Below are 59183 nucleotides of genomic sequence, written 5' to 3' on the forward strand. Positions count from 1 at the left end.
ATGGAATTATATTATATACGAGTTTTCTATTTTGTGTACTAGTATATGTATTTTCGAAAAAATGATTATTTGACATCGTATGAGTTATTTAAAATAAATAAATCTTTGGGAATTGGATGATTTGATTATATGTGATTGATGGACTCATGTGGGATGACTATGGACTAATAATACTGAAATTGAAGTATTGTTATTTGGGATTAAATTGATTTGTGCAGTACTTGTGTACAGTGTAATCGGATGATTTAATCTAATAAAATGTACAGTGAAATTTAATTTAAGAAGGGAAATGAAACCCGAAAGGGTGAAGAACAGGTTGCCCACTAGTAGTTATGGTTGCTACTAGTTGGTTTAAATTATTGTATATTGCTGTTGTCATTCCTCCTAATCACTGGGTATTAGTGAGGGGTGTGCACACTAGGGACATTTTGTTTATTTCATGGTCATTTGGGGTAACGCGCGACCCTCTGTAAAGTAGGTGGTGATAGGGACTAGTCCCGACTTACTGGCGTTCTCTTTCCCTCTCTTAACCAAAGTAATAAATTGCTATGTGACAAGTTAATTTCGGTTGAGTATTATAATGTCTATGAGACTATATTATGTATAGAATGTTTTGAACTAAAATTATTTATTTTACGGGATGGAGTTGGAATTACTCAGTTTACCTGATTTTTGGGAATTTTCTCTCTTTTCTTGTTTCTGATTTATTTTGCAGGTTGGTAAGAGGGTACTCGGTTACGTGTGAGGAGACGTTAGAATAATCACGTAGCTAAGACATTTTAGTTTATTTCCAAATTTAATTATTTTCTTTCAACTATTGGTTTCAAAATAATTGCAGTTTTGATGTAATGACTATTTTATTTTGCTACCAATTAGACCACTTAGTTTATTAATTATTATTTCATTTTTTGCTTTGCATTTATTTTCCACGGAAAATAGGTGTAGCAGTAACAGTCCCAGAGTTCGATGGTTGGGTTTTGAAAGTTAAAAAGATTACTCTTATTGTTTTAAAAAAACTCGAATTTTGGGGGTGTTACAATACATCTTCCAAAAATTAAAAAAATAAATAAAAAATAAATAAAAATACATCTTCCAAAAATAGAAGGTGACCGGTTAATAACCTTATAAAATAGGTTACTTGTGACACTTGTCGCTTTATAATTTTCATATGCTTTTTCACTTTTTTTAAACGGTGGTTTCACCAAATGCCATCGAGTTTTGTAAAAATTCACCAAATGCTATTGTGTTTTTTTTCGAAATTCACCAAACGTCATCGAATTTTTCAAAAATTTACCTGATGCCAACGGTTGTTAGCTTTGTTAGTCATTAGGGTTAATAATGACACGTGTCATGATATAATTAGCCTTTTTTAATCATTTATTTTAATTAATAAAAAATATTTTTTTCTCGATTTCCGTAAAAAAAATTTACAAACTAGCAACTTCGGGGCGTTGTCCAAGCTACACTAATTTTATTCTATTGTATAATACAGTATAATGGCTAGGGATGAACATAACAAGGTACCCTGTTAAAATTTCTGAAACTGCAACCGGAACATGTTGCAACAAGTTTCTCAAAAACGGGAACCTGAACCGAAACCGGAACATCTTTTAATATATTTAATAACTTTTTCATAATTATTTTTTTAAAATTTGGATGGTCACTAATTTATAACGTTTACAACTCACAAATACAACGAATCAAAAGTAGTTGTTTAGCAAATATAATGCACATATTTATAATTGTGTTTTTTATATTTGCTATTTAAAAAATTGGGCTTGAATTAGTGTATAATTTGCAATGTAGTGAAATCATTTATCAAGTTACAAGGTATCCTACATATTCCGATTCCAAAAATTGAGAACCTGACCGGAACTTGCTGCAACGGGTTCTCAATTTTACTATCCCAGAACTGGAACTTCTTGTCAAGGTTCCGGTTCTAGAAGTTGTAGTTCCTAACAGGTTTCGGTTTCCAATTTATGGTACCTTGCTTTTTTGCTTACCCCTAATTATGACCCAGGTTTGAGCAAAAACTAGTTTTGGAGAAAATACATCTTAATAAGTTTGAGAAACAACTGAGGCATATTAAGGGGTAATTTTTGTAAATTTCAAGTTATGAAGGGGTAGTATAGTAATTATGGATGATATAGGAAGGCGAACGAAAACAGGGAATCTTTAGACTGAGTAACGACGTCTGCACTCAAAGCTACTCTGTGACCGTTAATTCTTTCTCCCTCTACTTTCCTCTTTCTGTAAAAACCTAAGACCTTTACTTTCCTCTTCCTGTTAAAACCCTAATCGCAAAATTGAATTTCTATGAAATCATATCTTTTGGAGTGAGGAATTGAATTTCTTGGAAATCAAAATTTTATGGAGTGAGGAATTGTGATCGAGTATGGATTGGGTTTGTAACAAAAACAATGGCTTTGAGTATGAACTTCTTACACAAACATCTTCGTCACTCTCATGGTCCTCTTATGCTACTAACTCACAAGAAGGAGAGACAAGTGTTTGAGTGTAATTTTTTTTTTTTTTTTTTTTTTTTTTTTTTTTTTTTTTGTGGGAATAACGTCGTTAGTACTAGCCGTCACCATATTGTCGTAACGTTAAAAAAACATAAGTGCATCTATGTACGAGGGAGCCCCGTTTATCTTTATGATAAAAAAAAGTTTATCTAATAGCAATTCTGTAGTCTTCAAAAAAAAAAAAAATAGCAATTCTGTAAATAAATAAAAAATCTATACTTATAGTAGTATAATCTATACATTATAATATAAAATCTACACTCGACAAACATTTTATTTTATTTTTTTGGAAAATTGAAAAATAATTATTCAAACTTTCAACAGTCTTCTCAAAACAATCCCAATTTTAATTTAATTTAGAATAATCCAAACTTTCCCACCTGTCTTCTCATATTGGTCCACGATGACCGGCAACCTATTTAAGAGGTTAATAACTTGCTGACATGTCATTAATTGTAGTCAACATAATTACCACCTAAATTAGTCCTTTTGCCTTCATTTCCCTCCTCAAAAAAAAAAAAAAAAAAAAAAAAAAAAAAAAAAAAAAAAATTGTACCGCAATTAACTCTTCTTTCTCTCACCTGCTATACTCTGAAACTTCTTGAAGAGCGACTATAGTACAGGGTTGTTATTCCTCCTAATTAATTAGAGCAGCGTAATTTGGGTTTTATTGGTGTAAATTGTGGTCTAATTGTGAAATTAGAGCAGCAAATTTTGGGTTCGAAAATGGGTATGTTCGAAATTTGCTTGAACTTCTAATTAGTTATGTCTAAAATTTGAAATTGGGCATAATTAATCACAAAAATGCAATATAATTCTCAGATTTGTATAGTATATGTATATGTTTGAAAATGGGTATGTTCGAAATTTGCTTGAAAATTCTAATTAATTATGTCTAAAATTCAAAATTGGGAATGGTAGATCAATCACAAAAATGTAGTATAATTCTCAAATTTGTATAGTACATGTATATATTCGAAATTGGGCTTGTTGTTGCATTGTTCGATTGAAATTGTATAAATTTAGAGTGTATTTTGCTGAAATTGCATCATATTATTGTATTACATTTGCTTAAGTAATAAAAAATTACATTTGTATTGTTGATTAATTGCTTAAATGAATTGAGTGATTTTCAATGATTTGTGTTAGGGTTAACATAGTAGTAGATTGATTTTGAATTTAATTGTAATTGTCTTAGGTACATCATTATTAATAATGGATTCTGTTGTAACTTTGAAGCATTGGCATGGTGGTTTGTTTAAGAAACATAGAAATGAGTTAGTATATTATGGTGGGCTAGAAAAAACATTTGATGTAGATCCTGATGAACTTTGCTGGTGGGACTAGCTTGGTTGACCTTGCAAAAAGTTGTGGGAATTATAGTAAGATTGATAGACTGTATTACCTCATCCCTGGGGTGTCACTTGAAAGTGGATTGAGAAAGGTGTATGAGGACAAAGAAGTGTTGGAGATGATTGAGATTATTAATAAGTAGAAATGTATTCAAGTGTATGTAGTACATGGTGTTGATGAGCCAGAACCTATTGACTCTGTATTAGAAGTAGAAGGGCCACAATCATCATCTATTATATTTGTACCTCAAACTAAGCCCACAGAGAAGGTAGTTGAGAATCTCATTCATAAACTCATAAAAAAAGCCCAATAATAACTCCAGACCTACAATTAGTATTATGTTCACCATGAATATGTGCACCACGTCTATACTTTTGAACATTTAGTAAAAAAAATTGAACATTTTTACAAAAAATTAACATTTAGTAAAAAAAATATGAACACGTCACAAAAACTAAACAGAAACATGCAATTTTTATGTTCATATTTTATAAAAAAATGTTCATTTTGTATATAGTAAATGTTCAGTTTATATTACAAAACTATTGAATTATTACGAATCAGACAAACTTCTTTCAAAATTTGTCTGACTCGTAATAATTCAAAATTGCGATTGGTTCAGATTTTTTTACTAAATGTTCAAAATTTGTTATTGTTCATATTTTTTTTTTAACTAAATGTTCAAAAGTATAGGCGTGGTGCATCGTGATTGTTCAGACTTTTTTCTTTTACTAAATGTTCAAAATTTGCGATGTTCAGATTTTTTTACTAAATGTTCAAAATTCGCGATTGTTCATATTTTTTTACTAAATGTTCAAAAGTATAGGCGTGATGCATTGCGATTGTTCAGATTTTTAAACTAAATGTTCAAAATTTGCGATGTTCAGATGTTTTTACTACATGTTCAAAATTTGCAATTGTTCAGATTTTTTTTACTAAATGTTCAAAAGTATAGGCGTGGTGTACCTATTTCTAGGTGCATCTTAAAATTTGCGCCAGACCTAAGAAATTAACTCCCATGAGAGAACCACCTACTGTTTACCACACTAAATATTGTACGTGTGTAACTTTTTTTTTCCCCCTTTGGCACCAGATTCCAAGGGGTGTGGGAGTTTTTATTGCTGATGATGTATCACCTTGGTTTAATGTAATATTTTCGCTCATTGAATATTTATTTACTTCCTATTTTATTTGTAATTTGCCAATGCATTCCACTCATTACAGCAATTTGGGCAAGCAACAACATTGCAACACATGAGCCAGTCCATACAACAGCCAAGTCAAGCTTCATCAACAGTGAATCAAGCACCTCATTAGATTATGGTTAAATTGCATTGTATTGTCATTTTGGATTAATTAAAAAATAGTGATTGATGTATGTTATTATAACTTTTACAACTAAGTAGCTTTTGGATGATTGTTTTTTTTTGACACACCTCAGGTACCTTATGCAAAGTATGTACTTCAAAATTAAATCCAAACTGTAATCATCTTACAACATTTCTCATTAATATAAGTGCTTACATCAACCATGACGCTTACTTGATTCTTACAACTTTTTCAAATTACTTCATCTATTTATTTCTAACAACAAATAATCTAACAAAGTTCAATACATAAACATTTACTGCTTCAAATAAAATACAAGAACAACAACAAAAATCCAAGAGAATATCAGAGCTAGAGAGAAATTCTTTTCATTCCTTGCACAATTCATAAGCTCTAGTCTCACTTGGCAAAGCTCATGCTTCAAATCTTGCACATCATCCTCTAATTTCTCCTTTTTGGATTGCACCCTCTTCACTTTCTCTAGCAAATCCATCTTATCATGCTCTGCTCATATTCAGCAATTCTGGTGTCCTTCTCTAAAATTTCAAATTGATAATCAATATTCCTACTATTATCTAGTATATATCCACTCAAAAAAGTCACAATCTCCAACCTCTTGCACACAATATGATGTGGAAGCACCCTTGAAACCTACAAATTATATGGCTATACAATTCTTTTAGTGGCATTTAAGGCTCAATCAACATTTTGAGTGAATTCTCTATGTTATGATGTGGTTTAGGTGAATAAGAGCAATCCTTGTGTCTTGAGTTTACAAGTTATAGTTGAAGATGAAGCATGGAAAAAAGGATGAGAAAGAAAAGCTTTTACTTGGTAAAAAATGCAACACTCAAATTCAATCAGCTATATCTTCTTTGTTACAAGGAATTTTCATGTGATTTAAGTTGGAGGTGAAAGTAGAGTTCAAGATCTTTCCAACAACAGGTCACATGTAAAATTTGAGCAAGAAACGAAGAAGTTATGAACGTTTGAAATAGAGCTGTCCAGGCAGTCGTGAGGAGCGGCCGCTCCCCCAAGAGGAGCGCCCACTCTTATGGCCGTTACTTGAAGTTTCAGTAGTGAGGAGCGCCCGCTCCAACCCTTTAGAGCGGCCGCTCCTGAGGCCCTGTTTCGAACGGACAACTTCTTTTCTTTTGTGCTTCATTTTGCTATCTTTTAATCTTGGCCTTTCATTTGTAATCCAAGGGTTGTAATTTAAGAACTTTAGGGTTTGTTTGTAAAGTCTTTAAATAGGGATAAGATTTCTTTTTGAAAAAAACTTTTGCTTAATTTTGAAATCAATGAGATTTTCTCTCTTTACCCATAATCTTTGTGATTATTTGCTTTCTTTATGATTGCAACTTTGTAATCTTTGTGGTTACACCTTAATCACAGCTTTACTTCGTGTTAGCTTTGATTAAGAACCCCTATTTCATATATCTTGGTGATTGTTGAGATAGGTTTATCTTGTTTGTTGATTTGAAATTATTGTTACTTGATTTTATCCCCTCTTATATGTGTTTTCTGGTTATTTCATATCACAATTGCCCAATTAAACCCACAAATTTCATATTTAAACCCTAGAGTTTGTAATCAACCTCCTATAAATTGAAATTAAGACACTATAACCGCCCAAGTAAATAATCATAATCACACACTTACTGGCCATTTACAACACCCCCTAATTTTTTTTCCAAAATTAGGGCCTTTTTGAGCAATCCGCACAACAATATCAAGGTTATGGTGACACTTGAGCCTTGGTTGAAACCCCACTATATCGCTGGAAGACGACCCAGATTCATAACAAATTGATTTCTTGGATGCCATTAAGAGATAGCTTCAAGAAAAGAGAAAATAATTATACAAATTTACAGAAGAAGAATGTGATTACAAATAACAATAGAATTTTGACAAGGGAAGATAAAGGAGAAGGGGTTTGCTTATACTACGTATTAAGACTTTGGAATTTAAAGAAAAAAAAAACCAACAAGCATTGCCACGTAGGATAAATTACCTCCTATTGCAGGTAACAATTGACAAAGGACCAATATGAGAAGACGGGTGGAAAAGTTTGGATTAGTCTGAGTTATATTAAAGTTGGGACGATTTTGAGAAACCGTTGAAAGGTTGGATTATTATTTTTCAATTTTCCTTTTGTTTTTTTTTTAATCATTAAAAAAAACAGTTTGGCTCATGTCATGGGATGTGACAAAGTTTTACACATGGAAGAGATGGAGGAAGATTTTTGTGGATGAATAATCAAATTTGGTTTATGTATCCGACCCCACTTATAAGATTAAGGTTTTAATTAATTGATTGATTTAAAAAAAAAAAAAAAAAAAACCTTGGCCCTGTTTGGTAGTAAGCTTATTAGAGGTATATTAGCTTATTTGACTAACTTTAGCTGATTGACTAGTCAAATAAGTTAATACAAGTGTTTGGTAGTAAGCTTATTGAAAGAGCTTATTTACCTCAATAAGCTTTTTTTCAATACGTTGGGTAACCCAACGTATTCAAAGAGCTGATTTGTTTTGGGGAAATTAAATTACAATTTTACCCTCTTATAAACCCTATGACATACAATGAAGCAAAACAAAAGTAGTATTCTCACTTCTTCCCTCAGTCGTCCACCACTCCATAGAAGATCTGCTTCTCAAGGTCAGTTTTATCAATTTCTTTTCCTTAACTTTTATTTTTCTTGCTTAATTTCTTTGTTTTGATTATTGTTTTTCAGTTTATTTTTTTTTGTTGAAAAAAATTATCTATTTTAAAAATCCAAATTTTAGCAATCCTTATCTCCTCCCAAAAAATTATCTCATCTTAACAAAAATTCGAAATCCTTGTTAGTTGTTACCCAGAATAATTTTGTTTTTTTTTTAAATTTTTTTTAATTAAGTTATATATGTGTTTAATTAACTGATTTGGCTTTTAATTATGTCAATTTTTTTTTCTTCTGAATTATATATACGTTTATTTTTTTTAATCTGAATTATATATGCATTACCCAGAAAAAAAAAATTATATACAGTATATGCTTTTTTTTTATCAGAATTTTTATTAATTATCTGAATTTTTTTTGTCATATATATCATGTATTGAAGACTACTCACAAAGTTTAGCTATTGGGCCAATTAAGGTTCGTTCCTATACTCTAGCATAAATAATTTAGTGGGATTGTTTATATTGTTGCTAAAATTTGTAAGTTATGTGACTTGATTTGATTTACTTTCAGTTTAGATCAACAATGTTTATCACAATTTATGTGCTTTTTATTGATTGTGAAAGTAGGGAAATTAAAATTGGATCATTTTCATGTTAAGGTTCTAATGTAGTTTATGATGAGATTAGAACATGTTCTGTATTCAAGTGGAAAATTGCATTCAATTTTTGTGATTGCTTTACCTTGGTAGAATAATTGGTATATTTCATATTTTATAGTTTGTCTATGTTTTATCATCTTTGAAATTGATGTAGAAATCAGTTGAATGAAATTTTTGCCGTCTTATAATGATTAGATGGCACCCAACAACAAAAGAGTGAATGACGAAACAGAAGGTGGGGTGAATCGGGCTAATTGGTCTAAAGAAAATTTACATGTGGGTTCTGTGATTTGTGTATCAAATTTGAGGAGAGGAGTAAGGGTAAGCGTGGTTCCACAACCTCACAACGAATGCCATGGAAGGTGTTAGAGGTAGAGTTTCAAAAAAAGACTTAGTATATGAAAAGAACAAACTAAAAAACAAGTGGGATCACATGAGGAGTAGATGGAGCCTTTGGAAAGCTTTGAAAGGAAAAGAAACCGGATTGGGATGGGATCATGAAAAAGGGACTATAAGTGCTAGTGAGGAGTGGTGGAAAAACAAAATTAAGGTTAGTAGCTTCCATCCTTTTACCTATTAATTATTCTGCCAATGTTAGGAAAACAATTTTATTTTATTTATTTTATTTATTTTCATAGGAAAATGCCCACTTTAAGGCATTTCAAGATGAAGGGATTGATCTAGATTTGGAGTTAAAGATGGACCAATTGTTTGGAGTTTCAGTTGCTCAAGGGGTGCATAGGTTTACTCCGGTTCAAATTGAAAAAGAAGATGTTTACATTTCTTCCCCTCCGAGTTTTAATGTTGGTGATGTACCATTTCAATATGATGATGAGATGAGTGAGAATAATGCATTTAACAACATCCAATCTAGGAGGGAATGGCAAGAAGTTTGGAATGATAATGCCTCCATTCCATCTCATTCTCCTACTCCACCATGTAATGAGTACACTAGGAGAGGAAGTAAAAGGGTCCTTGAATGTAATGATGTTTCAGAGAGCTCTAAAAGTTGTAAGACTGAAACATAAAAAAAAAAAGGCTCTGGAATGTTACTTGAGAAATTAGATGCCATGGTGAAGGTAGTTATGGAAAGAAACATGAAGGACATGGAATTAATGAACCTTGAATCTCCAAAACTTGACTCTTCTTCTTCTTCACTTGCCGATTCTTTGGCCAAGTTAGTATCGTTGCCCGGTTTAATACCCGGTAGTCAAGAGTTTTGCTTTGCTTGCACCTTAATTGAGGATCCCCAAAAAAGGATAATTCTTGATGGTATGCCAGATGATCACTCAAGATACCAATGGTTAAAATACTTATACGACAAGAGTGAAAAGAAAGAGTGATCTGATCATCATGCTAACTTTATTATGTAGGATATTATAAGTATTAGCTAGATAGTTTTATTTACTACTTTTGTTATCGGAATGTAAGTTTAAGTAGAAGATACTACGTACATGAAAAATAGCATATGTATGTATGTGCTTGTCTCATGATTTTTTGGATAGTAGTTCATGAGCTTGGTTTTTTTTTTTTTTTTTTTTTTTTTTTTTTTTTTTTTTTTTTTTGGTATGAATTATGCTAATTTTAGATGGTACATGGAAATAGCATATGTATGTGTTAGTTATTTATGTGTTCATATTTTGTATGTATTTACCACAAATATATTTCTTGGTTGTTTATAGGTATGGACTTGCAGGTTAAATGTAATGCAATACGTAAGAGACGTAGAAATAATTTGTTTTGGGACTCGGTGGCTTGTGCATTGGGTTATATTTCTCTTTATTATGTAAAATACATACATAAGGAGCCATGCTTCACTTCTTATATGACCGGAGAAAGATGGATTCATGAAATATTAAATGGACATGAAAAACATTGTTTTAACATGTTTAGAATGACTAAGAATACTTTTTGGCAATTAGCCTTTGATTTGGAAAATAAATATGGGTTGCTTCCTTCAGAGAGAATGTCAACACTAGAGAAGTTGAGTATATTTCTATATGTCCTTAGTATAGGAGCATCAAATCGAGAAGCTCAAGAACGATTCCAACATTCCGGAGAAACCATAAGTAGAGTTTTTAAAGAAGTTTTAGATGCAACACAGGGTTTGTCAAGGGATATTTCAAGACCGAGAGATCCCGAATTCAAGGAGATTCCCCACCAAATTGCTAATGATACGCGATATATGCCATACTTTAAGGTAACAATTTTTTTAGATATTGTTGTTCTTATCTCATATCAATGAAATTTACAATTTATTCTAATTTAGTAACGATGTTGGTCACATTAGGATTGCATTGGAGCTATTGATGGTACTCATATAGATGTAATTGTTTCCAAGGAAGACCAATTGCGATACCGAGGAAGGAAAGGGACACCTACCCTTAATGTATTAGCAGCTTGTGACTTTGATTTACTTTTAACGTATGTACTAACTGGTTGGGAGGGATCCGCTCATGATTCCAGAATTTTCCTTGATACACAATAAGTAATCCGAGTTTAAATTTTCCAAAACCTCCTCCAGGTAATTATTATCAGTAGTAAGAATTAAATTTTATTCATTATGTCTATATAATTAAATTTTTTTTAGTTTACTAACATGAAATTATTAGCATAATACTCATTTCATACCATTTTGTTTAGGTAAATATTACTTGGCAGACAAAGGCTATCCTGAAAGAGAAGGGTACTTGACACCTTACCATAAGACAAGGTATCATCAATCTGAATTTCGTGGTTCAAATCCAAGAGGGGCTCGAGAAATATTTAATTAAGCTCATTCATCTTTGAGAAGTTGTGTTGAAAGGGCATTTGGCATTTTAAAGGCTCGGTGGAAAATATTAGCTAAATTGCCAATGTATACACCACAAGATCAAAACAAAATAATTTGTGCTTCGTGTGCCTTGCATAACTACATTAGATTAAGCAAAATCCCTGACCCAGCATTTGTGATCATTGATAAAGATCCAAACTTCATTCCTCCTGAAGGCTTAGTAGATGGTGATTGTCATTCCATGCAAGAGGGCAGACGTTTGAGTACTAACGAGATGACAAAAATTCGAAATGAAATTACTACTAGTTTGATGGCAAATAGGCAATCTAGAAGACGACGGCGTATTTCTTAGACATGGAGTTTTTTTTTTTTTTTTTTTTAAAATTTAATAGACATTCTCATTTTCCAATATCAAAAGGTTGTTTGCATTGTAACATTACAAAGTTCAGGTTGTAATATTTCTTTTCGATTTTATTAATGTTGTGCATTCAGTATTGTTCCAATGTTCATATAAAAAATGATCTCACAACTTCATAAATAGAATTATGTACAAAAATTATCTCACAATATCATTAATAAAATTATATGCCCAATTATACCTATGATGTAAATTTGTTTAACAATAAATACATATATCATTTATGAAATAACTACTCCTTCAAAGTTAAATATGCTAATGTCCTTATTGGTCATTTTGCATACTCAAACAACTTTAAGTAATCAGCTATTTACCAAACACTTTTATACAATCAGCGAACACAATAAGTTAGTCAAATCAGTTAATAAAATCAGCTAAGTTAATCAGGTTCAGCTTTAAGCTTTCAGCTTTCTCCCAAATAGGGCTCTTGTATTTTCTATTTACGGACAGGAAAAATAAAAGGAGTAATATTGGGATAATTTTTTTTTTTTAATAAAAAAAAGAAAAAATCTAGAAAAAATGAAAACTGAGCATGAATAATTGGGTGAAATGGTGGAGGAGGAGGTATCCAGGCTAGGCGCACGTTTACCCACTGCCTGTTGTCCAATGTCCACTCTCTTGTATCGTAGCTCCACGTTCACCACCTTTTCCTTTTCCTTCTGGTTTTCGTTGTCTCGTTGAAATTGTAGATTGGGATCGAAATAGGGTAAAATTAGGACATGGATTTAGAGAGTGAATCAACTGTTGTTGTTGGGGCAGATGCGAATCAAAGGAATGGAAACCACTTGCTGGATTCCGATCAACTTACCGGCAGCGCTGATCCTGTGGAGGCGGAGGCGGAGGCGGACACCAATCATCATTCTACGGGAATCGGGATTCAGGAATCTCGTTCCTTGACTAATAAGGGATATGGGTTGAAGAAGTGGCGAAGGATTAGAAGAAAAGATGTTGTTATCACCAAGGAAACGGAATTGGAAGAGGAAAAGGAAAAGGAAAAGGATTATGATTCCGATTCTACTACTGGTAGAATGCTCAAGAGAGGGTCTGCTAACATTTTGAATGACAATGCTGTTTCTTCAGTGTCACCCAATCACAACAATTTAGCTGCTGCTGCTGTTGTTGTTGACACTTTTAATGTCGGTGCGGATTCCGATAACAGCGAGGATAGCCATAGCCATAGCCATCGGAGTAGCAGCAAGTCATCAACGGCTGCTAGTCATCCCAAAATCTCTCTTCGAGCTTCCTCAGGCTCAACTCAAGCTCATCATCCGCATTCGAATCAGCGCAGGCCCAACAAACCCAACTTGAATCAACCTCAACCTCAGGCTCAGACTCATCCCGACCCTATCAAGAAACAGAAACCCAGAGAAACCTCCCCCCTTTCTAGCATGGAGTCTGATTCCAGAAGTTCTTTTCGCGATCATCTTCCAACTCCAAATCCCTCAACCTTTGATGCAGATGATGCTGCCCATCCCCATCCCCACCCCCTGCCTCCGCCACCACCCTCTCAACAACAACTTCCTTCTACTCTTACTGGAACTACTAATTTTGGTCTTTCATCAGACTCTTCAGATCAATTGTCCTCAACTGCTTACCATGGGAACACTAAGGTCTCCACTGACCGCGACCCTCTTCTCGACTCTATCTTGCTGCTCCAATCTGCCCAACTTGCTCTTCAAACAGGTTTGCTTTCTACTATAACTTTTTTTTTTTTTTTTTTTTTTTGGGTTAAAGCTTTCTACTTTAACTGGACCCCCACATTTTTACTAATATCCTTCTTCTATTGTTCAAGAGTATGGTAGGATCTATATCAATGACATGCTTCAATGTTAGGCTGGATATGGCTAGTAATTGATATTAAAAAGTCTTGTTCATGTGTTTCCCTTCAATGTGAAATGAAAAATTACCTTAGGAGGAGATTGTTTACTTCACGTTAGGAGTATTGGGTTTGCCTTATTGGTAGTGGATTGGCGACATATTCAATTTCTTGGATTTGGTAAGGAAAAGGTGTAGAAATTGTCGTGGCACAATTTCAATATGGCAATTTTGTGGCATGTTTGGCCGGAGGCCTTACTCTTGTGTCTTTCTTGAGCTTCCTTATCTTGTCGGTCTAAGACAAAGTAACCTATCTATATCTAGCGTCTTCTTGGGCTAAAATGGGTCTTTCAAGAGTCACTTTGTATTTAATTTAAAGTTCCCGTTCTGTTCACCTTATTTTCACTTATAATGGTTAATAAGTTCAGATAATGGTTAATGGTTAATAAGTTCTGGTAAGATAATTTCAGGAAAAATAAGTTTAGATAAGTTCAGATAAGTTGTGATAAGGGTTAATCAGGGTACCCAAGTTTAATTTATAACTAAAATAAGTTCTAATAAAGGCTAATAAGTTCAGATAAGTAAAAATCAGGTGAATATAACGCACCCTTAATCTGTACTCATTTTTTTAGCCGATTATGTAACCTATTTTCTTATCTTCAAAAGATAAATTAAAAAATTGAAGAACCTAGGCTTCCAATAGAAAATCAAGTAAGGCTCAAAAGGCAGACAACGTCACTAGAATTAACCTTAAGCTGCAAAATAATTGATCCTCTCCATCAGTAGATTTAAAATTTACCAGGTTTATGCCAAATTGCTAATGAAGTTTATGTAGTATGTGATATATGCTTGCCCTGTCAATGAGCCTTGTTTGCGTGTTTTTCTTCACTATGAACTGGCTAGCTATTTAAGAGAAGACTATTTCCGATGAAAACAAGGGAGCCTTGGGTGTGCTGTTCGAAATTTCGAACATTCAGGAGTTGTTACAAATTCGATTTGTGGTTTTGGTAGGTTAAAGAAGAAGTTACTTTGGCGAAATGCAGCAATGGCAATATTACTATTCCGCATGCATTGTTTTGGGATTAAACTTTAGGGATTGAATCCCTCTCTTTTTGTATTGTACTTTTCCTGAATGAACTCGCCAACATTTCTAATTTTAGCAGATCAAACAACAAAAAACACTTTAGAACATAGTAGTTTGATCTGTGAGACTCTCCATTTCTAATTGTACTTGATCTCTGAAAAGGGAGTTTTTGAGGGGGCACAGCATGTTGGTGATAGTTATTTTACTGTGCTTTGATATTGTAGTTTTTCAAAAGTGAAAACAAAGAAAAAGAAAAAGTAGGTCTGCTAGCCATTTGTAGGTTTAGCATGGTGGTTAACTTCCTTTGGGATTTCTACTCTTTAGAGCTCTTGGATTCTAGTGTGGGGGAATTATCTTGTATTCACAATTCACAAGTAAAAATTTATCAAGAAAAAACCGTAAATGACGAAAGAAACATAACTTTGTATATTTTTGTTTAGCCATCCTCTTCAAAGTGTTTGTTTTATGTTGCCAATCCCAGGTTAAAGGAGGAGGGTCACGGTAGGCCAGCGACAGCCAATGTAAAACTTTGTCACATCAGTTGACATGAGCCACAATGATTGAGAGTAGTAGTAGGAAGTGTGACCTCTTAGGAAGTCCTCATGTTGATTCACGTAGCCGACCTCACTTATAGGGTTAAGGCGTTCAAGCTGAAGAAGATGTCATGGCTAATTCTAGTATAAGATACCAAAATCCTAGGAACCAAGTACCAATGAAGTAGAGAAAGGGCTGCCATTTAGCATACCAAAAGATGCTATATGGTTTATGGAACAAAAAGTAGCTATCATATCAAATTAGAAATTAAGTGACCTTGAAAGGCAAGCTCATTAGTATATATTACTCTTTTTCCTAAAATAGGTCTTTAACTGGTTCCGATCCCCATAAAGTCTTTAATGGATGAACAATGTGTTTGTTTCAATATGTAGCTTCCGTTTCTGTGTGAAAATTATGACCTTTGTATTTTATCAACCGAGTTGTATTAATGGGTATTAATGGACTAGATCAAAATGGTTTGTGAAACTTTGTGCTGCTTATCTGTTGTCAAATACTATCGGCGTTCCTTTTTGAGAGTTATGCTTTCCATTTACATCCTTTCTTTATTGTTAGCTAGACTTCTACTTCACTCCCATTTTGGCAAAGGATTTTGAATACATATATCGGAGGAATCAATTTGCTTTACGAGTTAAAATATTTCATAATTATCACCACCCCTTTAGAATATCAATTTGTCACTGTTTATAAAAAATCCTCAAATTTCCTTTCTTTCTATACATTCAAAATGTTAGCTGCTAATTTATAAATGGTTATCTACTACATTTAATATTGAAATTGGAGCACGGTGATCATCTATGAATGTAGTTTGATCTTTGAGGCTTGAAAAGTGTCATGAAAGTAACATTTTCCAATTCCAGAACTCAGAAACTCATGGGGAATAATTGTTTCTTTGAAAGATGAGCAAGTTCTTCCTATAAGGATTTTTAGAGTCACAGCATACACATTTCTTTCTAAAATCGCTCTAACTTCCCAAACTAACTTCCATAAGCTTTTTATTTATAATTTTGATGCTAACAACAATAAAATAATAATAATAAAAGATTTCTATGAAAAATATTGATTTACTGGCTTCTGTGTTTGTGTCCTAGTTTTATTCTTGGTTTTTATTTCCAAATTCATGTTTTCCTGCCATAGGTGTGATCTGCTAATTGCAAAACATGGTTCTTTTTTTTTTTTTTTTTTTTTTGGGTAATTGTTTTAGATCTAGTTGCCAAACTGCCTTGCGCATCATCTATTGGAGGTACTCAAGTAATTTCTACATATTTTATATAGTATGCATTTGATTCTTGCAGAAGTTCAGAAGTTTGGGGAGATAGGCAAGGGCATTTGTTCGTTGTGTGATGACTCCGACAAGACTAGTGGTGTTCCTGTCTCATTTTTGTCTGTTGATCCTTTAGTTTACATGGAAAATGCTTCTGATGGTTGGAGTGAGTTTAATCATGCCTATTTGAGCAAGATTGTCCAAACACTTGAAAGACAGCTGAATGAAGCCGAAGGTAGCCTCAAGGAGAAGGAACTGAGGATTGCTGAACTAGAAACAATGAGAAGTATGGAATCACCTCAAGAACGTGTAAGGAGCACTATGGAGCAGCAAAGTAAAAGATACATAGAAATGGAAGCTGAGCTGCAGGATCTTTTCAAGAAAAAACTTGAAGCTGAAGTTCAGTCAGTTGTGATAGCAAGATCTTCCAAGGACTTCAGTGTTCTTGTTGAAGATAAGATATTGAGGGATCAAATTTCTCTAAGCAAGGAGCAAGCACAATCTCCAAAAATGACAGTGAGTGTAGAAAAGAAGGCTGTCATGCTACAAGGGCAAGCTGAGAACTCGGACGCACTGTATGGTGGTATCTTGGGTGGTGAAGAGATTCAGAAGATGCAGAAACGGGTAGTTAAGTTTTCAAAATGCCTTATTTTACAATTGGTTTTGCTGGTCTTAGTATTTGCACTGTTTGTCATGCAATTAGTACCCAAATCAGCGGTGGTTGTACCCACTTAATACACTCTATAAATGTAGTTAGGTGATTTCATTTTCATCTTGTAATCCTGCGTTGAATCAAGATCGAATATTAATTTTCTTTTCCTTTTTTTTTTTTTCACTTTACTTTTTCTTAATAGATCTAAAAAAAAGGTACAGATAGATCAGACTGTATTTTGCTATGTAAAATATTCGTGATAGTTGTGATATATATTTCCTCAAAGTCGAATCATTTAAGGAAAAAGGAGAAAATACTTGTATTTTGTACGTAGTCTAAGTTTTACATGCCAAATATACGAGAAAATATTAACATAAAACCAACCGACTCATATTAAGGGTTTTTAAGGCTTGACAATCTTCGAACTCAATTTTTTAAGGCTTGACAATCTTCGAGCTTGAGCCAAGCCCGAGCTCATAAGCTTTGAGATCGAGTCGAGATCTCGGCTCGTTAATACCCCTACTAATGACAAGGAATATATTGACATTTTGCTAATTTATGATGCTACATCTTGGACTTTCTATTTTTTGAATAGATGCTACAACTTGGACTTCTGTGGACAGGAAGAATACAAACCCTACCAAGCCTATTATTCTATATATTATATTTTATGTGATTGAAGTCTTAATTTGTTTGGTCACAAGAATGGAAAGGAATCAAATAAGGAAAATGAGAGGAAGGGAATTAAGAGAGTGATACTCAATGTTATGCTTGATGAGGACTGGATACAAATTATAAGATTCATGCTCCCTTAAGAGTCTACCTCACCCACCCCAAAATGGAGTTGAGAGGTAGAAGAATGAATTGCATCTTATCGCATAGTTCCTATATGCATTTGTTGCATATAGCAGGACAAAAGTGGAAAAGCACATTTAAAATGGTGCTTTTTATGGTTTCAGTACGTGGTACATTTTATGTACTATTATACATGTATATTGTACCATTTATATCTTAGTAATACTATTATATCTCAAAGTAGTACTTCCTCCGTTTCTTTTTAGTTGACACGTTTCTTTAGTCACGTTTGCCAATACACAAATTCACTCATTAATATCTTTAATTACCGATAAACAAAAATTATGAAAAGTTGATATTTTAAAAATATGACGAATCCAACAAGATCCCACTTGACTATATTTTTCTTCACATATGATGAATCACAAAACATGGTCAAAGGGAGATGTATGAATAGTGCTAAAGTCAAAACGTGTCAACTAATAAAAAACGAAGGTAATATAATATTTTGATGTACCATTTACATATTTATTTGTACTATTAGCATAATATTTATACCACTACAACATTTAATGGGTACTTTATACTCCCACTACAACTTCAACTTTATTACTACATTGCCATCCTATAGGAGCTATGTGCTAGACTTTAACCAGAAGAATGAGGGAATCCTCAAGTCTTTAAGGTTGGATGGGGAATCATTTTAGAAAGGATTGGGGGAACTCCAAAATGAAAGGTGGGAAAACGAAATGCCAAAAGAAAAAGCTAGCCAAAAATCACCTTTCCTTTATTGTTTACTCCGAACCAAACTCTTTAGAAAATGATTAGAATAGTGTTAACTTACTAGTTCTTTGTTCTGAAAAACTAAAAAGTCCTATTTTACATAATCCTAACTTATTTCTAGCTAATGATTCGACTCGCTTGAAACAACCCAGTAACAACTTAGCATGTTTTGGCATAGAAATATGTTCCATAACATTTTGTGAAGTGTGTCAGCAGATGATTCATATATATACATGTAAACAAAACTCAAGTTTAGCTCTCGGAGAATCTTCTCAAAGGATAATCAACTATTTCAGCCGTCTTCAAAGCTTTTACAAGCAACTGTCAACATTCTTAAAGAAATGCTGCTCAGCTACAAAATCTAAAAAATGTAATCAATAATAGAGCGCTATGAATTTACATCAATGCTTTATGTCCAGATTATATCATACCATGTTCATAGGGTATAAAGACAGTCAAAGCGGAAATTCTTTCTGAAGGACATCAATATTACGAGAATCACATGCTTCCAACATGTCATTTCTTGAAGCACAACTGCAATATACATGTCATGTGAGCACTCACGAAATTCAATTTAGCAAATCAAACTTCATGACAACAGAAATACCTCAAAGAAATCCTCAGATACTGCCACGCATTATCTGCCTTTGGATTCATTGCAAGCGCACGCACATAGTAACGGATAGATTCCTCGTACATGCCCTGTCAAGAACTTAATTATAACCCTATATTTTTCTGCATGGGCTCAATAGGTAAAATGCAAATCCTAATAAAATTGGGCGCTGCATGCACCAAAATATCTGATGATTAGGTATGAGAAAGTCAAGGTTCAATGGCATAGGGTGCCCCCAAGAACTTCATAAATGCCCATATACCCCAGGCCTCAATTAGCATTATGCTTTTAGATCCCAATTCCTAAATAGGTGAAGTAGCTAATAGTTTTAATACTATACTGCCCTGTTATTGTAAATAAATGGTAGTACTTGTATTGAACTCATTTGTATTATTGTAAAATAAGTCCCATGCCAACGTCCACATTAATGCAACTCCATCACCAAGTGTCCCCAAGTATGTGTTTCTCTTTTTACGCTTTCACTAACACTCACCACCTTTAATAGTTTTGAGCGGTAATAGAAATTTATGAAGAGATATACATAATTAGGGGTGGAGGCAATACGTACAAGGGTCATTAATAGCATGGAAAACAAGGAAGATCCGGTTACGAATAAACACATTTAGATGTAACACAGAGGGTAGAGGCAAGGCACTCAGGACTCAACTCTATTATAAGTTTATTTACAAAAATAAAACTACATTCCTCGCAAATTAGCAGAACTTCTACGCAACAGTCTTGGTCTTTTGACCACAAGTATAACCCCCTATCCTGCGCGAGGATAAAATAAACATGAAAAGGGAGGGATACTGCAGGAGCTCCTAGACTTGTAAATATGACTCTCGAAGTAGAAAAAGATCTCAAGGCCAAGTTCACAATGAAAGGTAGCTGTCGCTATTTCACTAATTATACACAAGAAAAACAGGAATAAGTAAGAAGTAGAGCAGAACCTGGTTGGCATAGCTGATACCCATATTTGCCCATGCACGAACATAATTGGGCTTCAGATCTAGGGCCTGGTAGACACAGAATAAAATAAGTGTGAAAATGTTACACACACACAGAGAGAGTAGGGAAGTGAAGTGAATCATTGTTGTAAACAGAAAAGCAATTTTCAACCAGCACCTCATAAGTTCATAATTTCTCATTTGAAGGAGACCTAAACTCAAACAGTCAAACTCAATCCTTTCTAGCTCCTCTAGTACTTTTCATGGATAGGGAATCATTTTAGACAGTTTCACTCCTTCAGATGACTAGAAGTCTAGAACTGCGAATGATATATATTGATGTTGAAATATTTACATACCGCATAATAAATCCTATGGATTCTGGATTTCAAAATGAAAGGCCTACAATCACCACTAAAATCCTTTTGTTCCCACTTCCTATACCCGAAAACATGAATATAGAAATTACGGAATTACCACACTTAAAAGACTAAACAGAAATTAGAGCTTGCAACATGAATGGTGGTAACAAAAGTGGAAGGCTATCAGATTACCCATGTTACTGCTACATTTGTACAGCGACTTGCAGAAAATATTGGATACTTGTTTGATATAGACGCCGGTAAATCAAAGAGAGGGACAGCTTCTTAGGTGATATGGCAAAAAGACAGGGAGAAATATACAGGTGAATCTCTTATTCCTAAAAATTGTAGCTACAAAACATAAGACACAAACAATGATGTGGAATAAAAAGAATGAAAACGTAGCCAAGTGGACACTTAATATTCAATGTAGGGGGTGTGAAAATTCAAGATTACATATAGCTGAAATGAATAGTATGCTCTTGGTGCATCCAGAAATTAGTGATTAATAAAACCAGGGAGTCTTAAGGATACATTTCCTCAACAATATTTCACCCATCTAGGCTGAAATGCTTTCAGAGTTCCAGTAAAAAACATTAACAAAAAATGTAACCATCCCGCAAATTGAATCTATGTTTGAAATGAAAAGGTTCAAAAACTAAACACTAGAGCACATACAGGCCAGTGTCCTCACTCTATTTATTAAGCTAAGTTACTGTTATTATGAAGGGTTTTCCTTAAAAAAAATTTCCAAACACAAATCTGTATTTTTATTAGACAGCCCTTCTAATTAACGAATGTGAGTTTGTGTAAATCATGCAGCAGGGAAGCAACAATCATAATTCTATTCCATAAAGACTACTTATAAATCTACTTTTGAAAACCTAGTCATCTCATCCCAACTATGCACCCAGCCACCCATAGGCTAGCCATGCAAGTTGACAACAACAGTCATTTCCTCCCTTCATGACTCCAAAAGGTAGCAGAGCAAGTCAGCTGCCTTCAAACTATAACTTCAAGGATACAGAACATATTGCCATATTGGTCATTTGAATTTTCTAACGAAATTTCATCAAGTTAAAAGGATTCAAGGTACTTATGACAATAACCTAAAAAACACAAGAATTCCTAAGCTAATTTTTCATTAGTAAACAGTAAGGGTAAGGGGACTTCGAAATTCCTGAACTAACTTTGGCCAAAAAGAAAGGTATTCAGTCAAACAGATTTGCAAGAGAGAATTAATAATAAACGGATGAATCCTAAGGGATGCCCAACTAATTAAAACAGACTACAGAAGATAGCAGAAATAAACTAGTAAATACTTCCTCCATTTTTTTTAGATGCATCACTTTTGAAAGTACTCCTAGGCAATTTTTGGAGTAGAAAGAATAAGAAGCTACCTGCTGATAAGCATCTATTGCTTCTGCACTCTGAACACTATTAGCTTGTGTGGCACCCAGCTTATTCCAAAGGGAGTAGTCATGTGGTTTTAGTTTTATGGCTGTCTTAAATGAATCAATGGCTTTGTCATATTCCCTGGATAAGTTATAAAGTACACCCAATACAATATGGACATCAGCATCCTCAGGTGATATCTGAGCAGCCTCATTGAAAATCCTTGCAACCTGCAAGCCATGCGCTTCTAGATCATAAACAATGAACATAAACAACTACTAAATTTGCATATATATGGCTAGATTATGATTATGTTTTAAAGGTGGAGAAACATCCAGAACTATTGGACCAATGAGCCCTCCACACTTCTCTTATCCTATCGTAAGGGAAGAAGTTAAAAAAGGAGCACTAATAACAAAAGAAATTTGAGACAAACACGTGAATTTTTTATCTACAGTTAGTCGACAACAGTTTTTAGTAACACATACCCTCTTGGATTTCCCCAAAAATGGCCATTACAAGTGCATATCTATCCATAAACCTCACCCCCAAGGGCCAAGGTAATAAAATAATATGGCAGCTCTATTTATTTTTTTTCCTTTCTGATTTTGCTTTTTATGTGGTGCTAGTGGTTTTTGTTTTTGTTTTTGTTTTTTTTTTTTTTTTTTTTTTGGGGGGGGGGGGGGGGGGGTGGTGGTGGTGGTGTACGCTGTAGGGGGTGAAAGGGAGAGCCCTTGATCTAGTAAGCCCAAGGTAACCTAAACCTGAGAACAAGCCACTTTAGGGGTTCCAAGAAACCCCTAAGGGAACCCAGGCATAATTGGGGCTCCAAATCCAAGATCATCCATAAATACACCATATAGAATACTCCCCTATGATACTAACATTAGAGTTGGCAAAAGCTAACACAACACGAACAAGACATGAAAAAGGGGTTATTATTAAGCATTTTCAACTCATTTAGTTAAACTGATAAACACGACAAGACACAACAAGTTAAAAGGGTCGGATTAGTGTTGAAAATTACAAAACGAACTTAATACGTATAAAGGGTTGAGTTAGGGTCATGTTAGACTCATTCAGCCACTTAAAGGAATATTAAAAAAAAAAAAAAATCAACTTATACAGCTTGTACTTTGATCCAAGTCTTAAAGTCCAAAGCAGTTCTTTTTAAAAAAACATGGCCTAAAAATGACTAAATCCTAAAACCCCAATACTCAGCCTTCATATATCGATCTCTCAATCAAAGAATCAAGCCCTTATACAGGTAACACTCTCACTTGGTCACTCTTTCATAGCAGTCGCCATAAAAGTCTCTTTTCAGCCTCTTAAAGACTCAAAACACTCTTTTACAATTCCTCTCTCTAAGAAAATGGAAATTAAGTTTTTCTCTTGGTTAATTTTTGTAGATTTGTTTACTCGTGCTCTATACCTATCTAAGGTGATTTTTTTTTTTTTTTTTTCCTCTTGCATAGTTTGTTTCCTCCTTTTTTATTTTTCCAATTTGAAGATGGGGGTCATACAAATTTTAGAAGTTTGACAATGGAGCAACCACCCCTAAAGATCATGAAGTTTTGTTAGCATCACCTTCGAGTATTCAGAAGAGAATATGACAATTGTGAAGCTTGTACGAGTATTAATTTTTTTTAGTAAAAGCCTGTTTACTAAATCTCATACAGTACATTTATTCTACGAATGTGTTAATTTTTTAGCAATAGTTTGCAATTTGGAGTATAATTAGGGCCGTCAAAAACTGACACGACACGGTAACCCAACACGAACCCAACATGAAATAAGCGGGTTTGGGTCAACAATTCTTGACCCGTTTACATAATTCGGTCGACACGAACACGACACGAAATTAAACGGGTTAGGATTGGGTTGAAATTTTCAACCCGAAACCGACACGCATAACCCGATTATATAAATGGGTTGAACGACAACCCGTCAACCCGAACTCGACACGCTTAATCTATTAATTAAGTAGAAAAAAAAAAACTGAATTTTTTATTCAAAACTTGTAATTTTGTATTTACCTTCACACCATTTATACATTTTGGTAATTTTTTTATGTACTAGCTTTAAATCCTTGTGGTATCTTTTGCTAAAACTACTAACTTTAAACTATTGTAGTATGTTTAATGAATTAATGATGTTTGTCTTTTTCATTTTTGAATTGAATATTAATTAGTTTATTACATACTATTTGGGTTAAAGGTTACCCGCGTAACCCGTTTAATAAGCGGGTTAGGTTTGGGTCAAGGGTTTTCAACCCGTTTAATAAACGGGTTAGGTTTGGGTCAAGGGTTTTTCAACCCGTTTAACATCGACACGAACACGAACTCGACACGACACGACACGACACGTTTGACAGACCTAAGTATAATTAGAACACAATACACCTCCATAAGCTTTAGCTAGTTACGAACACGAAAGGGTTGAAAATTCCTAACAAAAACACGACCCGATTAGCTAAACGGGTTGAAATGGACTCAATATTGTTAAGACTCTCACACACAGTTAACATAGAAAAACAAAGAGGAATGATCAAATCTTTGAATGAAAATATTAAATATTTCATACAAGCTAGCAGTTTTAGGTTACAAAGCTCCAAATAGTGACTTAAGGTCACAACTCTCTTGAGGTCACAATTCTCTTGAGAATTCACTCATAATCTGCTTGCCTCCTCCTTCATCTCTCTCTATATACATACACGGTATCAATCCCTAGGATGATTGCTTTTGTCTCATGTGCACAAGTGACAACTTCCTCTCTATTTATATTAAATCTGATCACTATTAACAGAATGATACTAGACTACCCATTATGACTCTCCTTAGGTTGGTTTATTACATGGGTTAGGCGGGTTATGAAATTTTTATGGTACAACTAGCCTTTCAATATTATTTTTATTATTTTTTTTTTTTAAAAAAAGCGGAAAAAACATATAGTTGTTTTGTAAAGAATATATATCTGTTTTGTAAAAAATATCCAGCTTTATGTTTTTTTGAATATCTAAAGAACACCTGTAATATTATAAAAAACATGATAATATTATGTAATGAACATTATTTATATGTACCCACCATAATCTAAAGACAAAATTCAAAGAACATTTCACAATAAACAATGAATATTTTATCACAAATAGAAATACATTACACTAACAACCAAAGAACATGGACATATATTCTTTTCACTAGGTATCTTAGTTTTAAAAAGCACGAGGTGCACCGAGGCACAGTTGCAAAGCGGAGGCACGCGCCTCTTGAATACAAGGCGCAAATTTTTTTAATTTAAAATTTATTTTTACTTTACTTCTTTTTTGACATTAAAAATTTATTTTAAAATCAAATTAAAATGATAATTATTTTATTTTAATTAGAGCTTTTTTTTTTTTTTTTTTAAGAAAATTAACTGCATTTTTGTCATAATTTTCTAAAAATACTCTTTTTTTTTGAAGCAAAAATACTCAAATTTAAGCATAATAAATACAACTATTTTATTTTGGAAAAAAATTAGAAAAAAAAAAGAGGGAAGGTGGTCAGACTGGTCACATGATAATCAGTCAGAAGGAGAAAATTAAAAAATAAAAATAAAAAAAAAACTGAAAAAATAATAAAGGAAAAAAAAAACTTTACGTAATGGAAAAGAGTAGAGGTCCAAGAGAGAGAATAGAAGGAAAAAAAATCCGCCTAGGTTGGCGCTGGTATATCTGCTGCCTGAAACTGCCAAATTAATTTCCGGCAATTTCTATCACAGCAGAATCCACCAATTCTTCAATTGCAAAGCAACCCGTAAAAGGGGCTTTTGTTCGAATTATCACTCTAAAAACAGGGTAAAGTTCGATTTGGAAAAAAAAAGTGTTTTTTTTACAAAGTTTAATCCAAACTTCCTTTTCTCACGCTTTTAAAATTGGCGGCTGAGGCCGTGCGCGATACGCCTTGGTAGAGGCGGTCTGAGGCGCGCGCCTTCTGGAATGTGCTACGCCTATGAAGACCGAGGTGTTTTGGCTTACGCCTCGCGTCGCCTTGCGCCTCAACAACGCGTTTTTAAACTTAAGCTAATTATATGTTCATCACATTTTAATAGTATGTTCTTTTCACTACAGCTATTCATTACATTTTAATACGATGCCACAGGCACCTGTAAGAACCACGCATTGGCGGGTTAGGTCCGTGTTATTAGTTTTAAAAATAGCTGTGTTCATTCCTGTGTTTTTGTGTTTAGGGTTTCCAACCAATACAATACAACCCGTTTGTTGACTATGCTCTAACTGAAATACCATTCCCTTCGTCCCATTATAAAGTACATGTATTGATGTTACTTTGACACCCTGTTTTACATTGGGTGTCGCGTGCAATTCCTCGACAACATATGACAAAAATTCCCTTACTATTCATTTAATCTACCCAAAATAACGGCCACTTTTCAACAAAATTTGTGCGGTTGTGCCTAATTAGTTTTTTTTTTTTTTATTTTTTTATTTTTATTTTTTTAATAATGATGCATTGTTTTTAAAAAATTTGTCTTTCCACCTTCAAGACCCTTATCTCTCTCTCTCTCTCTCCAAATCTTCATATACAATTAAACCCACCTCCACCACGATGGATTAACCCATTGTCGCCTCCATCACCGTGTCACTCCCACCACCAGTCCAGCATCTGTAATACATCATAGTTTCTGTAGGAGGTGAGTCGTGATGGCGGCGGAGAGATTTAAAACCAGATCATCGTCATCGGATTTCAAGTGAAAGTGAAGGTAAAACCAAAATTAGAAGAGAGATGACTAGACTCAACGGTAGCAGCAGCAGGCACTGGTAGATCTCGTCAGCGAGTTTCCATTGAGGAGGTAGGTCAAGCGGTGGCAAGGGCGATGGAACTCTGACGGAGAAGTGATGTAAATCTATTGAACCATTTGCGCAGCACATTATAAAATTTCGATTATAACGAAACAAATTATGAGAAAAATAGGAATCTGATGAAGTTGAAGGGGGCGGGGGGAGTTAAAGAAATTAAGGGAGAAAAGAGATAGAAACACAATTAGGGTTTCTGAAATTGGGGGAGAATGACTGAAAGTCAGAAAGAAAGAAAAACAAGTAATGCTGATTTATTTTGAAAAGAGAGGGTAAAAGGTGTGCATGTACCAGAATATATTAATTAAATAAATGTATGTAAGGGAATCTTGCAACTCCCTCCATTGTCCTTAAATATTGTGAAACATGAGAAACCAACATTGTATTATGGTACAGCGAGAGTAGCCATTTCCAACATTTAATCAAAGAATGGTACATGGGTAGAACAGTATCTTTGTCATGTTACTTTAAAATCCCCTTGAAGCATCAGTGCATCATCACAGATGGAATTCTAGTAATGGCTCCAGTAAACTCAAACCTCGTTGATGAGCCAAACAAGTAACAACTCAATAAGCAATAGATTTGAGATGAGGTCACTTACATCAGCATAATAAAGAGAATCAGGCAGCTCTTCAGGTGAAAGTGTCCCATATTTTGAGTGATTGCGAAGCCACTGGTACAGATATTTCAATGCAGCAGATTGCTCCAATTCTGAAGTTTACACATATTTCAATTAGTCATATAAAAACTAATTTAAATAAAAACAGAAATAAAGGAAATAGGAATTTTTTTTTTTTAATCCCAATTTAATTTAATTAACTGACAAGCTTTACTAAAATACAGTACATTATAATTTCTACATTCATCTGCTACAAGTTCACAACTCTGCTTGTGGAAACAAATTTCCACAACGAAGTAACCATAAACGGGTATCCAATTTGTAGAAAGAAAAACACGCAACAGTTTAAAGGTTCCCAAATTCAAAAAAAACAACCATCAAACCTTTACCCACCTAGCAAGTTCTGTTATACCAAAGTATAACAAAGGATGGTAAAATAATGCAAGCGGAAGAGCAAGAAGATTAACATTAGATTTACCATTTGTATGACTCACTCCAAGAGCAAGAAGGACTTCTAGGTTTGTGGGGTCAACTTCTTGAGCCCTCATCATTGATGCTATAGCCTGCAAACTCATAAAAAGGCAGTGCTAAGAAGATTTAACTAACATAATAATAGCCAGTTCAAGAGACAATCTCTTAAAAATTGCAACATATTCCAATAAAACGGACCAGAGCTCATCTGCTAACTTAAAAGGGTCCCCCAAATATCTAAGCATTTGCCATCATATTGGAACAATTTGAATCTCAGATAACAATAATAAAGGCATCATGTTCTTAAAGTTATCCAACATTCAGTAAATTCATTTAATTTCTAAAATCACGGAACGATGAGTCAAAATGTAGAAGAATAACAAAGTATTCATCCCAGCATGGATCCAGCCACACACTTACCAAGGAGATGTACCAAAAAATTGCCATCAGAGTTATATAATGGGTAGCACTGACCTGTTGATCATCATCGTTTTCTGCATGAGCTATTCCTAATAACCTCCAGCCTTCAGCATTGTCAGGATTCTTCAAGACTTCAGCCTCTAAAGCAAGCACAGATTCACTTAATAGCCCCTTTCTAAACAGCTCTTGCCCTTCTTTTAGAGGATCAGGGTGACCGACATAGGGGTTCATGTCAGAAAATACATAGACACCCTTTGAGGAATCTGAATTATGCTTGGCAACAGACTGTTCATTGAGATACCTGCACTTTATACAGAAACAGGGCCAATTAGCTCTTATATGCATAATTATGTGTTATCCAAAAAGTCAATTCATCAGCTCCCATTTGTTATTTTATTAAGTACGGTATATAAACAAGTTTAATTTCCACAGTCAGCTACACTTACTCATCATAAGCACTAGCCCAGCTGTCCATAATATCCTCACCAACTGCACCTTCAGCTTGATGCTCAAATTCTCCTACCCAGTCTTGGACGTTTAACTTGGAGAACTCATCCACCCACTTGTCATCCCCCAACAATTCCTTTTCTCTTCCGCTAGTAAATTCATTAACCCATTTTTCTTCACCACGAGGGAGCTGAATTTTTATTATTTATTATTACACAGAAAAATCAGAGATGAGACAAAAAAAATCCAATCAGATATGGGAAGATGTAATAAACTGCTACTACAGAGAATGATAGTCCTCCCAGATATGGGAAAGATGTGATCACAACAACAACAACAACAACAAAGCCTTAGTCCCACAATGATTTGGGGTCGGCTAACATGAATCGTCATAAGGAACCGTACAATATAAACAGGATCATAACAAGATATTCAGTTGAAATAGTTTGGAAAAAGGTGAGTAAAGTGAGAAAAACAAGAGCATTCAAGAAAAATAAAGGGAATTTTCAAAGAGAACAAAAATAAAAATTCAAGAAAGTTTTAAAGAGGTGGTTAAAACTTTTAGAGTAAAAAACATAAAGGTGAGAAAACTTTAGCAAAGGATATCAATAAAGTTTCATAAAACACTAATGGGGTAAAATAATAAAAGAGAATACTAAGATAAATTTAAAAAGGCATCTATAGACTTTCTTGAAAATGTGATCATATATAACAAAAAAAATACACTAGAAAAGGGTTAAAAAGAAAGTCCAAAGTTAAAACTTCAAATTAATAAGTTCAATTGAAAAAAGAAGACACATAATAGATAAAACCAATACTTTTCAATGAAGACAAACTCCCTTTGTAGTCAAATATCTAACTTAACTCTTTAGAATTGGAATCTAAAATCAATGAGGGTTAATCCATTTCACTTACAGCAACCTTTCAATTGTGGCTCAACTATCTATTTTTAATTTTCTTAGAAGTTTTTAATGATGCTTCCTAGCAAGTTAACATTCTATTTTTGCATCACTTGAGCACTAGCTGCCAATGGCCCAAACAAACATTAAAGAAATAAAAATCAGTTACTAGTTAGATTGGACATGCATATTCAATTGTTAATTCTCATGCAGAACCATAGGAATTAATCACTATTAAGTACTCATTGTTTATACATCATTGACAAAGCCTCTGAACAAGCTTAGTTATTTTTGGTATGATTGTGCTATTTTATTGCACCTAACAAGCATTCGTTGTAATTAATTGGTTGAGGTGGCTTTACTACCAAATGTTGAACTTGGTGCAAGCTTTTTTTAAAACTAGTTATTGTATTCATTGTCTATGTGCAACTTGACAAATTAGGTGTAAGCTTAGATCACTGCACATAGACCCTAATCAATTAGAACTAGGTACAGCTTGATTAATTAGGTGTAAGCTTTCTAAAACTAGGTGCAGTTTGATGAACTGTTATTGTCTATGTGCAGCATGATTAATTAGGTGTAAGCTTTCTAAAACTAGGTGCAGTTTGATGAACTAGTTATTGTACTCATTGTCTATGTGCAGCTTGATTAATTAGGTGTAAGCTTTCTAAAACTAGGTGCAGCTTGATGAACTAGATATTGTACTCATTGCCTATGTGTAGCGTGATGAACTGGGTGTAAGCTTACACCAAGTTCATCAAGTCTATGTGCAGCTTGATAAACTACATGTAAGCTTTACCCACCTGATTAATTGAATTCGAGTCCAATTCGAATCTAACCCGATCCAAAGCAAAAAGTCTACCTCAGTCCGCTAAACAAAAATCTTTGGCTCTAAGAGTCGAACTCGGATTGGTATAGGTCCGGTCCGACCCCAATCTTATATATATCCACAACCCAGATAATAAAAGAATAAATTTTTAAACAAAACCCTAAACAATTTGCATGCATTTACAATAAAATCAGGCCAAAAAATGTATAAGCAGGTTTGGATCCAAACTTGGATTCGGAGATTCAAATTCAGTGGACATCATGGTTCGAAAATGCGGTTTCGGTCGCGATCGCGGAAACGGTTGCGGTAATTCGGTAACGGAATTGATGTGTTGATCGCGGAACGCGTCGCGGTTGTCACCCTAATTTATTTAATGTTAGTTTTTACAAGTTTTATAATAAATTTTCTCATAATTTTTGAAAATCTTATTTTTCAATATATATCCCCTTTTTATATCTTGTACAGTACTACAATAGTGCGATGTACAAGTATACAATATACGTAGTAAACTTACTACTTTATATAAATGTAGTGGTAATTCTTGTAATAAAAAAAAAAAGTATAAAAGAGTACAGTAGTAATTAGAAAAGGAAGTCACGTGGGGGAGAAGGAAGAATAAAAGAGGGAAGAGGAAGAGTGATGGCTAGTGGGGTCAGGTCAGAAGTCAAAAAAATAAAAAGAGGTAACATATAGCTGGAGTAAACATAAAATACGGTCCCTAAACTTTGCCAAAAGTTTGATTTTGGTCCTTATATTTTCAAAAGTATGAGTTTGGTCCCTCAACCACTTATGACTCATCAATTGTGGTGGCTACTACAATGAGTCAGCAAAGTTTAAGGACCTTGCCTCATTTCATTGCTGACTGGAGCATAGTTTAGGAACTTCTAAAATGCTCACTGGACCAAAGTTTAGGGACTTTGCCCTTTTTTTTTTTTTTTTTAAATTGCTACTAAATATGTTAATTAACCATATATACCCTTAACTAATCTAATACTATTATTTCCCTTCAAAAAAAATCTAATACTATTATTTTATTTCTCTATCTAATATTGAATTTATTTAATTTCCCACATTAATTTTAATAACTTTATGTTTATATCTCCTGAACTTCTTACCTTCCCCATTTTTAAAACTCCACCACCCTACATATCTAACCCACTTCCAACAGCACCACCCTCTCCCACCCTCTCCCACCGGAACTTAAACCCCCACCAAAGCCACCAAATTCCCCACTATACTACTCCCACTAAAATCACCCAAAACCCAGTCACTCCCTATGAAAACCACCAAAACCTCCACCAACACCATCAACGAACAACCAACATTGCTGCCATAAAAAATGAAACACCAAAAACCAAAACCTCTATCACTCTCACCAAAATCATCACCACTCGCATTGAAATTGACCAATACCCCACCACTCTCCGCGAAAACCACCTACACCGCCAACACTCTCACCGAAAACCACGCACCACCTCTAAATCTTCAAGCCTCTAACTTACCAATGCATCCAGATCTATAACCTATAAAATTATAAGTATATATTACTATCCAAACTTCAAGGTGGTGGTCGTCTCATGAACTTGACATGGGTTAATTCTTTTTTTTTTTTTTCTTAAATTCAAAACTAATTGTTTTCGATTTGATTTTTTTTTTTTTCAATTTGACTGGCTTTTCTAGATTTGTTGGAAATTTTGGTTTTTTTTTTATTAGTTTTAAAACAGTTGTGGTGTAATGATGGTGATGGTGGTGGTTTATGTAGTGGCGGTGGATGTGGTGGCGGAGGTTACTATTGTGGTTTTATTTTTGGGGCAAAGCGAAGACCAAAGCGCGTTGTTTTATTTTTGTGGTGTTTCATTACGCCACAATGTCTTGCTGAGTCTCTGGTCCCTAAACTTTCATCATTCTTAATATAAAATGACATATTATATGGGCAAAATCCCTAAACTTTTCCCTTCACTTGACAACTCAGCAATTTAGTCCCTAAACTTTGCCTAGTCATTAATTTTTTCGCCGGAATAAGTGTTTAGTGGTGGTGGAGGGACCAAAATCAGACTTTTGAAAGTTGAGGGTCCTAAATCAAACTTATACCAAAGTTTAGGGACCGTATTTGATCTTTACTCCATACAGCTGTCACTATTCAGTCCACTACCCAATTTTTATTTAAAAGACAAAAAAGATGTGATAGTTTTCATCGACTTTCATGGAGAAACGGATCCTCGCCGGAAAACTTATACTTTGGGTTCTTTTTCCTTGGATTCTCCGTCGGGAACGCTTGATGCGGCCGATTTTCAATTCATAACATCCGTAACGGCCGAAATTGCGGAGCTTTGAAATGCAGCGCGCTGAATCGGAAAAATTCGGTTCGGTAAAATTCAAATCCGTTACAAAACGGCCAATATGTAACGATGCGGCCGCATTTTAAAACCCTGGTGGACATGAACTTGGATTCAAATGTCCACATATTCCGATGGACATGGACTCGAAATCCACCTAATTGAACTTGGAGTTGGATCTGATTCAAGAGTTTGATATCGTTTGTAGACTTGGCAAACGGGTTGTTCGGGTCGGGTTCGCAAATATTCGGGTCGGGTCGGGTTAATTCGAGTTTCGGGCCATCACTTCAGGTCAAGTTTGGGTCGTGTCAATCAGGTCGAGTTAGTTCGGTTCGAATCGGGTCAATTTTTAGAACCAATTTTCGGGTCAATTTCGGGTCGGGTCAATTCGGGTCGGGCTAAGTTTGTGTTGGGTCACCAAAATAAATTCCCTTACAAAAAATTGTTAGAAAAATAAAGTAAATCAATCAATCAATCAATCAATCAAAGCCTTAATCCCAAAAGTGGGGTCGGCTAACATGAACCAAATTTGATTATTCCGTGTAGTCATCAACATAAATCTTTCTCCTCCATCCCTTACGATCCAAAACTTCATCCTCACGTAAATCCATGCACTTCATATCCTTCCTCACTCCTTCCAACCAAGTCATCTTTGGTCTCCCTCTTCCTCGTTTAATCCCTCCATGGTCCCACTCTTCCACTCTTCGCACCGGTGCACCCTCGGGTCTCCGTCTTACATGTCCAAACCAACGCAGACGATTTTCCCTTAATTTATCTACAATGCCCGCCACACCTACTTTCTTGCGAATAACCTCATTTCTGATTCTATCTCTTAAAGTGTTTCCACACATCCACCTTAACATGCGCATTTCCGTAACCTCCATCTTTTTAATATGCTCTTTCTTAGAAGCCCAACATTCTGTACCATAGAGCAACACTGGTCTTATGGCAGTCCTGTAGAATTTTCCCTTCAACTTTAAGGGAATGCTGCGGTCGCATAACACTCCCGTGGCCGCTCTCCATTTAAGCCACCCTGACTTAATCCTGTGGGTCACGTCTTGATCAATGTCACCATTCTTCTGGATGATCGACCCTAGGTACTTAAAACATTCACTCATGGTCAAATCCTTTCCATCCAAACTCACCACTTCATTGCTTGTCCCCCTCTGAGTGCCAAAACGACATACCAAATATTCAGTCTTACTCCGACTTAGCTTAAACCCTCTAGATTCCAACCTTTGCCTCCATTGCTCCAACTTGACATTAACCCCATCCTTAGTCTCATCCACCAAAACGATATCATCTGCGAACAGCATACACCATGGAACCTCATCTTGAATTGGTCTAGTTAATTCATCTAGAACCGTTGCAAAAAGAAAAGGGCTTAATGCAGACCCTTGATGCAATCCGATTGTAATAGGGAAATCTTTTGTCAACCCTCCGCATGTCCTCACATTTGTTGACACATCCCGATACATATCCTTAACTAGGTCTACATACCTTCGTGGGATACCTTTCTTCAACATTGCCCACCAAAGTATCTCTCTTGGCACCTTGTCATATGCCTTCTCTAAATCAATAAAGACCATATGAAGATCTTTCTTCTTTACCCTATAAAACTCCATCATTTGTCTTATCAAATGGATTGCCTCCATAGTAGATCTCCCAGGCATAAAACCAAATTGGTTATCTGAAATGCTTGTGCATGCCCTCAACCTTTGTTCAATCACCCTTTCCCACAACTTCATAGTATGGCTCATAAGCTTAATTCCTCGATAGTTAGAACAATCTTGAGCGTCTCCTTTGTTTTTATAAACCGGGACCAAGGTGCTCTTCCTCCAATCTTGTGGGATCCTTGTAGCCGTCCATATCTTGTTGAAAAGGTTTGTTAACCAATCAATACCAATCTTACCCAAACACCTCCACACCTCTATCGGTACCCCATCAGGGCCAACCGCCTTCTTAGGTTTCATCTTCCTCAGTGCAATCTCCACCTCTACTCTCCTAATCCTTCGCACATACTCCATGTTGATTTCTTCATCACTCATAGAGGTATCTCCTATCACAACTCCATTACTTCCATTAAATAATTCATCGAAGTACCCCTTCCACCTGTCCTTGATGCCCTCCTCTTGCACTAGGACCATTTGGTTCTTATCTTTGACACACTTCACCATGCCAATATCCTTCCTTGCCTCTTGTCTTCTCTTTGCCATCTTATAAATGATCCTTTCTCCCTCCTTGGAATCAAGCTTTTCATAAACCTCCTGATATGCCTTTTCTTTTGCTTGGCGAACAGCTGCCTTTGCCTTACTCTTAGCCTCCTTATACGCTGCAAAGGTTTCATCACTCCTACATTTTCCTAAGGCTTGATAGCATTCCCTTTTTTGCTTAATTACTGCTTTCACCTCTTCATTCCACCACGAAGTATCTCTCTGTACCGAAGTTCTTCCCCTTACTTCCCCTAAGACCTCTTTGGCCACTCTTAGGAAACAGTTCTTCATTCGTAACCAAGTCATGTCCGGATCCACCTCTCCATCCCAATCCGCTTCTTCAATTACCTTTTCTGTAAAAACCTTAGCTTTTGCATCCCTTAGGGTCCACCATCTTATCCTTGGTTCTTCTTGTCTAACTTTTTTCTTCGCCTTCTCTTTCAGACGAATAGTCATTACCAATAGCCGGTGTTGGGTGACCACACTCTCCCCTGGGATAACCTTACAGTTTATGCAACTTTGTCTATCTATGCTCCTTGTGAGCAGGAAGTCTATTTGAGTTGCATTTGCTCCATTCCGAAAAGTTATCAAGTGTGAATCCCTCTTCTTAAACCAAGTATTAGCCAAAATTAAATCATATGATTGGGCAAAATCCATAATAGCTTCACCACCGGCGTCCCTCTGCCCATACCCAAAGCCTCCATGGACACTCTCATAGCCATCTCGGCTCGCCCCAACGTGCCCATTTAGATCCCCTCCAATATATAACTTCTCTGAGTGGTGGACACCCTGCACCACCTCGTCTAGGTCCTCCCAAAATTGTCGTTTCTCTTCTGCATCTAAACCCACTTGGGGAGCATAAGCACTGATAACATTCACAATCTCCTTGCCACATAGCAACTTCAGCCTTATCAACCTATCGTTCTTCCGATAGACCTCGATCACCTCTTTTGCCAACCTCTCATCGAGAACCACACCAACTCCGTTCCTAGCTCCACCATTCCTTGTTTTGTGGCTCGTTTCTTGCCCAACATACCATACCTTATACCCCAAAACCAAGCCTCGAGCTCCTTCTCCTGTCCATCTTGTCTCTTGGAGGCACATGATCGTGAGTACCTATTACTTATTAGGAAAGAAAGAAGCCTTAAACTAAGTAATTAACCATTTCACCCTATTCGCTTTAGGAATCGGGTCACTTCGGATCGGGTCGATTTGGGTCAATCAATTCGGATTCAAATCAGGTCGGGTCACTTCAGGTTTCGGGTCAAGTTTGGGTTTTGGGTCAATATCGGGCATCAGGTCATATTCGGGTCAACTCTATTTCGGGTCAAGTTCGGGTTAGTTCGGGTTCGGGTCATTTTCGGGTCAATGATTTCGGGTCAATTTCGGGTCACGGGTCGGGTTAGGATTGCCAGGTCTAATACTTTGTATAGAACTTGGATCCTAAGGGTCAAATCCAAGTCCGATCCATTACAACAAGAAAGTGATCGCAAAACAATTTAAATTATGTAATGAAATAACTTTAGCAACTTTACGAATTCAAACAATACTGTCTTAGTTATTCATACATCCATATCATAAAATTACAAAATATGTTGTTAAATAATTAACAGTTGCTAAAAAACATTGGGTATGAGTCTTCATATACACAAACCCTACAAGGATAATGATCAATATTACTCAAAGGATACAACACAACACACAAGTGATCTAAAATACATAAAGATTTGCAAGATAATCTTAAAATAATGAAATGAAGCTCGTCAATGTGTAAAATATTTGGCCACACACTAGTTGCTTTATGATATCTCGAGGTCATGAGCTTTTTTGTCCATTACCCTTTTTTTGTTTACGGTGTCTTTCTCATCTAATTTACAATTACTTAGTTTAGAATATAACTAGTCAAGTTACTTTTTTACAGATATTATACAGTTAGGATTCAAGCATAAAGCACAACTGAACATGTCTAAAATTTCAGAAGATGCAAACTTGCCTCTTTAGAAAACTGGTCAGCCCATGAAAGACCCCCATCATGATGTTGTTGGTATTCTGCTCCCCAGTCCCCAGACGCAGATATTGAACTCTCCTTGACTTGATTTCCTTCAACAAAAAGTTCACCACGACTCATCTTTGATACGAATTGAAGAAATCTTGAATTCTACAAATTGGAATGTTTACCAGAAATTAAGACTATGCGATGCAAACCAATCTCAGAACAAAAATGAACACAAAAAGCAGGATCAAACATTAGATAGACATTGTATGATAAAAAACCCTAAAAACTAGTGTAACACCCCGACCCCAAACAAATTAGGGAGGGGCCTATTGTCACGAAATGCGCATGAAGGGCCAACAACTGTCCCCACAGACCAACACAAATTCTTCCGGCGCATTTTATCCTCACTCATGCGCACCCCGAGAAAATTTCTCGGGAGGTCACCCATCCCAAGACTATTCTTAGCCAAACACACTTAACTGTGGAGTATCTTAGCATATGAGCTTCTTAAAAGGAAGATGCATCTTGTTGATACGAATAGTATATCAAATCCTTTTAAACCAATCATGAGGTGCATTACAGCTAGTATTATTTTTTTACTGACAAATAGGTCCACTACAATACAATACTGCATATAAAGAGAATCTAAGTAGAACTGGAAGAAAGTAGCAAAGATAATTCCCAACTCTCGCAGAGATTGAAGGTTTCTTTTTTATTCGTGATTAACAAAATGCACAAAGTCAATGTTATGTGTTTGGTTCAATTCCCTAAGCCTATGGCAGAAAAAGCTCATGAAAAGAAAATTCTCCATTCATTCAATTCTAATGCAAAATATTAAATGTCTTTATATAGTCAAAAATAAAAACACTGATTCCTACTAGATTATAATAATAACAAAATCTAATCAAAGCATATCATAGTGGAATAAAAACGAGCTCACAAAATGTACCCATTACAATCTTGATGAATTTCAGAAGTCTGAACAAATCAATCAAAGATAGACATAATTAATGCACCTTCATAAACATCACATAAAGGCCTTACTAGTGAGTTCCATCACATCTAAATTCAATGAGGGAAACTCCTAAAGCTTCTATGACCCAGCCTAAAGGGAAACCAAGCAACCCAAGAAACCATCAAAAGGTATTTAAGAATAGCAGAATACCACCCTAATTTTTTTAACGGAGAAAGCATACCACTCTAATGCATAATAGTAAAAGCATAATGCTTCACACCATAGCAGTGCTATCTTTACTTATGTCTTTCAAGTGGCTTTAAGGTTGCATATCAGGTCCCAGTGTCCCACTAAGATGGACACTTTATGTTAGTTGTGTTGCTCTGTCCATTTTTATTTTAAGTGTCACAATTTGAATAGCACATAGTTTAGGTAATTTAATTGACTTTAATGTAACAAGACATAAGTAGGGGTAGTTGAGGTATCAAAAGAAATAACAAGAAAAAGATAGTGGAAGTAATAGTTAAATACAAGTAAGAGACGTGAGAGGAGAGAAATAATATTTTTAAAAGTTAAAAATAAAAACAGTAGTAGGTATATGTGGGGACCATGAGAAGAAAGAAATAATATTAAAATGTATTAGTTTGCCAAAAAAAAAGAAGTGTTAAAACTTAAAAAAAAAAAAAAGGTTGCATTAAGAAATTGTAACACTTGAAAAACATGGAGGGAGTATTATGTTTTGCTCCCCCAACACCCCCCCAAAATGTACGAAGTACACCCTCTCCCCAAAAAATGTCATAATATTGAAAAGAAAATGATACTCAATTATAGATTGAAGTAACCCAAGGATAACACTCAAACCTGAAACTTGGGATCATTGTTTTGGGCTAATGTGTGTGCAAGAACACGGGTTTGCTCCATTCCAGCTAGCCTTGACATATGTTGATTTGATTGATTTAGAGATACAGCCTGAGCTTGATCCTATAAAAAGGAGAGAGGCATCAGTTATTGACAAATTGAACAGATCAACAACATAGATCACATTGAGAAAGAGTAAAATATTTCTTCAGATAATCAAAATTCTTGCTGGCAAAATTTGTAATTTAGTATCAAATGGATGCAAAATAAGGTAGGAAATAGCAAACTGGTAACACATTAAGAATGTGGAAATCAGATTTGGTGATTTAACACGTACAACTTTAATACCCACAGCTAACTTATCGTCCTATAATAAGAAGGTAAAGCAGCAGAGTTAAAGGCTGCACTTCTTACATGCTCAAACTCTGAGGCCCAACCATTAGGACCGTGTTCCTGCTCAAATAAATTGGCCCAACCATTCGGATTGAAAAGTTCCGGCTTGTTCTGCCTATATTCGGCAACCCAGCCATCAGCAACAGGAGCACGAAGCCCTTGTGACTCATTCCAGTACTCTTCCAGCTCCCTTACCCTACCAGGCAGAGGTCCCTTTAATTGAATATCATTGTCAATATCCAGAGAACATAGTAATGCATCCACCTGAGGAAAAATATATAACAAATAGTTAATATGGCCAACATTCCAAATGTTCAGCATTGTTTGCATTCAAGTCAAAACTACAGAAAAAATCATTCTGCCTCGAGCAAATCAAAATGACCCCTAAAAACTACTCATTCCATCACTTTTTCTATGGTTACACTTTGACCTTCACGGCCTCCAACGCACATCTTTGACCGTGTATAGTTTGCAAATTCATTTCAAGACGAATCCAACAACATCCCACATGATATGTTTTGATTTTTATAATAGAGTAATTTTTTTTAGTCAAAGTTTATACACGTTGACCATCAAAGTCAAAATATAGTCATTGAAAAGAGACAGAGGGAGTAGCAACAATCTTTGCACACTAAAAATTCCCTGCATAAGAAGGAGATTGTCCATCAGGGGGGGTGTAGAAGACAGCCACTATAAAAGGACCCCTATTTCACTCTCATTTCTGGCTATCCTCCAGCTGCTACTTGTGTTATACAAGTGATGAGTGTGAGTAGGACTCTACATATAATTTTAATTGCTCATGTTAGATACAGAAGGTCCAACGTAGATCAACCATGTACATAACCACATTTCAATAAATAGGCAAATTTAGCACCTAATTAGATACTTAAGTCCAAATGACCAAGTCTAGCTTGTGTGTCTGTGTGTAGGGGGGAGGGGGGCATCATTAACTAACCCCCCCTCTCTCCTTGTCATCTCTCTCCCTCAACATTGAATCTTTTGGCGAACACCTTCAATTTTGCTCCAGTTAAAGAGGCGAATGGTTTTTATCAATTTTACTAAGTGATGAGAGAGAAAATAGAACCAATTACTTTATAGTAAGGTGGATTTATAATAACCATAATATTTACAACTCATAAAAGGAATAAGCAACTAAATAAATGACGACAAACCTGTGCATTAATGTATTCCTCACTCTTGTCGGCAAAAAAATGTCGAGCCATTATGCTGCTGCGATTACGAATACATTGTTTTTCCCCTTTGGTCAACCCCAACATAGGTAGTGCAGTGGGACGAAAAGGTGCACCAAAACGGCTACTATCAACAAAGGAATGCAGAAAACCAGACAATATTTTTTGTGGTGGTCCTGCATAGTTCAGCAATCAGTCAGCTAGCTTGATTATGAACACACCTAAACACAACTCTCAAAACATCAATGTAAAGAAACTACCTCACAAATGTTTATAACAATTGCAAACACATTATCTTAAGTTTCTTGAGAGGAATTTCTCTGTTGACCATATATAGAAGACTAAAGGTCCTCCTAAAGAAAATCCCTATCTTTTTCCAAGGCATCATCAAAGCAAATGATTAGAGTCCAAAAGTGCATAGATTTCTTTACATTTGTACAATGTCTATGGGGTGTTTTACGGCTCATTTTATGTTTTATTTATTTGCAGTTCCAAACCTTCTATATGTGTTTTTGTGGGTGTTTTGAACCTTTATTGGTGTTGCATGAAGTTTTCAAACTAGACCATTAGGAGTTTGCAAGGTTCTAATTGATAAATTGCCACACCTCCTTGGATTCTTCAAGCCCAAGGCACTTTATAATCATCTGAATTAGAGGATTTTGCAGCTAGAAAAATAGGATTTCGGAAGAACTTCTTGTTTCCTTTAATCTTTCTAAAGTTGGAGCCTTGGAGGGGAATTGAAATCCCCCCAACACTATCTTTAAAGATTAATTCTAAGCCCTTTTCAATCCTTACAAACCAATGTGGAATAAAGGATGGACTTGTAAATCACATTTGCATCTTGACAATTGTACTTTTCAACTATTCAACAGATATTTGTTCTTTTAGCAATAGTATTGTTATTTTAAGTTTTAACATATATTAATGCATAGTGCATGAATTGCTCGATACGATCAACATTATCATCATACCTTGTTAAACTTATATACCTAATGTCTGATACTACTTAATGACTTATGAAAGCAGCAAGGAGTTCTAATCATATTGTACCTCTTACATTGATTGCAATTGTCATCTTTAGTAATCTTTGCTTATCATGTGATTTTAGTATGTTAGTTGTACAAAATAAATGATGTCCGTGTCATTTTAACGATAATTGAAAATGTATGAGGTGGTTCAACTAGTAAGGGTTGTCAATCTATCTAATGACCAATTCAATGAATCAAAAATCGGGTTGAAGCATGGTGGATTTCTATTACTCTATTATTAGCCATGTCATTTATCGTGTCTTTGTTAGTTCCTTGCGTCAATATCTAAATCTCCAAAAAAAACTCTTAGTCATGCCCCCAACCCCCCAACTCCCTCCCATTTTTAAGAACATTATATCCTGACTAAAAATGCTCCTAAGAAAAGAAGTCTTATTCTTACCAGACACTTTATCTTATAAGTGAATAAAGTGAAGGCAGAATATTGTTTACTCTTGTATCCTTCACCTATTTTTCTATTGCTTTTATTGATACCTTTGTGTGGGAAGAATTGACTGCAACCATGTTCTGCCAAAGATAATTTATGGCTTGAAGCCTTGAACAAATAGATGAAGAAAGGTTTAATCACTAGGATGTGGTGGGTTAGAACCCCACCCCCCCCCCCCCCCCACCCCCCCAAAATAAATATATATAATAAATAAAAAGGCTGGTATTTCTTTCTTTTTTTTTAATTTTTTTTTTTTTTTGAAGAAAACGGTCAGTGCTATTATTCAATTAACAAAGAGTCCGTTACAATATAAGAATTAATCTCCGAAGGAGAATGATTAATCCACACTTGTTCATCACCAAAGGGCACTGATCTAGCGAGATGGTGGGCTGGTATTTCATTTGACTATCAATTTGTGCCCTTAAAAATGAAACCGATACATTTCTTTGGTATCTTAAGAGTTGAAGTTCCCTTTTTTTTCAAGCTACTGTAATGCACCAATGCTATGAATAAATATTAGTTTTTTAGAAATACTATGGTGGTTGGAATTGGATACAGAGAGTGAATCCAAGAGCGAACATGGAAAATTCTAATTTCAAAGGTACAAAGGCAAGTTCATGAAGTTTCCTAATTTATAATATGGGTGTGGGACACAGCAAAATTTTAAGAAAAAAAATCTGTAAATTTCTCCAATTAAAGCGGTACAGGAGACAATACTACTCCATGTAACTTATCAAAGAAAAAATAAATAAAGAAGAAAAGAAAAGAAAAAAAGTATAAGATGTAGTGCAGAAAATTAAGTAGCAATTTATCATAAAATAATGAAGTATTCACACACAGAAATGCAAAAGGGAGCCAAATGATTGAAAATTCAAAATACTATTACATGCCCACATGACCTCCGCTCCACATTCGATTAATGGAGGAGAGCAAAAAGCTCAAAATAAGAAAAGAAACAACCCCAATTACGCGTGACTTCTGCCCCCCATTTAATTAATTTGGAAGAGAAAAGCTCAATAGAAGAAAAGAAACAAATGCCCATTAACAATATAAGAATAGAATGGTAATACTCAACAGCCAACCCCATAAAAATCTAGCAGCAGTTGCCCAAGAAATTGACCTTGCTCATAAAGGCAAATGTTTTGCCCTTACCTTCAATTTGCACATCTAAAATTGACCCTATGAACCCTAGACATTTTTTATATCTCATTATCTTGCCGCCCTTTCAATGAGCATGTTACAGTAGAAATGCTTGATAGGTATAAGAATAGGATTCAGTGTCCGCACTGGGTCAGGTTGTGTCAAGAAGGGTACAGTAGGGGAAAAGTGACAATTCTGACTATCACAACAATCTAGTCGATTAAGTGCTGCATAATTTTTTTTTTCTTTGATATGAGATAAAGTGATTCATAATATTATAGGTTCTGCTTAGTTCTCAGTATGTGACAAGGATTCAATGTCCGCACTGGTCAGGTGTCAACAAGGGCATGGTTCAACAATATAGTTGATAAAGGTGCTACATGATATTCATTTAGTTAGGCAAATCCTAAAGCAAGTTTCTTTTCCTAGACTTGGCAGCTTGAAAGTGTAAGATCCCAACAAAAGACAAACTCAAATTGAAGAAATATCATATATTACACTCTACCGAAGGCAATCCCTGCAAACTTCATAAACGACTACATAAATCAATTTATTCACCAGTTCCTTTCTTCCAGGCACTTGATTTCATCTAAGCATAGAATTAATTGTCAAGCCTACTGTAATGAACAATACTTGGCAAATTGGATTAAACCTTTTTTTCCCTAGTTTATTGTTAGGAATGAGTTGGCTTCAAGAAAGAAAAATGAAATTGTTGAGGTAGCATTGAATAAGAGGTTGAAGAATCAAGTGATTTGCCGACATGTGGAAGTTGAATCCTTATATTATATGGTATCATACAGAATTTTAAGGGAAACTCCTTATCTATCTTGACATCTAATATGTTTTAGAAAAAAAAAAATGTAAATAATCTTACAAAAGCTGACCCGATGTATTGAGGTAGTAGACTAGTAGGTATAGTTTTATTATCAAGGAATGTGAGAGAAGATGGGGAGATAAGATGATTATAAACAATATTTTATCACGTAGACCTAGCCCAAAATGAGAAAGTTAATTAGGAGACAAGGAGAGTATATACTTGTGTAAGAAAACAATGTCAAATTTAGTCAAACTAAGAAATCACATCTGATAACAACAACTGAAGTCTGATTTGCCAACTATGATCCTCACCTTCCATTTCCTTCTCTCTAATGTATATATCCCATCTAAGTCATCTTTGATCTTCCCAACATCCCCTTATCTTCATTTCTAATTTTATCCTTTAAGATGTACCCACACATCCATCTCTAATACGATCCCTCTTGAAAGCCAAACATACCCTTTAGCTTTAAAGGTTGCTATAATCAAACAATACTCCTTGAGTCAACCAAACTTATTCACGTGGGTTACATCTTGATTAATTTTTTTATTCTTTTGTGAAATTGACCTAAGGTATTTAGAACACTCACTCGTGGACACCCCTTACCATCAAATCTTTTTATAACCCCGTACTTCAGTCTAAAGTGCATCACTCTCTTCCATAATTGGACTTAAGACCAAAAACCCAACCAGAATCAGACCCAGTAGATTCCGATCCTTAAAAAATAAGTGATTATATATATATATATATATATATATATATATATATATATATATATATATATATATATATATATATATATAATATAAATCAAATATCGGACTGGACCGTAAAAAATCAGTTCCAAACCGGAACTCGAACCAGTTGATTCCAGTCTGGTCTTCGGTTTGGGTTTGGACCGGTGTACAACCCTAATTGAGCATCCCCTTTGTTCTTATAAATTGGCACTTAATTGCTCTTCCTCTAATCATGTGGCATCTTGTTTATTCTCCAAATCTTGTTAAACATGTCTGTTTGCTAATCAACCTTTCCAAACATCTTCAAACCTCAAAAAGGATACATTTGTGCCAACTTCTTTCTTTAGTTCATTCTCTTCAATGACTTCTAAGCCAACAAAAAAAAAAAGAAAACATAAAAATTATTATTCAAGATCACCTAATTTCAAGGAAAGATAACATAGCCTAAAGGGGGGCATCAAGTAACTCCTCTAAAACAAGCTACCCACCAGCTGGCTAATACATTGTCCAAGGAAGAAGCCTCCACTTTAAATAACCTTAGAAAGGATACCAAGACAAATTTTTTTGGTTTTTTTGGCAATATTACACAACACGGCAGAACACAGCCTGAGTGCCTGACTGTATTGCACGCTGCACCTGTTGTTCCTGCATCTGGCTGCTGATAGTGTATTCTGGCTGTAAAGCATGGATGTTCAAGAAACACGTTTTTCATTGCTGCCCTCTGCTTAATTCATGTCACCTCAAACCAGTGTATGAAAAGGTGTGCCTAGGGAGCATCTAGGCGCTAGAGCTCTGGGGTAGAGCGTTTACTATGTGAGACGCACCAGGGTTGCATCTTAGTTGCACATCAGTCAATTTTTTTTATTTAAGTAGCACCTCATTTCAATGAGGCGATCCAACACGCACCTAGGCACAGCAGGATTCCTATCGCCTTAGTGTGCCATGAGCATGTTTATAGACTGCCTCTAACATTGTCCTCTGTTTTGTTTCACGTCCTTACACCTGATCCAAGCTTCCTAATTTTCTTATAATCAACTTATCAAGCAATCCAAATGAGGGAAGTGGTGAACCTCACGCTATGACTCAAAACACCCAATCACAAGAACTCTAACAAAAGGCCTTGTTTCCATGTTAGGATAACAAAACATATCCAATTATTGTAAACTCTTGTTTCTAAGAGAGTGAGTGCATGTAAGAATTGAGTGGATTAAGCAAGAGAGATGTAGTAAAAAGATGCGTGAGTGTAAGAAAAAAAGGTGGATATAGTAGGAGAGAGTGAGTAAGAAGGTTTAAGTATTTGGTATAATGTGTTTGCCTAAAATAGAATAAAGTGAAATAGGTACCATTAAAAAAAATCCATTAATTTAAAAAATAAAAAAGAAGAAGAAAAACACTAATGGAAAGTTAGTAAATAATAAACAGAGAGTAGAACAATGCAAAAGGCTTAGACTTGGTAACATAACAAAAGCAAATGCATACCATATTGGTAGATGCCAAGGTACAAAACATATTTAGTCTTTATAGAGTCCTCACTCATATATCAAGAGCATTGTCACAAAATCCATATGCATATGAAGAGATATTCGACAGGAACACTAAACAAAGGTAACACCTACTTCCAAATCCACCTTGAGAGCAAGTCCATCCAAAAACCAAAGATAATAATACGAATAACAAAAAATGTAAAGCGTTATAATTACCATCCCAAGATTGTTGAGTTTGAGTAGCAAATCCTTCATTATAAATGTGCCGTGATTCAAGAAAATTTGATTCCCTCTCAGGTTGTATATCATCCCAAGCTTCCGTAAATCCACTATAACTAGCAGAACGATAGTTGTGAAGAAAGCCCACGTCCTAACAGAATATTCGGAAATCCATCAGTGCGTAACATACATAATTGCACTATGTATCACCATCATACATTGTCATTAATTACTAAGCCAAAAACTACACACCTGGCCAGCTGAGTGTTGGTTAAATTGATATTCTGACTCTGAACCGGGAAGAGCTGTCAACTGCTCATCAGAATTTGAGTAAAATTGATTGCTGGAACCTGAGGAAGTTGACGTAGGGATCTCCTTCAACCTTTCCTGTTATATAATATATATAACAATCAGAATAAGGGAATTTTATTCATGAGATTCAAGCATCGCAGTTGTACATAATGCTATCAAAACTCAAAAGTGCCGTTTAATCGGCATATGTAATGTTCCAAAACGTGTTTCTCACTCACTCACCCAACACAATACATGCATTTCCCATTCATTTATTTCTAAAGTTTACTATCGCAGCAAGTGTAAAGACTAATCTGCTCTACAATTTATATCAGTTTGATGCCAAGATAACACAAAATATAGACGAAATGATAAGAAAAGCTGAGTGGGTGAAGAATCAAAGGGTGATGTCAGACTCCGATGGTAAAACATATGGAATTAATCAGGCATACATTAATTAAGTTGTAGATAACAAGTCCAAGCTATAGCGCAGGCAATAGAAATCATTGACTAAAATTCCACCCTTTCCGTCAGCGCAATAATAATAAAATAATACTCGTACAACAGAAGGTTAGCAGAATTAAGGGAAAAATTTAGGGGAAAACAAAATACCTGTGTTTTGGAGGATGAGCCAATAAGGGCGTTGGCCAGAGAACCCAGAGGATTAGAAGAGGAGGATGAGCCGGAATCGTTACAAGAAGCACCACCTGTAACCAAATCCCGCATCGCCATGATAGACCAGATTTAGCTGCTGAAGATGAATTACCCTCTCTGTCCAATCTCCACCCACCCTCTCGCCTTCCTCTTCACCGCTCGTACACTCCTCTCTCTGACTCACTAATTCTAACTTGTGTCAAATTGGATTGCCAATGTTGATAATTATGATAAATCAACGGGAATAAATGAAAACAAAACAAAAAGAATCGAAGAGAAAAACAAAAACTAAAAATAAAAGAGTCCAAGCTAAAGAAAGAAAAAAAAGATAGAGCAATTGGGGATTTAATAGACCGACAATGTTTATGGAAATGTGATTCGATGAGGTGTTTATGGCCTTGGGGGGTTAGGTCGGTTTTTGCACGACACTCTTGAATGCGAGTTGAGAGAGAGAGAAAATGAGCCCTTTAAATTAAGCCCATCTTATTAAGGCTTGGGTCAATTTTTTTGGGTATCATAAAAATCAATTCTTGAATTATAATGTTTGTGTGTTGTATATTGATAAGGTATATGACAGGATAAAGTCGTATCACCTAATCAAAAGTAATTACCTAAGTCTTCTAACTAAAGTAGATAGGGAAGTAGGGTCGAATCCATAGGGAAACTGGTCTTTCTATTCCTAATTAATTAATTATAATCTAAATTATTAAAGTAACCAATTTATTGTTATTAAAAAGATATTAAACTACGGAGATCAAGTTAAGGGAGAAAATCAATAATTAGAAGGCCTAGGGTCACAGGTTCACCAATAATTAATATTCCGGGATAAAACATAACAATCAACAGTTAACATTGCACAAATAACATGATTAACAGGCTCTCGCAATTTATTAACCAACATAGATCTAACAGGCTCTCGCAATTTACTAGATCTAAGTTCCTATTGAAAATAGCCTTTAATATCAAATTAACATCTGCTCGATTCATCAATTCAATATTGCTAAACATTCACAATCAAATTACATCTGCTCGATTCATAATCTAATTGCAAAGAATTAAAACAATTCAATAAGAAATTACCATGCAACATCAATAATCAATAATAACAATTTATCCCTTCATATTAATTATGGATCCCCATAAACCCTAGAATTAAACTACTCAGACATAATTAAAACTAAACAGAACATAATAATTAAACAAGACATGAAGAAATTGAATGAGTAAAATACTGAGATTAATTAAGAGAGAAATCGTACCAAGACGGCGGAATTACAATGGAGTTAAGGAACAAGAGAGAATAAGTCTAGAGAGAGAAAGTCTAAGTAGTGAGAGAAAGTGAAAAGAAAAAGAGTAAGAGAAGTGAAAAAGAAGTATCTAATCTTGCCTAATAAAATCACATTAATACTAAGCAAGCACTAATCGCTAAACAAAGCTGAACGGAAAGTAACAACTCCCTAAGCCATACTCGCGCCCGGTCGGGCAGTGGCTCGCCCGACCGGGCCCGTCCTTTTTCCTCGTGAAGCTTTCTAGCGCCCGACCGGGCGCGCCTCCGGGCGAAGCCTGGTGGTTTGGGCGAGGCTTTTGGGCCTCGAGCTTCTACCTTTGGGCCTCCGAACTTGGCCCAAGTGCCATCAAACTGAGCCCTTAGTCACCGATCGATACCTCCGATCGGTCTTGGGCTATCGAACGTGGTCGCGGTCTTCCAACACTTGTAGATGCTCCTTGAAAACCCGGGAAAATGCTCCAAGTACGCAAATTCCTACAAAACTCAAGCAAAACTACCAAAGCACTGGAAAACACAAATTAGTAATAAAAGTGACTCGTAGGAGCCAAAAACACTACAAATTACGACCAAGGGACGGGGGTAAATATATATATAAAATGAACACATCAGCACACTTCTAGGGTATTAGCCCAATAGGTGCTCTTGGGGTCACCTTAACACATAGCGGGTAGGGGTGACATTCGGGCCGAGTTGGGTCACTTTCATGTTCGGGTTAGTTTGGGTTCGGATCAAAACACCCTGATCTGTTTAAGTTTTCGGGTCAGAATTCACAACCCTAACTTGGTTTTTTCGAGTTCAGGTCAACCCGAAAACAACTTGCGTTGACATGATTTATTTATTTATTTATTTTTATTAAAAAAATTAAGAGACTTATGCATTTTACTTACATTTGTCGCCCCAATACATTCATCTATAAATTAAATTTTACAATTTGATATGGTAATCTCTAATACTCCGTATCTAATACCTCGTTTGAAACTGGAAATTCACAAAGTTTAGATGAAATTAAATTGAAATTAATCTTAAAAATCAAACAAGATTATTATCAATATGAAACTCGCATCTTTCATGCTTGCAAAACAAAAGTAAAAAAAATAAAATAAAAAAAATTCAAAGAACAAAAGTAAGGATGAAATTCAGGAAAATTCAAAATCTATATTAATAGAAATAGAAGTATAATTAATGGAAGAAAAATCAGAAAATTAAAAAACAGAAGAAACAAAAATGAATAAACTAAATTTTACAGAAATTCAGAGTCGTTGAATTCTTGAGAGCTGAACAGAGGAAAAAATAGATAATTGAGACTTTGAGAGGGTGAGTGTTCATAGTCAGCTGATATTATGAGTAATTATTTAGGATCTTAGGGTTTAGTTTTATTAGGATATTTATTTGGGCTTTGGGCTGAATGCCTAAGTACCTAAGGTTTTTTTTTTAAATTTTTTTTTTCTATTTGGTCTATACCTTATTTTCGGGTTACATGGGTCAGTTTCGAGTTGAAATTTTCAACCTTAACCTAACCCATTTAATTTCAGGTCAGGTTCAGGTTGATCCATTTAAGTTTTCAGGTCAAAAATCTCAACCCTAACCCGCTATTTTCAGGTCGGATTCGTGTCAGGTTATCGAGTAACTCAGCATTTGCCAGCCCTAATAGTGGGTTTCGAGTTTTCGAGTGAGTTTAAGAAATAGGTGGAAAGTGAAGGCGAAGAGAAATGGTTGAAAAGAGAGAGTTAAGTGATATACGGATATGTGATGGGTTGATTGGGTGTTGACGTTTTGTGTTTTACGTATCGATGTTAGTTGATGATAGAGTGTGAAACCAATTATGTGGTTCAACTATCAGCTTGAATTTTTGGTTGATTTGGTCTTTTAACATGATATAAGAGTCAATGTTTCAAAAAAATCGTAGGTTCAGATCTTGTCCATCTCACCACTTATGTGGAGTATTAAGTGTTGGGCATGGGTAAGGCCCTCCTTGCTAAGATTCTATATGTATATGTCTTTGCATGAAGCATAAAAAATTTATAATGTGAATTTCAAGAAATTTAATCTTAAATTCTCAATCTACTAAAAAAGATGGTTTGGTTGTGTGTGAAAACAACTAAAAAGTGAAGTTGTGTGTGAAATTATAACGTGAATTTCTAGATATAATGTGAATTTCACTTCAAGCAGCTTATCATTTCAAGATATTTATAATGTGATTACTCAACAAAACCAATGATCTAATTTTGTGTGTAAAAAACAACTAAAAAGTGGGAAAAAAAAATACAAGACAATGGTGTAATTAATATGCAACTTTCTAAAAAGAAAAGTGGTGCAATTGAAAAAAAAAAGAGAAGAAGAATAGGTCTGTAGAACTCTCCCTTAGAGGATGTTAGCAATTTTCTAGGATAGAAAGATTTTAGCAATAGAGGGACTTGGTGAAGGAGTTATGTCTTCGATAAGTGCAATTACTAGATATATCAAGGATCACTATTATGGAGATAATAAGTTCATTCTATAGGGTCGTCAATATCTGGTGCTAGATATGATAATTGATCTTTGGGTTAGTTAAATAACCCAAAGCCTTATATAATGGATCCTATGAGGTCACACAACAAGGGTATTGGGTTAAGCAAGTAAGAGGCCCATTAATGGGCTTCATGAGCAATTAACTAATCATGAATTGGAATGGGCTAGCATAGTTAGATTGGAATTAGGTTTTGGGCTTTTGACATGGGCTCTTATTTAGAGATGAGATCTATAAATAAGATCCATGCCTAGGGTTTGGAGTAAGCAGTCATAATTCACACACAGTGAATTTTGACATCAAGGCAACCAATCCCAAAACCCTAATCCTCTCTCTAACTCACGGCTATCTCACTCCTCCCCTCGTCCGTACGGCCGGCCACCCTAGGTGGCGTGTGTGGTGTTCGTGGTGGTTTATGGTGGTTCGTTGCTCGCTCTTCTCCATAGAAGGTCAATTGAAGCTTTCAATTGCGACTAACTAGCAATAGTGGAGGTTTAACTTGTGCCCGTGGACCAAGTAGAGGAATCACGCTTGGGGTTCTTTATCTCCCTTTGTTCTTGCTCGATCGCACGTGGAATCACGCTTCAAAGGTACAATTATTTGTTCTTTATGTGTTATGCATTAGATCCTTGGATTAGGTACTGTATGAATATGATTCATGTTTATTTCCGCTGCGTAGTACCTATAAACTCCTACAGTGGTATCAGTTAGCCTATTGCATTTACGCATATTGCCAATAATTCTTTGATACTCCACAATTTTAATTCAATTAGGAGGGAGAATATTTAATTATGGGTCAATTATTATATTAAATGTGATTTAACTCTTGGAATTGATTAAATGTGATTTAATTATGCTCAAAATAGCCATGAAGAGGACCGAAAGTTAGCCCTAAAGTGTTCAAAATTTTCGAACCCCCTAACCCTATTTTTCGAATAATTTCGAATTTCTAGCCTTAAAATATGATTTTTGTGCTTGATTTTGATTTAATTCGATTTGTTTTATGTTTCATAATTTTAATTGGATTGATTTATGCATAAAAATGTTTTATGTATGATCAAATATTTAATTTTAAAAGTTAGAATTAAATTGGGATTAATTTTATGATAAACCCTAATTTTAAAGTTGAATGTGATTTAATTTTAATTTTATGGACTGATTTAATTTAATTACGATAAGTGTTATTTTAATTAAATTAAAACACAAAAAAAAAAATTAATTTGTGGCCGGCAACCGCGGCTGGGTGGCGCAGCCACGGCGGCTGCCGACCAGGTGGTCAGTCCAGAGGGAGGGAGGGAGGGCAGGTGGTCCGAAAGGTGGCTGGACAGCAACGTGCAAGAGTTGCACGGCTGCTGTCACAGCCACGCTAGGCTGCTGCTGCTGCCTCCTTTGCGCGGCAGTGGCTGCTAACCGCAGCCAGCCACCGTGGCTAGCTTTGGCTGGCCACGCACGGTGGCCTGCAGCCCCGGCAGAGGCAGCTGCCACGTTGCTGCCCTTGCGGCAGTGGCTGCTGTCATGGCAGCCAGCCACCGTGGCTAGCTACGGCTAGCCAACCACGGTGGCCGGCGTTGGTGGCGCACGGTTTTAAAAAAAAAAAAATTTGTTTTTTGAAAAATTATTTCAAGATAATTACAAATTATTTTGGGATAAAATCAGTTTTATTTTGGATAAATATTGTTTATTAAAGGATAAAATCAAATCTTTCAAAAGTTGTTAAGCTTGATATTATCCATATTTAAAATTGTTATCCATAATTAAAGTGGTTAATTATGGATAAGAATGATTAGGATATTCTGAGCATATTCCAAAAGGATAATAATTGATTTAAATAATGTGATTATCCCATAATTAATTTTGGATATAATTGATTTAAAATTTTGTGATTGGCTAGTAATTAGGATAGAATTTCCTAACTTTGTTAGGATAATCTTTAAGGATAAATATGATTTATCTTTTAAGATTAAAATAAGATTTGATTCTATCTCATGACTAATTTAGAATATATGATATTTTATTGATGATCATGAATAATATATGATATTATCTAATTGCTTTAATTAAAATATGAGATATTTAGATGCCATGTTTCCTTAATTGTGAACATTCGATGTTGTAGTTTAGGAAAGCATGATGAGTGATTTATTATGTGGCAATTTTATAATATATGATGTTGTTTATTGCTATATAACGACTAGTATGGCCCAGTAGATTGCTAAATACGATCTGCGCATCGTGATGTATTTTTGTAATCTTAGTACGGTCTACGAACCGATAAAGTATTTTGTAATTTCATTTTATTTTAGTTAAGTAGTAGATAGAATAGAGTAGAAATACAGGTTGCAGTTAATCCAAGAATCCCATGAAGTGAAGGCCCAAAGGAGCAAGGTGGATGAGATCCATGAAGATTCAAGTGGGAGCATTTACTTTATTAGTTTTCTTAGGATTAGGGGCCATGCTATGTCTTATTTATGCATTCAGTATTTTATGCATGTTAGATTTTATTGATGTTTTGTGATGATGCGCTAGAGTTCACTATTTAATCACAACATAATAAATCTAGATCCCAGTAATATTGAGGCAGCTTTTCCAATTAAAAACCCGACGAAACCTTCGATCGTTTATGATGGGTCGGCCTCAGCAGAGCGTCATAATATATCTTGGGGAAGTGGGGGTAGATCACGTTCTACACTTTTAATTGGTTATACTCAACAAGGTTACCTAAAGATCAGTTTAGAACCTTGAAGCTAAGGGTAATAATTAAACATGTGATGGTTAATTATTCAACCAAGAGTTACAAGAGTTGTAATCAGTAAAGAGTTTACTCACCTTGAAAATGTAATGGTTGATGGCAGGGCCTCAGTCCGGTCAATTATTACACAAATAAAGGATCTTGGAATCATTTTATTCAATATGGATCATTTAAAATTGAATAAATGTTTTAAAGTTACCAATTTAATTCGCTTTTGGTACTTTAAATTTAATAAACATAATTGAATTTTTACATGTCGTTCTAATTTTATTATTATATATAATCTCCTCGATTGAAAATAAAGTTGAGAAACGTTCTCAAAAGTTTAAAAGATAATCCATAAACCTATATTCTAATTTTGCTAAGATGGTTCTAAAAGGCAAGTTTTAGAAATCCATGTCACATGTCTAAGGTTGGTTTTATTCAAAATGTTTGAGTAAAATACCAACACATCTTCATTTTGAAAAATGTTTTAAGGGATATAATGAGATGGGAGGTACAAACCCTCTTAAAGACAAATAAAGAAATCCAATAAAATCTCTTATCCTCAATATGATTGAATATAAGAAAGTGATTGGAAATATCTACGATCAAAAGTTGATCAAATGACACTATTCTTCATCCATTTCATATAGAGTTTAATACTTGATTAAACTCAAATATGTAAAATGATTGAATAGACTTAGCAAAATCATGAAATGTGCTTAAAAGGTTAAGCAAAGCATAATTTTGAACCTAAGAGAAGTGTTCTAAGTGGCTCAAAGGGAAAGGTTTAGGAATATATGAGGATTGCATTAAGAAGTTATAGGCCAAGAAATGCAAACAAGTTGCTACTTCTCAAACCTAGAACTACTTACATGCTAAAAGTTGTTATGAACAACAAATGTTTCAAATTAAATGGACCAATTCCAATTGATTAGATACTACCTCATATAGTTGGAAGGTAAAAGAATGGAAATGTTCCAATTTAAGAATTATATTATAGAAATTGATTTAGCATATTGCTACTTCTTGGACATATGATGTCTTGTTTAGTTCACTCATTGCACAATCTGGTTGAACTAAAGGAAGAATTTAGCTAAAGGAGGAATAAATCTACAAGTTTAGAAGCAAATGTTGCTACTTTACAAGTAGAATCTACAAGTTTGGAAGCAAAAATTGCAACTTTACAAGTAGAACCAATATTTCACCTTACCTAGTAATTGGCTAGAATTAAATAAATGTTATTCATTCTTGCCATTATCAAAACACCATTCAATGTTAGTAATGACTAAACATCGAAGATTCAAAACGTGGAATAAATGTTATTCTATGCTTCTTTGAGTAATAATGTGTTTTGAATTGCTAAATAGGTTTAAAGTTCTATATGATAGAAATAGTTAAACCATTTCTATGTATATAAGTTGTCTCTAACATGTCAATTAATTCGAATGAAAATGAAAATTGCATGCGAAAGATCCAAAGGGATGGACTTTCAATATCATTAGATTATGAATCTATTGATATATGTAATTATCATTCTAATTTGAAATTATGACTAAGTCACCATTTAGAGAAATGATGATGTGAACTCGAGGTCGAATACATATTGATGTAAGAAAACCAAAGGTTCAAAGGCTAGAGACGGACAACGAAACTTCATTTGTGATACGATCACTACTTATGCTTAGTTGAAGCATGGAAGTGAAAATTTTGAAAAGTTCAAAATGTTCAGTATGAAGTTCATTATCAACTTGACAAGAAAATGATTACATTACAATATGATTGTATTTGTGAAAATTTAAGTAAAGACATGTACTTGGGAACACATTCAAAGTATTGCGATATGATCGTAATAATGAGAATTTAAACCAAGACATTGATAAACATCCAAGAGTTATAAAATCGTTTTACAACAAACTCCGAAAGAAAACCTTGTGAAGTGTTTATGAAGGAAGCTATCAAATTACCTATCTTCCAACCATTGTTCAAAGGATATACTTTTAAGATAAGCTACAAAACTAAACAAAAATTACATAGGTCAAATCAGAATGTAGCAAAGGCTTCATATGTGATATGGATAAGAAAAGCTCTTATAAAGTCATTCTACAAAGCAAGGAATAAAAGTAGTATTAAAACGTTTAATGCACATTCGATTCCTATATAGAGCACGTGGTACTACTACACAGACCATACTTAGCACAAAATGTTTGTTGCTCAAGTAGGTGCCCTTATGGAAATTGTTCCAAAAGGTCAAGTGGGAGTAGAGTTTGAGAAAAGCAACAAACAAACATGGTTCAAAACCATGGTTGGTTCACCCTATGCTAAATATGCCTCCTCAAAAGGCAAGTGGAAGTATAAGAATCTTGAAAAGTTCGAGAGCCTTGAAAGAGTTCAAGAAAAGTGATTTCGAAAATCCTGAAGAAATTCGAGAAGTAATCGAATAAAAGCAACAATATGAGCATGATTCACCTCATGTTACAAATGACAACGCGTGGTCTCATTAAGTGTAATGGGATTAATAACCATGTGTCGAAGGTAGTACATTCCAAGTGCACATCCTCAATTGTCGTTTCTCATTGAAAACTAAACAAAGTTGTTGTAAGAGTTTCAATTGTTGCATCAAACCCACAATGATGACTAGCATATGTAAAACTTAGCCAAAGAAATATGATTTCATATTGACTAAGAGTTCTAAAATATTTATTTTGGAACATGATGATTATGCAAGTAATAAGGATGATTTGACAAGTTATAACTCCAAGTGGTTTAAAAACCAGGAAATCTGAAATAGATTCTAAGTTTGTAAGCAAGTGTATGACACTTAAATAATTTGCCTAAATTGGATGAAACCCATTGTAAAGCAAAGCAGACAAGAAAGAAAAATGTTTTCTAACTAAAGCAAAGACTTGTTAAAGGATTCAGCCATTTCATATTATGACTATGATTACGATGAAACCTTTACATTAGTCATGTTGCAAAGATCTATTAAAGATACTTTAGTGATTTCTACCTTATAAGATTTGGTAGATGGATTTCAAAACACTTTCTTGAAATTGTTCATGAAATAAGATTTGTATATGATACAATCAAAAGTTTGAAGATCCAATAATCCTAGGGATGCATAAAATATCCATAATGGATTGAAGTTAGCATCAGGGAGTTAATGTTCTTAATTTTGTAAGTTAATCAAATCGTTTGATGTTCTCATAAAATGAAGAAAAGGTCTTATGTGTACAAGATGTTTAGTGGGAGCTATGAAGTCTTCTTGGTCTAGTATAAAGAGCAATTATTCATTGCTTGAAGGATCAAATGATGGCTAATGCATTTTGTATAAAAACCTTGAAGAAGAAGATGAGTATATTTGGGATTCAAGATCTATATAGATAGGTCTCGAAGAATGTTTGAGTTTTGGTTAAGAAGCTTATATTGATAAGATTCTTATAAGGTTCAACATTATATTGAAAAGAGTTTTCAATCCCATGTGACATGGCACATTGCTTAATGATTCAATACCTTGAGAAAGGTTGATGAAATTAAGACTTTGAGTGATGATCCTTATGCAATTTGCAAAGGATGCATCATGCATGCCATGGACTATACTCGTCTATTTGATTCACGTGTTTTAAAGAACAAGTGATGATAGATTTCAATCGAAATCCAATGTAACGTTGGAATACAAATTAGAAATTCCTAAGTTCAATCCTTGCGAAAGGGCGAAGGAAAATTATTAGTGTATGGAGATGAAAATGATTATAAGATTTAGAAATTGCAAAGTTCATGTTTATGAGAATGTCTCATGAACTCTACTTACTGAACCCCTTCCATGACCAAGGTATGAGAGTCATACTAAGGTTTTTGGATTGAAGCAAGTTATGTAATTTTAGTTGTGTATGTTTTGAGAAAGCATATTACAAAAGTAAATACATTAGCTTGCAGAATTATGTTTATCAATTGAAACAAAGTTTCAATCTTATTTAATCGTGGTTTCAAGATTAAATAAAATGTCCAAAATAATTATGAATTGATGGGCTCACTAGGTTGATGACCTTTTGAATGAAACCCCACAGGTGAACTAAATTTATATAATATTTAAGTTCCTAGTTCGGAATCATTAAACTGGACATAAATGATTTCCAATAATGGACTAGCATGTTAAGATTGATTGGACAGCGCAGTTTCATGGGCTATAGGAGCGTAGTGATGCTCGGTCAATCACATGGATATGCATGAATGATGCATGATCGAACTATAGACCTACTTTGAAGTTCAAGTATAGAGCTTCCGGATATATTAGTGGATTCCTTTGACATGAGTGGAACACTGATACCATTCAATGATTGTTTTAACTGTGGTACATTCAAACGTCTAGCCGTAACTGGAGATTATAAAGGATGTTTCCCGGTTACTTCATGAGTTGAGTGGGAGCTTTGGTTGCCACAAGATTGGATAGAGTCTACCTATTTAATTAGGAATGTGTCTTGGCCCCTTGAAGAGGGAGAATTCAGAAAATGCATGGCCGTGCTCAAATGGATTACATAGTAATCATTTGTTTTGTAATTCTAACTCAGATTTCAAGAAAAGATTTGTAGATTAATATGATCACGACATAAGATGCAATCATATTATCAAATCGACACACATTGACTTAAGGAATTTGAATATTGCGCACTTGTCTCAGACAAGTGGGAGATTGAAGGAGTTATGTCTTCGATAAGTGCAATTACTAGATATATCAAGGATCACTATTAGGGTCGTCAATATCTGGTGCTAGATATGATAATTGATCTTTGGGTTAGTTAAATAGCCCAAAGCCTTATAGAATGGATCCTATGAGGTCACACAACAAGGGTATTGGGTTAAGCAAGTAAGAGGCCCATTAATGGGCTTCATGAGCAATTAACTAATCATGAATTGGAATGGGCTAGCATAGTTAGATTGGAATTAGGTTTTGGGCTTTTGACATGGGCTCTTATTTAGAGATGAGATCTATAAATAAGATCCATGCCTAGGGTTTGGAGTAAGCAGTCATAATTCACACACAGTGAATTTTGACATCAAGGCAACCAATCCCAAAACCCTAATCCTCTCTCTAACTCACGGCTATCTCACTCCTCCCCTCGTCCGTACGGCCGGCCACTCTAGGTGGCGCGTGTGGTGTTCGTTGTGGTTTATGGTGGTTCGTTGCTCGCTCTTCTCCATAGAAGGTCAATTGAAGCTTTCAATTGCGACTAACTAGCATTAGTGGAGGTTTAACTTGTGCCCGTGGACCAAGTAGAGGAATCACGCTTGGGGTTCTTTATCTCCCTTTGTTCTTGCTCGATCGCACGTGGAATCACGCTTCAAAGGTACAATTATTTGTTCTTTATGTGTTATGCATTAGAT

General features: G+C 35.0%; 2 protein-coding genes across 3 annotated transcripts; one reads left to right on the plus strand and one right to left on the minus strand.

Annotated features, from left to right (window-relative positions):
- Positions 1 to 12205: 12205 nt before the first annotated feature.
- LOC145575052 (uncharacterized) lies at positions 12206 to 17398 on the plus strand. The gene is made up of 2 exons (XM_081632984.1): positions 12206 to 13401; positions 16465 to 17398. The coding sequence occupies exons 1-2, from the start codon at positions 12438 to 12440 to the stop codon at positions 17166 to 17168; spliced, it is 1668 nt and encodes a 555-aa protein (XP_081489110.1). The 5' UTR covers positions 12206 to 12437; the 3' UTR covers positions 17169 to 17398.
- Positions 17399 to 18646: 1248 nt separating this feature from the next.
- Positions 18647 to 47563, minus strand: LOC145575053 (peroxisome biogenesis protein 5-like). Of its 2 annotated transcripts, XM_081632986.1 has the most exons (16): positions 47235 to 47563; positions 46584 to 46718; positions 46329 to 46482; positions 40444 to 40637; positions 39293 to 39535; positions 38882 to 39001; positions 37063 to 37227; positions 28792 to 28982; positions 28400 to 28646; positions 27933 to 28017; positions 27437 to 27546; positions 21986 to 22210; positions 20227 to 20292; positions 19271 to 19365; positions 19095 to 19197; positions 18647 to 19015 (listed from the first exon to the last, which is right to left on the minus strand). In XM_081632986.1, the coding sequence occupies exons 1-15, from the start codon at positions 47352 to 47354 to the stop codon at positions 19119 to 19121; spliced, it is 2229 nt and encodes a 742-aa protein (XP_081489112.1). In that variant the 5' UTR covers positions 47355 to 47563; the 3' UTR covers positions 18647 to 19015; positions 19095 to 19118. The 2 variants fall into 2 exon arrangements, with proteins under 2 accessions (XP_081489112.1, XP_081489111.1); XM_081632985.1 differs by having other exon boundaries at positions 18647 to 19197; positions 47235 to 47561.
- Positions 47564 to 59183: the final 11620 nt, after the last annotated feature.

Source organism: Chenopodium album, chromosome 13 (assembly GCF_948465745.1).
Source record: "Chenopodium album chromosome 13, dcCheAlbu1.1, whole genome shotgun sequence".
NCBI classification, from domain to species: domain Eukaryota; kingdom Viridiplantae; phylum Streptophyta; class Magnoliopsida; order Caryophyllales; family Amaranthaceae; genus Chenopodium; species Chenopodium album.

Bases quoted from the DNA above. Each gene is read 5' to 3' on its own strand.
- LOC145575052 (XM_081632984.1), top strand. From the start codon at position 12,438: ATGGATTTAGAGAGTGAATCAACTGTTGTTGTTGGGGCAGATGCGAAT. The intron at 13,402-16,464 runs GTTTGCTTTCTA...TGATTCTTGCAG, and splicing joins CCAACTTGCTCTTCAAACAG to AAGTTCAGAAGTTTGGGGAG.
- LOC145575053 (XM_081632986.1), bottom strand. From the start codon at position 47,354: ATGGCGATGCGGGATTTGGTTACAGGTGGTGCTTCTTGTAACGATTCC. The intron at 39,536-40,443 runs GTTTGTCGTCAT...ATTTTTCCTCAG, and splicing joins AGGAATACATTAATGCACAG to GTGGATGCATTACTATGTTC. The intron at 27,547-27,932 runs GTAAATCTAATG...TGTAAACTTCAG, and splicing joins TGGAGTGAGTCATACAAATG to AATTGGAGCAATCTGCTGCA.